We start from the raw sequence: 72,089 nt of genomic DNA, 5'->3' as shown, positions 1-72,089 counted from the left end.
ATAATCACTTATTAAAGTAGAAATGTTTTTAAAATACCCTTGTCAGAATGCAAGAGATATAATTGGAGTGGATTGGCAAAGAAGTATAATATTCTGCATGCTTACTTGAAAAGCACTATTAAAATTATTGAGTGTTTTATTATCATCTTTGCTTTCAGTATTTGGAACAGTTATTGCTTTTCAGTCAATAAAAATGATTCTATCCTCTGTCACATTTGTCTTTTTAATTTTTCAATAACTATTGCAACAACTGTTGTCATGTTTTTTTCTCTGATGTGCGTGCAAGGAACTGAATTTGTTGAAATATTTCAACACCATCCACTCTCCTTCCATCCACCCCAGAGGCCCACGAACCCTTCTTCATCTCTTGTACTCACCTTAACAGCTGCAATTTAGTTTGAACCAGTTGTCCAAGCATGTTTTTTCCCTGAGTTACTATTAGACCCAATCACAGGTTCATGATTATGCTTAGAATTTGGTGAAACATCATTAGGTATGAGTAGAAATTGGATGAACTTTTGGTTGGGGTCAGCTCACATTAATTCTGTTTGTGCAGATAAAAATCTTAGTCATAATGTTTTGATGATCACATCTGTTGGTGGGCCATTAGTAATCTGGGTAGTCCTTGGTATCCAGGTAACTGAAGGCCAGATGACTAATGTGCCCTGACTCCAATTGGATTAGACAGAATCCTGTCTGAACTGGAAACCAATCCCTTTTTAAAATTTGCAGTTTTCTAGTTCAGGGGGAAATTAACCCTACTTTAGTGAGGTCTACTTAAATACAAGTTATGAGTATTCAGTCAAGTTTAGGTTCTACAGGACCGTTTGGATGGATTTAAAAACCTGAAAAGTTTAAAACACATCCAAGTTATGCTTTGCAAGAGCTGATATGTGATTACCTTTAAGGTCAGAGGCGTGATCTTCTCTTTATTTACCCCTTCAGGCAGGAAGTCTAGAAGAGAGTCCAACACCAACTCTTTTACTAACTGAAACTCGAACTCTCCCTTTAGGTCCGCGCAGAATATTAAGTCCAGATCTTTCCATCCCAGACCGCTATCCTCATGCAAGACGTAGCTGGCCGCGGATCCGTTCAGGCGCACCTCCCGGACGTGTATCCGCTTGTCCTCCATACGGCTGCGGACCACATTGACGATGTCACGGGGCTTCACCTCTAGCGTGGGGAAGCTCCACCGGCCGTGGATGGGTATGGAGCCCGTTAGGATAGTGTCCAGTCGCTGCACTTGCTCCCAGTTGAGCACACTGAGGCTGACGCTCTCCGAGTCCGGACAGCTGTTGCCAGCCGCGCACTCAACACTTTCGTCCATGCCGACGATGATAATAATGATGAGAGGTAGACTGTAGGATGTGAGCGGTAAAAGGTACCTCTAGTCTCCGCTGGAGCTGTGACATCAGTGAGCTTAGGTGCTGAGGTCGATCATAATAGACACATGGCAGAAAGTTGCAGGGTGGCGATGTCCTACTTTTCACGTTAAGTCTATACACCAGACATATTCAAGGAGAGAGTTCCCTTTAGCAGCCTTAACGCTCCGCACTAGAGTAAATAATAATTTTAGTTATTTCTTCTTTCCTTGTCAGCCTTTCGCATCCATCATACCGAAAAAATCCCCTTCCGAACTTTTACTTCTGTCCTCAGCTTCTCACTTTTACGCACAGATTAACGTCAGTGCTGCGCAGCTACAACTTTACGGTCAGTTTTTAAGGCTTCCAAAGCACACCTACTTTTAGTAAGTGGTGCAAGGCTATCCTTTACATTTTGGCATTTTTTGTCGTTTGGTGGTCATGCGTGATGCCACAGAGGTCCCGATGCATATGGCTGCAATACACCGAGAGCTTCCCGTCTGCGTATCACTGGGGCGGGCCGCACTGATTGGCAGCTCACACCTACTAATGTCTTTCCACAGCTTCGCTGTGAGTTCTAAGACCGAGGCGTGTCTAAAGACAGAGGACCAAGATGTAAGGGTGTAGGTCTGCCGGCAACAGCAAAAAACGTTTCTAACTTAAAAAAAATAAAAATGAGCCACTTCCGATGCATCTCTTCACTTATAAAAAGCGGTTCACACAGTTGTTGTTCTACATTGTGCGTCATAAAAAGTGAAACATTTTCACTGATAGTTTCAGTTTTCACTTGATACATTTAATAATGTGTGAGGAAGAAAATAACATGTTTTAGGCGTCTAATTATAGTTTAAGCAGTTTTGATCGTATTTGAGGCGGGTAACTAGTACCAATAAGAGCATTTTTCCATTTACACATTTAGTTAAGTTAATCCTGAAGGGGTTGAGTCAGCTCATATACGCACTCTGGCGGTCATTAAAGCAGGGCTTCTCCAAAAGTAGGGGTTCTCAAAACCCCGCTAGTGACCATCATGCTGATTTTAAAACAGAAGTACAAGACTTGGACGTTGTATTTTTTTAAGTTATGGCATAAAATCAAACAAAAGAGAAACAAATGTGTCCCATATTTATTGGTACTGCATACTTGGTTAAGGAAAAAAATGTAAATACATGTTCCATTTTTACTTAGAGGCTGACACTTCTAACGTTTAAGTTGAAAAATGTTCTTGTAAAATGTTGAGAGATTTCCTTTAAGTCTCGATCTCAAAATCTAAAATTGCCAACTTGCATCTAATTTTCAGCAACAGTAAGAAAAAAAAAAAAAACCCAAACAAACTAAAAATCTGTTTAATTGTAAATCTGCTCTGAGGTGGTTGCTGGTCCAAAGGCATCCTAGGTTATTTTTTCTTTTGGCACCACCTCCAATATGCCTTCACTCTTTGTGCTTTCACAGAATAAACATTTCATTAATCTTAAACACTTTTATGAACAATCTCTGTGCATTGTAAAACAATGCAGTGTATGTTTGATCAATCCAAGTATTTTATATATTGAACTGTTAGAAAATGATCTTTAGTCTTAATGCTCACAGTACTACTATATGACTATGTTTTGCTAAAGTTAACAAACAAGGAGCAAAGAAACACATTGTTATTGCCCTACATTACTAAGTTTGGTTTGATATTTATCCCTAATTTAAAGTTTGACTTTATTGTTGACGAGAGAAATGAAACACTAGGCAGCAGTGCTTGTTCCAGGTTCACAGTTGCCTGCTTCATTTGTACTAGGAATTCTAAGTTTTCTTCACTTTGCTTCCTTTTGAGAAGTTTTTGAAGACAGACCAAATTTGCTGGGTTTGCTAAATAGTTCTGCACCACAGTTGATTCGTTTGCAATTACATTGCAAATTACTTTGCCAAATGTTTTCCCAGTACCACTAAAATCTGCAACTACCATCGGTGTACTTGTACTATAGATAAATCATGGATTTAGAGTAATGTCTGTGCAGCTCAACAGTAATCTTTACTTGAAAAACTTACAGCAAAACTGCTGTGTGTACACACATTTTTCTGATCTAACAATTGAATTTAAATACCACATAAAATATATGTTTGTAATGAACCTCTCTGACAGTGCAGGTCCAAGCAGCTAATTGATATGGAGGCGTAAGGGCCAAAGTCTATGCAGGTTAGTTGTCATGCAGAATCCATCAGTGCAGAGCTTGGTGAGTATATTTGCGTCACTGCAGAAGAGCCCATTAACCAGCTTATAGCAGATTACCCTCTATGTGAAGTGACACAAAGTTCATGCAGAAACAGATATGCACACAGATGCATGCACGCTCATGTAAAATTTAAAGTTTTGTTGTTTGAACTCGTTGCATGCACAAATCATAATTGAAAAGCGTTATTTTTAATACATGTGTTTTCTGAATATCTGACTGAATGCCAGGTCTGATAAAAGTTCATCCACTTAGCATATGAGCCATAATGCCATGACTCAGATGTATAATCCACAAGTCTTGAGATATGTAGGTCAGGTTTATTGTAGCTAATTTTTGTTTCAATTGTATTTGTTTCTTCAGTGAAGTGAATGGCAGCTGTTTTCACTTCTTTGTTGTACCTGTCACTCTGGTAAGAGAGTCCCAATAAGCAGAAGCAAAATCAAAATGATGCACTTCTGCATTATGCAAACTCTAAACATTAATTTATGTGCTGTTTTGAGTCATTCTTTCTAGAATGCACACAGTGCATCTCTTTTGGTCAGCAAAGAACAGCAGGCCAGTCACAAGTAACACTCTCCCCATTCACCTACTGGCTCAGTGTCAGGCTTAGTGGCTGGGTACTTACCATGAAGCAGATTTTTCCTGACCTCTGACTCTCCAAGTGGATGACACCAGCTTGGTCCTTGATGTCTGACGACATCAGAGGATTGATGGGGGATTTTCGGGTAGACCCCTTGTCAGGCTGCCAAAAGAAGTACGGAGATTCAATGTAAAGATGTATATTTGTCTTTCAGTATGCAGAAAGGCTGACTAGGACTTGGTTAGTTATTGTGTCAGCCTTTTGCTCTTACCTTTGAAAATCTTAATTTAATACTTGTTTCGCCAAAAAACCCAGTTTTCTTCCAACATCTTTTTCAAGTAGGATGCTTTTTTCATTCTTTCCATTCCCGTTTTCACAATTACTACACGTGGAAGTTCATTAAAAGATTATAGTGAACTCTTTAAGCAGACGTGCTTCAACCATCTTTCCTCCCGCCCTTACTCATTTCACTTCCTTAACACCTTCTACTTTTGTCTGGAATTCCATTAGTGTGCTGTGCATACGTGCCAACATGGATTCATGGTCTCCTTAGGTAATGAAGTAATCTTAATCTACAGCTGAACAAAGTTGCAAACTTCTGACATTAAGAGTTTTTTCTTCACTTCCTCTCTGCTGATGCTACATGCATGCAAAAAATCTAAAGATTAATGTTGTGAAATGTTGCCAAATAAAAATGCTGGTACAGGTTCTGCTAACTTTGAACATCTAGGTGTAACAAGATGATGTGCAGAGCTGCTGTATCTGATGAACCTCCAAGAAGCCAAATACCTTTTCAAATAAAAATTATTTTTCACAGCTCTGTGTATCAAGCCTAATAGAGTTTACACACTGGTTTCTTTAGCCAGTAGCTTAGAACAAATTTGTACAACTGTCAGCTCCACACTGATCAAAGTTTATCATCCATGAGCTTGTTCATAGTCTTTTTACAAAACCCTCCAAGTAAGGATTTAGATACCTTCTGACCATCTCTGCATGTTTTCTGAAAGGACAGAGGTGGCAAAAGGAGTGGTGAAGTCGACCTGCCACTGTTATAACTGAGGTAATCATCCCCCTATAATAGTTGACTTATAAAAAGCTATATTTTTGTGGTGTGTGATGTGACTGTGCCCAGTTGGCCAGGGGATCTAAGATGAAAAAAACCCAAAACATTTATTTCCAGTTACAAACATTAGACAGGTTGCAGTGAAATGCTCAGAGACAAGACAGATCAGATCTTTATGGGTAGTTTATTGAGCAGCAGTGATGTTTGAAATAGAACAAAACAAGGAAGCATACACTAATGACATATTTTATTTAACCTTTAAAATTTGAGTTTTTGGGTCACAGGTTTTCTACATAGTGCTTTAAATCCACCCAACTGAATTAAAATCCATGCGTCCCAAGTCAACTAATGATTGTTGACTTTGGACTTCTAAACAGTCATAGGCATCTCAGTGACTGAACTGTTTTGTGACAGATATAGCATCTTCTTCACATTAAGACTAAAAAATGAAAGTACACCACGTTTGATTTTTACTCTCTTAAGACAAAGTAGCTACCACATCAGATTGGGAAACACCATGTGTCACATGTATGACATTGCAATCATACAAGATCTGCACAGTTTATTGGAGAACATATACAGAAAAGATAAAATATGGATTTTTCTAGTTTAATGTAAAAATTTCATAAAATGTACTCATTAAGGACAGTGGATATTATCACACATACCAAACCGCCCATCAGTTTGGCATAAGTTAGATCTCATAAGCAGGACTGACAAAGAGAAATAGAGGCACTTATATTTGAATTGAGATAAGTTCAAGATATTTCCTGCTGGTTGATAATTTCCTGTTGCTACCCAACCCCATGACGTAGTCTGTTTGGTTAGCTAGATTATTGAATTTGTTTGCCTTGGTTCAGCGATGGGACAGATGGTTTTCAGTCTGACTGGAGGCCTGTTTTCTAGCAGCTGTTGGCAGGCAGCTAGATTCATGCTATGGTTCAAAAGACAACTACAACCAAGATTTACCTCTTGTCATTCATCCCAAAAATACAATGCCATACATATTTTTTCAACTTGTTCTATTATTACCCACAACCTAATTAGCAAAATAGCTAATTGTTTCCTGTCTATATTTACAGGTTAGCAATTTTTGTCAAATTCTGATAAGCCATAGAAAGCCTGCAAAGAGGCATTATAAAACTTGGACTTCAGTTGGTTTGTGTTAATTTATGCACAAAACCAGAAGAAAACCTTGTGAGGTAGCTGTTAGAAAGGACATTGTCCTAATACCTTTTTAAGACAGTCCTGAACATTTATTACATTTCATCAGTGTTAGCTTATTTCTCTTTGACACACTTGGAACAAAAAACAGCTTGGAGAGTAAGGGCTTGTAGAATGTAATGTTATTGGGATTTTATGTTATAGACCAACACAAATTATTGAATGATTGTCAAAGGAAAAGATACAGGGTTTTAGAAAAAGAGCATGACATGCATCTAAATTAAGTCTTCCTGAGTCAATTTGTTGAACAACATTTTATTCCAATTAGAGTTAAGAGTCTTTTAAGTATGTCTTTACAAGCTTAGAGAAAAGAGGCTAAAATCGTGCCAGTTCTGTGTAAAATTACTTTGATGGAGAATGTCTGTGAATACTTCAACGTTTGCAGTAATCTGCTAATGAATTTGGTCTGGGCCATTCTAACTCATGAATATGCTTTGATCTAAGCCACTCCATTACAGCTTGACCTGTATGTTTAGGGTCACTGTCCTGCTAAATGTTGAATTTCTTCTGCAATCTCAAATAATCTCTAACAGGTTTTCTTTCAGGATGACACCGTACTTAACTTTATACATCTTCCCTTCCACTTATACCAGTCTCCCTATCCCAGCTGAAGATCAGCATTCGCACAGTATGATGCTGCCACCACCATGCTTCATGATGGAGATGGTGTGTTCCGGCTGATGTTTGGTATTAGTTTTCATACACAAAAAGCATTTTGCATGTAAGACCAACATGTAACTTTGGTCCCGTTGACCAGAGCACCTGCTCATTACTTTCTTCCTCTCATAACTTTCTTCAACAATGGCTTTCTTCTCACCACTCTTCCACTAAGGCCAAATTTTTGGGCATTTATGAATACTTGTCCTGTTCTTCCACCTGAGCTCTCGATCTATGTAGCTTCTCAAGAGCTACCACTGGCCTTTTGGCTGCTTCACTGATTAATGTTCTCCTTGCCCAAGCTGTCTGGTTTTCAGATCTTCATTTGTAAATAAACCATCTACCATTCAAACCTTTTGGTATAACTACACATTTATTCACAATTTTGAAGTTTTTGATTGCATTGTGTTAAAAGGCAAAAAAAAAGTTCAAGGGTAGTGCATATTTCCACAAGGAATGGTATACCAGCTTCACAATTGTAATCTACAGGTCTGGTGACTTGATGGAGTTCAACGAAACAGCACTTGGTTAGTTAATCATATTGGCCTATGTAGCAAGTGCAGACACTGTCTTCAGACAAATATCCAGGTAGAGACAGACATCAGCAGTATTTCCAATCAGTTTTAACCCCGGTCTCAGTAAGTAACCTTTTTTGACCTTGGTCAACCTTGAGAAGGTAAGCCCCCAACTACACTTCCACAGCCGCTAATGAGATTCACTGAGATGCACAGACACCACTGTAAGCCTTGCTTTAGGGCTCCTAGAAAGTGTTCCATACATTAAAGTTGCTATACTGTTACTAAGTTTTAGATGTAAAGATTATTTTCTGAAAATAAGCATATACCATGGAAATCAGCAGTTTTATATGAAGCTTTGAGAATGAGAAAGCTGAACATCTGCAGGATGTTGTCTCTAATTTGATCATTATTCAACTAAAGATAAATGCCTGAGCACATATCAAAGAAAAAGTATTAACTATTTAAAATGCACAAAAAACTTGCATACATAACCCTTCCTTCATCGATCCGAGGTTCACTGAGCTCCTGGCAAGCGGAGCTGCGGCTCTATATGGGATTCTGCGCCGAAAACGGCGGAGGGGAAAGCGTGCTGGCGCGCTGGTAAAGCTCCGCAAAAGAGGACTTCGCACACCACTGCCTTCAATCCACCTGGCAAATGTCCGCTCTCTCAACAACAAGATGGACGAGCTGCTTCTTCTCACCGGTAAAAACACGGACCTCCGCGGATCAGCGGTTCTCTGCTTTACCGAGACATTGCTGAGTGAAAACATCCCGGACCGAGAACTGCTGATGCCGGACTTCCAGCTGCTCAGAGCGGATCGCAGCGTGGAGCTATCGGGGAAGAGGCGAGGTGGCGGAATCTGCTTTTATATAAATGAAAGTTGGTGCAGAGATGTAAAAGTGCTGGGGAAAACATGTAGCCCGGATCTGGAGTCATTTTCCATAATCTGTAAACCGTTTTATTCACCGAGAGTTTTCCTCGTTTATAATAATCGGCTCATATTTTCCACCGCATGGCTGCACTTCTGCCCCGGAAAAACATCTTGCTGAGCTGATTACAGACGTGGAGAAAAAATACACGGACTCTTTCATCATAATACTGGGAGATTTTAACAGAGCAAACCTCTCAAATGAACTCCCCAAATACAGACAGCATATGAAGTGTCCCACCAGAGACAAAAACACACTGGACCATTGTTACACAGCTTTAAAGGACTCATATCATGCTGTTACCAGGGCTGCTCTGGGTTTTTCGGATCATTATCTAATCCACCTCATCTCAACCTACAGACAGAGACTAAGAGCTTCCAAACCCAAGGTTCACACTGTTAAGAAGTGGACTGAGGAATCAAAGCAGATGCTACAGGCCTGCTTTGAATGCACAGACTGGACTGTTTTTGAAACCTCAGCCACTGACTTAAACCAACTAACTGATGTGGTGACATCATACATCAGTTTCTGTGAGGACATGTGTGTGCAGACCAAGACCTTCTGCACCTTTGGGAATAACAAGCCATGGTTTACTCCACACCTCAGGAATCTGCGCAGGGAAAAGGAAGAAGCTCACAGCAGGGGAGATTGGGCGCGGTACAGGCAGGCCAGGAACAAACTAATGAAAGAGATCAAAGCAGCCAAGAGAAGCTACAGTGAGAAGCTTAAGAACAGCCTTTCTACTGGTGACACTTCAGCTGTATGGACTGGTCTGAGAAACCTGACTGCCTACAAGAGCCCCTCCACCCATCCTGAACAGAGTCGTCTCCTGGCCAACCGTCTGAATGGCTTCTACTGCAGACATGACAAGAAGCCATTCACACCTCAAACCATCCCCTCCACATCCCATTCAGGAACAAATTCCTCCCATAAAGCAACCAATCCCCCACCATCAGATCCTCTGCCTGCACTAAAGATCTCCGAGGAAGAGGTAAACAGGCTCTTTCAGCGCACGAAAACAAAGAAAGCTGGAGGATCTGATAACGTCTCCCCATCATGTCTGAAAGCCTGCACACATCAACTTGCTCCGATCTTCACAAGGATCTTCAATAAGTCACTGGAGAAATGTGAGGTTCCCTCCTGCCTCAAACGATCCACCATCATCCTGGTTCCCAAGAAACCCACCATCGTAGGATTAAATGACCACAGGCCTGTAGCCCTGACGTCTGTGGTCATGAAATCCTTTGAGCGGCTGGTGTTGAAGCACCTGAAAGACATCACAGGCCCCCTGCTGGACCCCCTGCAGTTTGCTTACCGAGCAAACAGGTCGGCAGATGATGCTGTTAACGTAGGTCTACACTTCATCCTGCAACACCTCGACCGTCCAGGGACGTACGCCAGGATCCTGTTTGTAGACTTCAGCTCGGCCTTCAACACCATCATACCAGACATCCTCTACCAGAAGCTCACCCAGCTCAACGTCCCAGCCTCCACCTGTCAGTGGATCAACAGCTTCCTGACAGACCGACAGCAGCAGGTGAGACTGGGGAGCATCTTCTCCCGATCCAGATCAATAAGTACTGGTGCCCCCCAGGGGTGTGTTCTATCCCCACTCCTCTTCTCTCTGTACACAAATGACTGCACCTGAGCGGACTCGTCTGTGAAACTCCTTAAGTTTGCAGACGACACCACTGTCATTGGACTGATCCAGGATGGTGATGAGTCTGCATACAGACAGCAGGTGGATCGGCTGGTACACTGGTGTAGTCAGAACTACCTTGAACTGAACCCACTCAAGACTGTGGAAATGGTGGTGGACCTTCGGAGAACACCACCCCCATACACCACCCTCACCATCCTCAACAACGCTGTATCGGCCGTGGACCACTTCATGTTCTTAGGAACCACCATCTCTGAGGACCTGAGATGGTCTTCACACATAGACACTGTTCGAAAGAAGACCCAGCAGAGACTGTACTTCCTGAGGCAATTTAAGAAGTTCAACCTTCCACAGGAGCTGCTGGTCATCTTCTACACTGCCATCATTCAGTCTGTCCTGTCTTCATCCATCTCAGTGTGGTTTGGCTCATCCACAAAACAGGACAGGTCCAGACTGCAACGAATAATCAGGACTGCAGAGAGAATAATCAAAGTTGACCTTCCCTCCATCCAGGACTTATACAGGTCTAGGGTCAAGAAAAGAGCTGCTAAAATCTCTGCCGACCCCACACACCCTGCACATAAACTGTTTAGAGTTTTACCTTCAGGCCGCCGCTACAGAGCACTGTTTACTAAAACCAGCCGCCACAGACACAGTTTCTTCCCCCAGGCTGTTTCTCTGTTGAACATTCAATAGAGTACAGAACAACAGCATTCAGATGTTGCAAATGCACCTTTTTATTATATATGAGTATATTGTACATTGCATTACAGAATTTGTATATTCTGTAATGCAAAAACAGAACAAAAGAGCAAAGGGTACCGGAGTCAAATTCCTTGTTTGTATGTACGAACTTGGCAATAAAGCCGATTCTGATTCTGATTCTGATTCTGTCACAGACCATCTGGAGACAGTGTCTGTGAATGCAATGGTCGGTTAATGAATCTCCTTCAACCTTCCAACTCAGTATTTTTCCCTATTGTTTATACACTCTGCTGCTTCCTTGTCTTATCATGACTAAGGGGAGTTCACTAAAGTGACAAAATAAACGAGAAGTTCTTCTATCTATCAGTAGCTCAGCTTCCTGTTTGATACTGTGGTTGGCTAATGTTAATATCACACTAATGACTGTCTTTTCCTTATGTAAACATACACATAATCGCAAGTGTGTGCATGCACTTATGTATGTGAACATAAACCTGCACTGACAATACAATGTACTGTTGACCCTAAGGGGTGTAAGCGACTAAAATAGATTTAATAGCTTTGATATCTGGATATCTGAGAGTCCCAGGTAATGATCATGAGCCAAAACCATAAAACCGGTTAAGGTAATATTGCATTGCTTGAGGCAGTGTTTGAGGCACTGTGTGCCTCAAACAAAATTAGGCTATGAAGAGGTTGTTCCAGCATTTCTGTAGAAGTAATAGATGTCATATAGAAATATACTATTTGTATCCATTGTAGTTTCCAAGCTGAATACGGGAAGTTTTTAAAGCCAATACAGAACTGCGCAGTTATTTGTGGACAAGGATTATCAGGTGACTATGGTGATTAAAGAGAATGAAACAGCTTTTGAAATGGAAACTAAACAGGGAGTGAGCACAGACATTGTTTGATCTTAAACAGAATATTTTAAATATTAGATTAGATAGGAGATAAAGCAAATATGGTAACCTGTACAATTGAGCCCACAGTGCCATCCCCACCAAATGTACTTCCATCTCTACCAGTTTGTTTTACATTTTTTAGTTGTACTAAAACAAATTTCACTGTGTTTTATTTGGATTTGGATTTATTGACAGACCAATACAAACTAACTGTGCATATTCATAGGTTTGAATAGTGTTTTCAAAGTCCATATCTAAAGCCAAAATGTTAGGAAAATGTTAGGAAATGTTAGGAAACCATGTAAGATCTCCCCTTCCCATCACAGTAATGGACTATTTTGTGTTGGTCTCATAAAATCCCAATACAATATGTTAATGTTTACAGTTATAATCAGAAAAAACATGTAAAAGTTCAAACGGTAGAAAGGATTTTACAAGGTGCTGTATATGGACACCAAATATGGGCAATTTCATGTAAATGCACTCCTTACGAGAGACTTAGACAAAAAACCATCAGAGTGTGCAATGAGAGCTGGGTATTTCAATTATATAAATGTAATTGTTGACAGAAAGCAATACATTATCAGAGATAAAAGGGGCACGTCTTTTTCTTTTCTTTTTAAAATGGTCTACCCAGAATTCTTTGCTAATTTATGTGGTCTTTGTTTTCGACACAGACTTACCATGCCACAAACATTTTGCCATTGCCTGGTCATAGTACAGTGTTCCTCTTTTGTTGTGTAACTGGAACTACCAAAAAATGTGGTGCAGTGTGTCAGGATGTGGGGTTTTGTTTGTTCTGTTCCTGTCTGTTTTGTTTTGCAGCCATCCACCAGAGGGCCTCCTGCTGCTGCTGGGCACTCCTCCTCTGTTGCACCTCTGCACAGTTGCAGCACACCAGACTCAATCAGCCGGGCAGAATAAAGAGGCTGGAAGCCAGTCACTCTTCGCCTGAGTGTTAACTGTCACTGGTAACAACAAGCAACCTCTTGTGTTTCTAAGAATTCAGTCTAGAATCTTAGCTACCTCTGAGCCAAACCTGAGCTTTCCCCTGAGCTTCTTGTGTTGTTCCTCTGCTAATCCTCGTTCCTGTGTCTCTCCTCTTCAAGAGTTTCCCTCACACCAGCCTGGACTCTGATGACCATTTGTGGACTCACCTTCTCGTTCCAAGCTTCCTGTGGACTCTGGATCATTACTTCCACTACTGGCTTCCTCCTTTCTGCACTACCTGTCCGCCCGGCATTGCAGCCATCGAGCTCTCTGGATTGCACCTCCGCTGCTGGCAAACAAACGATAATTCATTCTCCGGACATCTCTCACTGCCTTCATTCCCCATGGACCTCTCATTCACACTTCTCCAACTTACCTTTATTTCTGTTACAGAGCTCCCAGTCTCCCTGCATTGCTGTTTCCCTCCGGACCTGAGTACTTGCTCATCACAATAACTGATCTTTCTTCTCCTGAGAGTCTTTTCTGCATGTGGGTCAGAAATATCCCTAGCATGATGACACAGTGACGTGTTAGCACCACTTGCTGGCAGAAAAAAATTAAAATAAAAACCAGATCAAAGGACCAAAATCCCTCTCATTAAGTCTTTTATAAGGACACGTTTGGTCTATATCAGTTAAATAGATTAAGGTTTCAGTCTATCTAAGGTTTCCAGACCAGAACTAATCCAATAGTGTTTAGTATGCATGCCTGTTTTTGTCTAAAACATGTAAGCACTTAGAAGAAATGGCCCAAACTGGACATAATCTGCAGACTACTGATTGGTATGTAAATGACTTTATTTGCAAGGAGCTGGTACAATTAGAGAGGGCATAAGTGGTGACATCACAAGTGGAGCAATAATGTTACAGGCAGGTGATCAGAGGTCATATTTTATTTAAGAGTCAAGTGGTCCAAGCAGCAATCACAACCAAATACAATGGGAAGAGAGTGTGATTTTTTCTGAACATAATATACAGTATAGTTATATTATACTTAAAATTTGACCATTTTTGTGACCTCTTACCTTGATAATTCATAAAAAAGGTTACCTACAATGAAAAATAAACTCATATGCCAACAGAACAGATGGAATGATAATGTGCTCTAAAATATAGGTAAAAACTGGCAAAGGGGTAAATTTCCCAGGAGTTACATGACAGGGAATTGGCAGAGTTTTTAAGCTTTAACCTTGAGTTAAATCAGTCATTGAAGCTCACCTTACAAAAAGGATATCTGAGAAACTCATTGGACATCATTAACACTTTATATAGTTTGGGAGGAGTAGCATTGTGGGTCTGCATCAGGTCTTCAGATGTTACAGTGCTGTGCTGGCCCCGGCTGGTACATGAGACCACCCGTCTTATCTTAGCATCCTACACTCTTTCGTTAAGGGTATGCTCAACATGAAGTGTCAAACAATTTCATGACATAACTGACCCATGTACACTCACAGTCCGACTTCATCTTAACTGCATCAAGTGATGCTTCCTACTGAAATCTATGAAGCATTCTCTTTATTTGGTAACCATTACTCTATGTTTTGCTGAGTGTTGGATGCTCATGCAACTGCTTTTAGTTCTTTCCAGCAGTGCCCTCTCCAAGTAGGCCAAATCTCCTCCATTTCTGGTCTGCATGTGGACTAAATTAGATCTAAATCTAATTCTTCTGTTTTGTTGCTTGATATGCCTGTTTTTGTCAGTATGTTTTAAAAAGAGCAGATCAGGCATTGTCTTCATTGACATGCTATACAACTGAACTTCATGCCTTACAAAAGCATTAATGTCTGTTGAACTTTTTCATATTTTGCTATGAATGTACATTATATTTGGACTACATGCGATAAAGCAACACAAAGTGGTGAACCTACAAACCAGCATTGAGTGTTTTGTAGTCTTTTAAAAGGTTATCTTCAAAGACTTCCATTTGTTTACCTCTATGTCTTCCCATCAACTTTAACAAGATTTCCTGTCCATGTTGAAGAAAATCATTTGCATATCATGATGTTGCCACCATCATGTTTCATGGTGGGCATGGTGTCTGGGGTGATGTGCAGTGTTAGTTTTCCACCAAGCAAAGTCTTTTGCATGAAGGCCAAAAATTTATTTTTGGTCTTATCTAAACCAAAGCGCCTTTTATCACATGTTTGAGCCAAACTGCAGATGGGACTTCTAATGGCTTTACTTCAACAATTCTGTGACCTCACCACCTTTGTATTTAGAAAATGAATGCCGTTTTGTTCACTGATTCTCGCCAACAAACCGCAGAGGCCTGTACAGAATTTTCCACATTGGTGGACTTTGTGCAATAATTAGGTGCCTTTTGAAAGCAGTTGGTTCTCCTAGATGTTATTTATGGTGTCAGTAATGAGAGAAACGAGGGCCTGAATACAAATGCACACAAAACATTTCAAATTTTTATTAGTAAAAACTTTTTTAAACAAAGCATAATTTTCCATCTACTTCCCAACTATGCACTACTTTGGGTTGGTTTATGGCAAAATAAAAGGTTGCGGTCGTAATGTGGCAAAATGTGTGTGTTCTGCAAGCCCCGTATCTGATGTTAGTTTCTTACTTTCAATAAAGGCTTTGGGAATAAAATAGCAACTATAATGAATTCAAGATAAATTAAATGTTGTAAACAACAAAGATAGGTTACTTTTACCCCTAAATTAACTTGCAACCTCATCTCAGTGTTCTTCCCAGGGAAGCCCCTCTGACGTTTCATCATACCATCTCACTATAAAGGTACTACAGTGCCACCTGCTGGATCAGTGAAACCAGAACCTAATCAGACACTGAAAAACTACAGGCGGCACTCTTGTCCCATTGATCTAATTTCATGGAACTCCAGCTCTCTTTCTTTTCAGTTTCTCACACTTTAGTATGCACAGTAATGTTGAGATGTATATTCATAAAGCTGTGTTGGGTAAATAATGTTTTTCAGGGGCCAAGTTAGGTCATTTCATCTCCTGATGCAGTTTATCATGATTCTGTAAGAAGCTGAGTAAAGAAAAGGCAATAATTAGATGCACATAACTATGATGTTATGTTCATCACTTATGAGTCATGCAACTGCATCTCTCTTTGTCCTTTAATGTCGAGTGATTTAATGTGAGACACTTGTACTGTTTATAGTTATGCTGATGTTAGGTGAAATCAGCTATGGGGAAGTTTCATGTGTTTGTGAGAAATGGCTTTTTTCTGCAGCCTGTTTACTCTTGAGACCTGTGCCAGCAATATTATGTTGAAAGAGCTTAAACCTTTTTTATAAGCGTGGCAGATGACTCACAAGATTAGTTGCAATGAGCACAAAAGTGGTTGCTTAATCTCCCCATTAATCTGACTCTTCAAAACTAGAAGCAAAGGCCTTATAGTAATCTATCACAGCTCCAAACTTGAAAATTTCTGCATTTTTGTGAATATTTATTTATCTCTCTAGTCCAAATGTACTTCCATCTCTTCTATAAACAGTGTGAAAGAATCCATTTCCTTTTGTGCGCTCTTTGACACATCTGGTGCCTGTTATCTACAATGGTGAAAACATTTATCTCGGACTTCAACCACCTTGAGCTTGCAGAAACCAACAAACATGCAGTCGGATCACATTAAATCAGCTTTGAACTATTCATAGGGACAATGTGCTGCTTATAGGAGCTTTAGTCTGCATCTACAGGAACAAAGAGGAGTTTAGGGGTGAGATCTTGATGGGAATCCACCCACCTCGGTTTAGTCGATCCCAGCGTAAGCTGTAGCTGCAGGTGATGTGGCAGTAATTTTGGGGGCTGTGGTCAGTCATTTGGCCCTTTGCTCTATTATGAAAGGTTCAGGGTGGAGCTGAACTCCTCTGCTTTTCTGTCTCAGCCTTAAATGAATGGTTAATTCGGGTGAAGAGCAGTTCCTTTCTTTTCCAGACAGACAGCGGTGGGCATGGAGAAGGACTATACTTGAAAGTTGAAAAGAAAAAAATACTTCTTGTGGATCCTTGAGGTTTTAATGATTGGTAAGCTAAATAAATGTAAATAAGCTTTGCACATCAAGAGACAAAGAAAACCGTTCAATATTCATGGTAAATAACCTCCACCTCAGACAAACTGGATGCTGGGTGTCTGTGAACCTCAAATCTTAACTCCTGAAACTATTTATCAATTTAATTTTTGTCTGGACTTTGATTAGGCCATTATAACACATGAATATGCTTTGATGTAAGTCAGGAGTGGCTAACTCCAGTCCTCAAGAGCCAGTATGCTGGATGTTTATGATATTCCCCTGGTTCTCTCAAATCAAATGAAAGGTTTTTGGAGCTCTGCTGCTCCTCCAGAGCTACCCTGGGCTGTTTCTCAGATTGATTGCTCTCCTTTCTTAGTTTGTCAATTTATTTGGACAGCTATGTCTTGGGGAGTTTTATAGTATCACCATATTCTTTCCATTTTGGATTTAATTAGGGCTATCAGAGTAAAGTGGTGGAATACAAACATGTCACACTTTTTTGTTTGTAAACAAAAAACGTAAAACCTTGTATCATTCTCTTTCCACTTTCCAGTTATGCACTAAATGTGTTGCTCTATCACATAAAATCTCAATACAATGAAGTTTATAATTGTAACTTGACAAGAAGTCAAGAGATACAAATAGTTTTGCAAGACACTGTGAGAGAAGGAAAACACCTGATAGTGATAATAAGGAAGGGTGGGGAAAAAGGAGGAGGGGAAAGGGCTAGGAAAAGCATAAACAAAACATCTGGAACTGAGGTGGATAGATCATTATGAGCTTGATATAAAATTGCTAACGTAGGCCAACATGGTTCAGATGCAGGATTTAGTTAGTTTGCCTCTTCCAAGACTTATCTCACAAACCAGAGCTCTCTTTATACCTTATGTGGAATTACTTTTGTACCTTCTGTTCACAATCTTCTTTGCATTTCTTTTCTTGACTTTGTCAGAGATTTCTCTTCCCACTTTCTTGCCTTGCAGCCAACTTTCAGCTCATGTGTGCTTAATAAGGCGGAAAAGTTTTTATTGGATAAATAAAAATTGTCATGAAATGAACAGCCAAAAACACCTGAAGGATTGGATTTAGGTTTGATGAAGTACATAATGTACAAAGCCTCAGTGTATTCCATGCAGATGTGTTACCAATAGAGTTTTTCAAAAAAATTTATGTTTGTGTCATAGTTTTATGGATTGTTTTGACCCACATGCAGAAAGCAATCAGGAGACCGATTAAGTTTTACAAGAGGTTTTATTTTACAGTGAGCAGGTAAAGGGAAGTGGAGCTGGAACTGGAAGACAACTGCAAGGTAAGTAGACATGGTAAGAATATATAAAGTCCAAGATTGTGAATGTTACAAAATAACAAAATCTGTCTTACTAGGGAGTGGAGTTTGATCCGCCAGGAGGGTTGAGACAACAATGGAACTGCACACTGCTTCCAGGAAGCACTGGAAAAGACAGGTTTAACCTGGGAGACATGAAAAACGGGGTGCACACGCAGGCTAGGAGGTAGACGAAGGCAAAGGGCAGAAGGACTGATGATGGACTCAATGGTATAAGGACCAATAAAGCGGGGAGACAGTTTTTTAGAAACCGCTTTTAAAGGTATGTCTTTAGAAGACAACCAGAACTTTTGGCCAGGCTGATACGCTGGGGCCGGCCTCCGTTTACGGTCGGCATACTTCTTGTTCTGATCCACTGTACGGAGGAGAGCCTGGGAAGCCGTGGACCAGAATCTTTTGCAACGACGGACATGGAGGCGAACAGAGGCAACTGCAATGTCCTTTTCATCTACCTGAAACAAAGGTGGCCGATACCCAACAGATGCCTCGAAAGGTGACAGTCCAGTAGCTGAAGAAACATGAGAGTTAATGGCGTTCTCGGCCCAAGGCAGGTAAGTGCTCCAGTCTAAGGGATCTGAAGCAGATAAACACCTGAGAACAGATTCCGTCTGTTGGTTCATGCGCTCAGTTTGTCCGTTGCATTGTGGATGATAACCAGAGGTTAAAGTAGGCTTGCCCCCCAGAGCTGAACAGGACTGTTTCCACACTCGGGAGGTGAACTGAGGCCCTCTATCAGATAAGATCTCCTGTGGTATGCCATGAAGGCGAAAAATATACAGCACTAAAAGTTGAGCTGTGTGGAAAGCTGACGGAAGTTTCTTTAAAGGGATAAGATGACAAGCCTTAGAAAAATGATCTACAATAGTGAGAATGGTTGACATACCTCTGGAGATGGGCAAACCGGTAACAAAGTCCAAGGCAATGTGAGACCAGGGACGTTTAGAGACACTGAGTGGTTGAAGTAAACCAGAAGGTGGTTGATTTCCAGTCTTTTGTCTAGCACAGATGGAACAAGCTTGAACATACTCTTTAATGTCACTATGTAGAGACGGCCACCAAAATCTTCAGGAAATGAGGGAAACGGTCCTGACCCCAGGGTGTGCTGAGAATCTGGCAGTGTGAAACCAACAGATCAGCCGGAACCGTACAGAAGACGGAACATAAACCCTATTAGGAGGACCAGTGCCAGGATCAGGTTCATGATGCTTGCCCTTGTTTTACGAGGTTCTCTATCTCCCAAGACGAGGCTCCAACAGTCCAGTGGGAAGCCATAATTGGCTCAGCCTCCTTAACTAAGCTATCCGGGGAAAACTGACGGGACAAGGCGTCTGGCTTCAGGTTCTTAGAACAAGGTCTATAGGAGATAGAAAGGTCGAACCGAGAAAAGAAAAGAGACCAACGTGACTGGCGTGGATTCATTATTTTGCCGACTGTAAATAAGCCAAGTTTTTATGATCTGTCCAAATTAGTACAGGTTGTTTAGCACCCTCAAGCCAATGCCGCCATTCCTCCAAGGCCAATTTCATGGCTAGAAGCTCCCTGTCCCCCACATCATAATTTCTCTCTGTGTCGCTGAGTCGTTTGGAAAAGAAAGCGCAGGGATGGAGCTTACCATCTATGGTGGACTGTTGTGAGAGCACGGCTCCTACACCCGTCTCAGAGGCGTCCACCTCCAGGATAAATTGTCGAGAGGGATCAAGGTGAATCTAAATGGGAGTCTGTGAGAATCTCTCTTTAAATGCCGCAAAGGCTCTATCTGCCTCCTGAGACCAGGAGAACACAGTCTTAGTAGAGGTGAGAGCAGTGAGCAGGGCAGCCAACAAGCTAAAGTTCTTAATAAATCTGCAATAGAAGTTCGCAAACCCTAGGAAGCGCTGGAGCTGTTTGCGGGAGTCCGGGACAGGCCACTCACGGACTGCCTTAATCTTCTCTGGGTCCGAACGAACCTGTCCACCCTCCAAAATAAACCCCAAAAAGGTTACAGAGTCTTTATGAAAGTCACACTTTTCACTCTTTACAAATAAACGATTCTCCAGCAGTCTCTGATCTGAAGAACTAAACGTACATGTTGACGGCGTTCCTCAATGTCCTTCGAATAAATCAAAATGTCGTCAAGATAGACAAAACAAAAACATTCCAAAAATCTCTGAGCACATCCTTGATGAGTGACTGGAAAACAGCAGGTGCATTGCAAAGTCCGAATGGGATCACCAAGTACTCAAAGTGTCCCAGGGGTGTTTTAAATGCAGTTTTCCATTTGTCCCCCAGGCGGATCCTAACTAAATGGTAAGCATTTCATAGGTCAAGTTTAGTAAAAACTCTGGCACCATGAACTGGCTCAAAAGCCGAAGAAAGGAATGGAAGTGGGTATTTATTCTTTACAGTTATCTGATTTAATCCCCTATAATCCATACATGGGAGAAGGGTACCATCTAACTTACCCACAAAGAAAAACCCGGCGCCTAGGGGAGAAGAAGATGGACGAATGATTCCAGCCATAAGGGACTCGTTAATATAGTTTTCCATAGTCTTACGTTCTGGTTCAGAGATGTTGTAGTCTAGTAGTCAGTAAGGGGGCTCCGGGAAGTAACTCAATGGTACAGTCATATGGTCTGTGTGGAGGCAAAGTTAATGCTTTAACTTTACTAAATACCTGTTTTAAGTCATGGTATTCAGTGGGGACAAGAGAAAGATCAGTAATCTTACTCTCATCAAAAATGACGTCGGTAGGTTGAGGAGGTACGGCTGACTGAAGGCACGAAGAAAGACCAGGACTCTACTTGGCACTCAGACCAATTTATATGAGGGTTATGTTTCTGTAGCCATGGAAAACCTAAGACCACAGAGTTCAGAGCGATAGGGAAAACGAAGAAGGATATTTCTTCTTTATGGTTTCCTGATAACAACAGGGTTAATGGCTTGGTACAATGGGTGACCTGTTGTAATCTGTGCCCATCCAAAGCTGATACTAACTGAGGTGAAGGGAGTAGTTCTGTCTCAATCTGAGCTTCTGAAACCAAACTCTGATCAATAAGATTCTGCTCACTCCCGGAATCAATTAAAGCCGAGAGATTCTGAATATGACGTTCAAGAATTAAGGACGCAGGCAAACTAAGTCTGGGGGCAGCAGGATTGTTTAAACGGTCCGCCAGTTTCCCCTCGTTTACTGGCGGACCCATCCTTTTGGTCCAGTAGGACAGACAGGGCAGCTGGCAAGAAAATGCTCAGAAGAACCGCAGTAAAAACAAAGATTAGACTGGCGGCGTCACTGTTTCTCCTCAGCCGAGAGGGGAGTTCGCCCAATCTGCATAGGCTCTGACTCTATGTTTTGGGTTGGAACAGGTGAGTGGACAGCTAAGCGAACCTAGTTGGGGGTTTGTGTTTTGCTGGAACAAAACTCCTGTTGGGACTTCTTTCTTTCTCTCATGCAGTTATCAAGTCTGGTGACTAAATTTATTAACCCGTTAAGAGTCTTAGTTTCATTCATTACAGCTAACTCATCCTTAAGAGGTTCGTTTAGAGCCTGAAAAAACGCTGTCTTGAGAGCACAGTCATCCCACCCAGAAGCTGCGGCTAAAGTTCTAAAGTCAATAGAGAACTCAGAAACAGATTGGCCTCTCTGTTTTAAAGACCAAAGTCTTCGGGCTGTTGCAGTCTGATCTACTTCATTTGAAAAAACCTCTCTAAATTCATTCTCAAAATCTGAGAAAGTACAGCCAAAATCACAGCAATTGTTAAAGCGGGCCTCCACCCATTTTAACGCCTTTCCCGATAACAATCCCAAAATAAAAGAAATCTTAGCAAGATCATGAGGGAAGGATTGTGGAGATCGGTTGAATGCAAGTGTACATTGTAACAAAAAACCTCTGCAATCTCCTTACTCACTGGAATATTTTTCGGGGTCACGAGAGTATGGGAGCTGCTGTGTGACCGGTGGGGCTGCAGCGCCCTCTGCGGCTGGGTTGGGTAAACTGTTCAGGGTGTGTTGTAGCATGGACGCTAGTTGTTCAATTTGAAAGTTTGTTTGTCTCTGCTGTTCAGCTAAGGATCGGAGAGTGGAGTCATGAGCCTGGATTTGGTGGGAATGTTCTGAAATAGATCTCCTGAAAGCCTCTGCTGGCTGTTCAGGGTGTGTTGTAGCATGGACGCTAGCTGTTCAATCTGAAAGTTTGTTTGTCTCTGTTGTTCAGCTAAGGATCGGAGAGTGGAGTCATGAGCCTGGATTTGGTGGGACAAACAGCTTCTCCAACGCTATACTGCCATTTGTGCATGTTCTTATCATGCTGCTTCTTTGCTCGCTCAGAAGACCAACCCAGCCACTCCCTGGCCAGTTGATGATGAGTTGTAACCTCTCTTTCTGTGCATGACACACTGTGGAATGTTGGAACAGCCATTGTCAGGGAGGGGAACAGCAACAAGATCGATAGGCTTGGTTATCTCTCGACCAAATGTTAGGCGTGAATCCCGTAGAGCTGTGCTTGGTGGCCCGGTAAGCCATAAGTGCATACGGAAGCATTAGATCCCACTCCCAGTGGCATCGCTCTGCAGTGGTGGCCAGAATTTTCTGCAAGGTGGCATTAAACCGTTCCACTTGGCCGTCGGATTGGGGGCGAAATGGGGTAGTTCATGTTTTTTCGATGCCCAGCAGCTCACACATGCTCTGGAAAACAGCACATTCAAAATTGGTGCCCTGGTCACTATGGAGCGAGTGTGGGGCTCCATATCTGCACACCCATTCAGACACAATCTTCTCCGCCACAGTGGGAGCTTGCATCTCAGATAGAGGATAAGCTTCCACCCACTTACTGAAATAGTCCTGCACCACCAATATATAGCGGTTATGTCTCTCAGTTTCATTTAAGGGTCCCATCAGGTCAACTGCTACCCTTTCCATGGAGGCACCAACCCACACAGTTCCCATAGCTGCTTGGGGCGTTTTCCTTGGGTGAACAGCTGATGCAGGTACGGCACCACAGAGTAACATCATCTCTCATATTATACCAGTAATATCTGCTTTTCAGGCGTGACAGAGTCCTCTCTGCCCCAAAATGGCCACCTACAGGCCCATCGTGCAGTTGTTCCAATACAGAGCTGTGGTAAGAGTGTGGTAATACTATCTGCGGTTGGAAAACTTTGCCCTCGCTGCAATAAAACTTTCTCAACATAATTCCATCTTTCCTGTAAAGTCTCTTCCACTGTGACCATAGACCTTTGGTGACCGGGCTACATGCTGCTATGCTGGCCCAGGCAGGACGACCTTCCCCTTTATCCATCCATTCCCAAACTGGTCCTATGTCGGGGTCGTTCTTTTGGGCAGCAGCAAGCTGCTCGTTAGTCCAACCACGGAACAGGTTAGGCTGAGGTGCTTCGCTCACTAGGTGGATATTGGGATGAGTAGAGTCCTGCCTGTCACCATTTATGTAGTTGCCCACTACCCCCACTAGAGGTCGCCCTGGGGAAGTCGAAGAGTCGGTTTGGACTGATGAGCTATCTGTTAGTTCACACTGCACAGCCCTGTGTTGAAGCTGTTTCCCGCTCAGCTCTGGATCTGGTATGTTACATGCACAGTTCTCACGGCAGGGCTTCCTGGAAAGAGCATCCGCATTTATGTGTTTAATTCCTGGGCGGTGAAGCACTTGGAAATCATACTCTGCCAGTTTCTCTAACCATCGAGCGAGTTGACCCTCAGGTTCCCTCAGTCTGGTGAGCCATCGTAGGCTGCTGTGATCAGTTCGAATGGTAAAGTATCGGCCCAGCAGGTACTGTCAGAAGTGTGAGGTGAACTCCACCACAGAGTTCCCGTCTGGTGGTGCAGTAGTTCCTCTCGGTAGCCGACAGACATCTGCTGCCATATGCCAGGACTCTCTCCTTCCCCTCCTGTATCTGAGAGAGAACGGCACCAATACCACAGTCACTAGCATCAGTATCAAGGAGCAACTCACCACTATCCAGAGGGTAGCCGAGGACAGGCGCTGATGTCAGGCGTCGTTTTAGTTCTTCAAAAGCCTCCTGGCATTGAGTTGTCCAGTAAAAACGTGCATGCTTTTTGGTGAGCTCGTGGAGTGGTTTGGCAATGGTGGCAAAATTTCCCACATAACGGCGGTAATATGAAGCCAGACCCACAAACTGTCGCACCTCCCCCACGTTTTGAGGTTTGGGCCACTCCTGTACCCGCTGAATCTTCTGGGGGTCTGTGGCAACACCTTCAGCTGAAACTTTGTGGCCTAGGAACATTACTTGCTCCCGAAACAGGCAGCATTTGGACGGTTTGAGCTTGAGGTTAGCTGCACGCAGCCTGGCGAACACATGCTCCAGTCGCTCCAACATTTGACCAGTATCTCATCCTAGAACTATAATGTCATCGAGATAAACCAAACAGGTCTCCCATTGCAGCCTGGCCAGGACTCGGTCCATGAGCCTTTGGAAAGTGGCTGGAGCATTACACAGTCCAAAGGGCATCACGTTCCATTCGAAAAGCCCTTTACGTGTGCAGAATGCAGCAGTTCTTCTCGCCCGAGGTGTCATCTCCACTTGCCAGTATCCAGATATTAGGTCGAGTGTGCTGAAGAGCTTCGCAGCGGAGGGGGTGTCCAGGGTGTCTTGAATCCGAGGCAGTGGCTACGCATCCTTAATTGTTTGTTCATTCAGGGCCCTATAATCTACACAGAGCCTAGAGCTCTGATCCTTCTTTCTCACCATCACAATTGATGCTGCCCAGCTGCTATTACTGGGTCGGGCAAGACCAGCCTCCAAGCTCTGAAGCACCTGCTGATCAGCTGCTTCTTGTTTCTGCCGAGCCATTTTCCGGGGGGGCTGTTTCACCGGAGGTCCTACAGTTGTCAGGATGTCACGTTTCACGATGCTGGTGCGACCCAAATGATTTGGACCAGTGGAGAACACATCGCCATATCGTTGCAATAATTGGCCCAGTTGACGACGGTCCTCCTCCAACAATCCATCAGAGCTGTCAGCATACAATTCCTGGAGATGGTTCGGTATAGAAAAAGAGACAGAGTTAACAGGTTCATGCACAGTATTGGCCCTATCAACTCCAGCTGCCTGAAGCTCCTTTCCTGCAACAACCTGTACTGGCTGAAGCACTCCAGCCACCGCTCCCCTCTTTACCTTAACAAGGATGGTGCCGGGGTTGAAGTAGGCTGGCTGACTGTTGCTGCTGGACAACAACATGGGCCACAAGGACATTGTGCTTTTCAATGATGGCTTTAGTGGGGCTTAACATGAGAACCTCACTGGCTGTATGGCAGGGTCGGGAGAGGCCAGGCACCACATACTCACGCCCAGGCTCCAGGATTGTGGTACGGGCCACCCTCACAACATGTACTCCATCCTGGAGGTCAAAACCCAACTGGGGAACCTTCTCACCAAACAGAGTTATTTCCTTACGCCCATAGTCCAAGTAGGCACTTGACTGCTGCAGGAAGGGTTGACCCAGAATTACCTCTGTGCTCTCGGCTGTGTCAGCAATGATCAGAATCAGAATCAGAATCAGAATCAGAAAAGCTTTATTGCCAAGTACGTTTTTGGACATACAAGGAATTTGTTTTGGCGTAGTCGGTGCAATCACCTTCTCAGCAGACCGAATGACACGCTGCAGCCTGCCCTTATCCTTGGCTGTAGCAGTGGTGTACCAGATGGTGATGGAGGAGGTGAGGATGGACTCAATGATGGCTGTGTAGAAGTGCACCATCATAGTCTTTGGCAGGTTGAATTTCTTCAGCTGCCGCAGGAAGAACATCCTCTGCTGGGCTTTCTTGATGAGGGAGCTGATGTTTGGCTCCCACTTGAGATCCTGGGAGATGATGGTTTCCAGGAAGCGGAAAGATTCCACAGTGTCAATTGTGGAGTCACAGAGGGTGATGGGGGCAGGTGGGGCTGGGTTCTGCCTGAAGTCCACAACCATCTCTACTGTCTTTAGAGCGTTGAGCTCAAGGTTGTTCTGGCTGCACCAGTCCAACAGATGGTCCACCTCCCATCTGTACGCAGACTCGACACCATCAGAGATGAGTCCGATCAGGGTGGTGTCGTCCGCAAACTTCAGAAGCTTGACAGACTGGTGACTGGAGGTGCAGCTGTTGGTGTACAGGGAGAAGAGCAGAGGAGAGAGAACACAGCCTTGGGGGGAACCGGTGCTGATGGTCAGGGAGTCAGAGACGTGCTTCCCCAGCCTCACGCGCTGCTTCCTGTCAGACAGGAAGTCAGTGATCCACCTGCAGGTGGAGTTGGGCACACTCAGCTGGGAGAGCTTCTCCTGTAGCAGAACTGGGACGATGGTGTTGAAGGCAGAGCTGAAATCCACAAACAGGATCCTGGCGTAGGTTCCTGTGGAGTCCAGGTGCCGGAGGATGAAGTGAAGGGCTAGGTTGACTGCATCATCTACAGACCTGTTGGCTCTGTAGGCAAACTGCAGGGGGTCCAGGAGGGGGTCGGTGCTGTCTTTTAGGTGTGAAAGCACAAGGCGCTCAAAGGACTTCATCACCACAGAGGTCAGGGCGACGGGTCTGAAGTCATTAAGCCCTGTGGTCCTTGGCTTCTTGGGAACAGGGACGATGGTGGAGGACTTGAAGCAGGCTGGCACATGACATGTCTCCAGTGAGGTGTTAAAAATGTCTGTGAAGACTGGAGACAGCTGATCAACGCAGTGCTTCAGGCTGGCTGGTGAGACAGAATCCGGACCAGCAGCTTTCCGGGGGTTCTGTCTCCTGAAGAATTTGTTGACGTCCCTCTCCTGGATGGAAAGAGCCGTCCTCGGCGTGGGTAGGGGGCTGTTGGGGGGGAACTTCAGGGTGGGAGTTGGAGGAGCCAAGGCCCCTCTTTAGGTTGGGGAGGTGGGGGTGGTGGATTGTGGCTGCAGCTGTTGGGGGGCGTCGTGGGGGATGGTTGCAGGACTGTCCCTTTGTCTTTCAAAGCGGCAGTAGAACACGTTCAGGTCATTGGCAAGGCGTCGGTCGTTGATGGAGTGGGGGGCTTTCGGCTTGTAGTTGGTGATTTGCTTGAGCCCTTTCCAGACAGACGCAGAGTCGTTGGCTGAGAACTGGTTTTGGAGCTTCTCAGAGTACAGTCGTTTGGCCTCTTTCACTGCCTTGCCAAACTTGTACTTTGCCTCTCTGTATATGTCTTTGTCCCCACTCCTGAAGGCCTTTTCCTTATCCAGTCTTAACCTTCTGAGTTTAGCTGTGAACCAGGGTTTGTCGTTGTTGTAACTCACCCTGGTGCATGATGGTACTCAGCTGTCCTCACAGAAGCTGATGTAGGAAGTCACAGCCTCTGTGTACTCGTCCAGACTGTTGGTAGTAGTCCTGAACACATCCCAGTCTGTACAGCCTAAACACGCCTGGAGATTCTCCACAGCCTCACTGCTCCACTTCCTTGTCGTCCTCACAACAGGTTTGCAGAGCTTTAGTTTCTGCCTGTATGCAGGAATCAGGTGGACCATAATGTGGTCGGATTGGCCCAGTACAGCACGTGGGACGGCGTGATAAGTGTCTCTGATGGTGGTGTAACAGTGATCCAGAATGTTGTCCTCTCTGGTCGGACATTTTATAAACTGTCTATATTTGGGGAGTTTGTGGGTCAGATTACCTTTGTTAAAGTCGCCAACGACGATTACTAAGGAGTCCGGATTGGTCCGCTCCACACTCAGTATCTGGTCGGCGAGCATGCGCTGTGCGACCTGCACGTCAGCTTGCGGCGGGATGTAAACACCGGCCAGGATGAACGAAGCGAACTCACGGGGGGAATAGAAAGGCTTACAGTTTATGACGAAGGCTTCCAGGTCTGGAGAACAGTGCTGCTGAATCACTGTCACGTTGTTGCACCAACCACTGTTGAGGTAAAAACAGATTCCTCCACCTTTCGCTTTGCCGGAGAGTTCCGTGTCTCTGTCCGCTCTGTAGAGCTGGAATCCTGCCAGCTGCAGCGCAGAGTCCGGTATTAATCCACACAGCCACGTCTCCGTGAAGCACAAAACTGCAGATGAATAAAAGTCCCTGTTTTTCCCCAACAGCAGTTGTAGTTCCTCAATTTTGTTGGAAAGTGAGCGCACGTTAGAGAGAAATATTCCAGGTAACGGTGTTCGTAGTCCACGCTGGCGAAGACGTACCAGCACCCCAGCCCGTTTCCCTCTCTTCCGGCGTTTCACCACGTGAACAAAGGTGAGCGCACCTTTGACCAGAATGTCCAAAAATTCCAGAGCAGTAGGCAGAAAAGTTGGAAATAACTCCTCTGGTGTAGTAGCCCTGATGTTCATGAGTTCTTCTCTGGTGAGAGAGCTCCGGGTACCATCACAGAAGACCGTTTTAAAGCAAAAAACAAAACAAAACAATGCGCACCAACACGCCGAGGCGACCATCTGCGGCGCCATCTTGGATCACATCCACCATCTTGCTTCCAACATGGACTGGGAGGATGACCTCCCCCAGCACTGGCAGCCCCTCTGGCCCGATTCCCTGCAATGTTTGTGCAGCTGATGGCTGGATGGCTGGATGGTGGATCTACACTCTAAAACAAACGAGTTAAAGTCATGCAGGGACACCACATTTCTCCGCGCACCAGAGTCTAAGAGGGCACATGTTGTTATTTCATGGATCAGAATTCGAATGCACATTTCCTCCTTCCCATTTTTAGTGCAGATAATCACAGTGTCTGGTGCAGATGGCTTTTTGGGATGAGTGTGCTTGACTTTTGGTTGGTGTGGTGAAGGGCAGCTTCTCCGTATACCCACACCAGACCACGTATGACCCACACCAGAGCAGTTATGACATATAATATTGCTTAAATGTTTGTTCTTACTTGAGATGAATTGCTGTCGATGTTTCTCGGGTGGCTCCCACTGGGACAGGTTGCGGTCCTCATGTACTATTGCTAGCCTGGCCCCCTGAGATGTTAAATTTCGCGTGGTGGGCCGCATCAATTGTGTGACTGCACGGGCAGCCTTCCTTGTAGCTTCATATCTTTGGGCGATTCCATAAGCCAATGCAAGGGTGCGCGGTCGCTCCTCTAACAGTTTCTGCATCAGATCAGGGTCTGCTAGAGCATTAGTGAAAATCTCCTCACTAATGCGATCTTGCTCCTTCTCTGTATAGTTGGCATAAACAACAGTGACCTTCTCATAGATGTCATCTCTTAGTACATGTAGAGCTTCTCCAGTTTTCCTGACTCTTTGCCTCAGTTCGATGCCAATAGCTGTAGCATGTTCCGAACAAGGCCTGTAGGCATCTTCGACCTCCTCAACAATCCGCTGATAGCTCCAATAAGCTGATCTGGGATTCTTATCGACAATGACTCCAGCCGGACCAGTGAGGCAGAACTTTAACTGGACAGCTTTAGTCTTTTCAGTCCAGTGATTAGCCTTAGCACAGCATTCAAACTGGTAAAGGAAGGCTTTCCATGAACCTGCTCCATCAAAATGGCCTGGCTGCAGTATTGGGATCTTCTCATTACCTGTTTGAAACTCACTGCTGCCTATATCATTCAATCCATGCACCAGATTACAGGAACCGTAATGCTGATTGCAGACTGTATTTTGCGGCTGGGGTGAAAATACAAAATCTGTGGTTGTTCTCTACTCTGCCCAATGGTGCTACAACATGATGTACGGAGCCTCCGCGCATGTGAGGGAAATCCAGTCGTGCAGGTGGACAAATATGTAGTGTGTGGCCCAACCCCTCCGATTGATGAACAGGCGGTACCGTGTGGGTCAGCGATGAAACTATACAGCGTTGCCAGTTCGGTGCAGTTAGCGGGGAAAAAGGAAATCTGTCGACAGCAGCTACACCCCGGCCATCAGTCTTTTTATCCATATAACATGTTGTCACACGCGGCGTGGATGCTACGTTTCTAGTACCACCATGACTTGGATGGAAATAGGTTACAGTCTCACCGCAGTTTGTTGGTTGCTGGTCCGGCGCTGTAAAGGGGTTGTAGTGTTCTGATGGCGGTGGAGTAAGCGGCCATGGTGGAGCGTATTCAGCAGCTTTGCTCGCAGCAGGAGTTAATTCCATACTCGTCGCCCATCGGTCATCACCCCGCCACTCCATTTCATCACACAAACCCGCATTGTCCTGTCGGATCTCTTCTACACCCATCAGGAAGGGGTTTAAGCTTACTCTTTGGCTCCTTCCCTCCAAGTGCGTTGATACTCCGGCAGCAACATTGGCGCTAGTCACAGCCATCTTGGGAATTCCCACAAAGTTCTTTCTTCCTTCATCCATTCTTTCCGTTCCCCACCTTTTTTTTTTTTGCCAGAGCGATCCCGGACCGAGCCCCCAGTGTTACCTTTTGTAAGTCCAGAACCGGCTGGTGTCTATTTCGGCTCGTTTGCTGGTAAGTATGGAATCAAACCATCAGTTATGGCAAAAATGATAATATGAAAAAAAAAGGGTGTGGTTTTGAGTGGAGGTGGGGGCGCAGCTCCACTGTAACTCAGTTATACTCAGTCACAAAACCTCCCCCAACTCTTGAGCAGAGTTATAAAACTTTTGGCGGCAAGCTAGCAAGCAGTAAGGTTGAAGACAAAGAAAATGGGGAATTTCACCATGAGGTTATTTTAACAGTCCAGTCTCACAGTGCACCTGCACTTGCTCTCAGGTGTTCAATAACCCCGCAAAACACACACAAAGATGGGTAGCGCAGCGGCTTCCAGGCATCAAACACGGCACATCAAAGTTTCAATAACAAGGTTACATGCACATATCATTCAGGACACATTAGATTAAATAGCGAATCTCATTGCACTAAAACCTCCTCTACCCTGCCCTGGCTTTCTAAGAAAGAAATAAAAATAAAAGATGGGTTTTACTTGTCGATGTCTTCCTTCTGAGCAGGGTTGAGAGAGAATGGGGGGGAGTTGGAAGTTACTGTGCGTCCACAGTTAACTTCAGGAAAAGCGGTCAATCTTCGTCCTTTGGCCTCCTTGGCAAAAGGGAAAATATGATCTGACCATCACAGTCCTAGACTAGGACAAAACACGGTGGCAATTCGTCTCCTCGAAACTCCGTGTTTTTTAGTTACGTGTTAAACTCACATCTTCGATCGGCAAAGTGAAATATCTGGCCTTCTTATTCCAGAAACCTCAGTTATGAATTCTTCGTTGGCCAACGAGAGAGAATAAATGAAATCCACTCGGGACTCTTCTCCAGGTGATGCTTCAAATGTTGGTGACCATGTCACAATCTCCAGCTGAAGGCATATGTTCAAAATGGGTGCCTTCATATATTGCGTCCTGTGACATCAGACTTGGGGCGCCCCGTCTTATCAGTCGCAATGTAGGACAGGATATGTAGGAACGGACTGTCCTGGATACAAAATGCCCGATGCCGTTGGAAGGGAATAGTGACGTCCAACAACGTGCAAATGGTCCAACACTCAGCAAACAAGTGGTCCAACAGTTTTATGGATTGTTTTAACCCATATGATGAAAGCAATCAGGAGACCGATTAAGTTTTACAAGAGGTTTTATTTTACAGTGAGCAGGTAAAGGGAAATGGAGCTGGAACCGGAAGACAACTGCAAGGTAAGTAGATACGGTAAGAATATATAAAGTCCAAGATGGTGAATGTAACAAAATAACAAAATCTGTCTTACTAGGAAGTGGAGTTTGATCAGCCAGGAGGGGGTGAGACAACATTGGAACTGCACACTGAGATGAACGAAGCTGGTAGGTACTTGGACTCACTTTGAGGTACTCTGAGGTTCGGCTGATGATGTTATTGTGTGGGAGGGTGGACAGGGTTCGCTTGTGGTTGTCCGTAGTTGTTCCAGGAAAGGCACCGTCGGAATAGTCGCCAGCCGGTAACTTAGTAAGAAAAGTGTTGGCAATCCAGGTATAATCCAAGTGGCTAGGAAATCCAGTGACTCCAGTGACAAAAACATCCAAGTTGATGAGGATTCTTCAAAGACAAGGTCAGGCATAGGAATCCAGTCTGCAAAGAGCAAATACAAAATTACCCAAAAGTATAAAGACAAGCTTAGGCAAACTGTGGCTTGAGTCAATACCACTGAGGGCAACACTCTGGCGCTGAACTGCTGGCAGCCTCCATCTTAAGTACCCTCCAGGGATGATTAGGGATTAACGGAAAACAACCCAATCAAAACATCCTGGTTATATGTGAAAAGAGTAAACCCAAACCTCACAACTGGTTATGACATATCCTCGCAACAACAGCCACCACCACTTTTGCCTCTTTTCCACACGGCTCGCTTTGCGAGCATTTCCATTACTGTTTTTTCTGTACCAGTACCTAGTTTTTTGGTCCCTGCTCCTGAGCAGGTCCAACCGGGACTGAGTCAGGACTACAATGTGACGTGAACAGACTGCTGTTCACTGATTGGAGAAATGAGAAGGTTTTTGCTGAGAGAGTGCAGAGAAAAGGTAATTAAACACAAGAGCGAATACAATAATATTAAGGACCACAATCAAAATATAATTTTACTATTTACAAATCATAAACCATGCCTGTAAAGGCTAAAAGAAAATGATACATCAGCTTTCCGAATTACACGCAACCAGATCGCTGTATTTAATAGCATCCCAAATCAGCTGATCACACATAAAATCAGCTGTTCAGACGCAGAAAGATTTCCCCAAAAACACATAAAACAAAACAACCACCAGGAAACAGCGCGTTTGGTTCAGAAATGTATTGACGGTCCTTAAGCGAACCACTGTCTGCAGGAGGAGGGAACAGGCAGAGAGCAGCTGCCCATCATCAGACTGCCTGCCTCGGATCAAATGGATGGGAGGAAGACGCCGGTGAATCCGCAAAGCAGGAATATCCAACCCGACACTAATTCCACAGCGGTCAGAAGTCTGCAGTTTTGCTCTTTAAAGACCTTGTCTTTGTTATCACCATGGCTGAGACAAAAACCTCTTCATAAGCCCAAAATTGTAACTTCTTTAAACAAACCTTGGAGCTTCAAAGAGTATTTAATGTCAGTATAACCAGGGGTGAAAGTAGTTTTAAATTCTTGCAGGTACTTAGGGGCGGAGCTAAAGGTTGGGGGAGCTAGAGGCTGGGGAGGCACTGGGGGCATATATATATATACACACAATGTGTGTGGGTGTGTGTGTGTGTTACTCTCATCTGTGGCCCCCCTCAAGACCTCTCTCTCTCAGCAAAGTCCAAACTCAAAATAATTAAAATGTAAATAGGATGTCTGTATAAGGCAGAAATTAGAATCACTTGACAATGTAGAATATGCATATATATATATTTCAATTGTTAAAGAACTGCCATGTATAAAACAATGATAAACCATTTTCTGATGCATAACTTCATCTTCAGTTTCCGTCTTTTCGAATTCACTAATCTCCTTGGCAACCATTCTGTTTTGGAAGTAAGCGCGCAAGCGCTCTCATGTAGTGTATGTGAAATCTCTGGTCATAAGCGGTGTTTTCGAGCTGTACTGTGTTGCTGTAATTCAGCAAAATAACATGAACCACAACTAGCTACTCTCTCTTTGCTTTTAACTGGGGTATTTAGCAGCGAGCAGACAGACATTAAACGTAGCGGTGCTCGTTTTAAAGGCTGGCCGTTCGCAACAGCCACGAGCAGAGAAGCAAAGCAAGACCATTGAGGCTCCAGCACAGCAGAACAGTTCAGTAACTATTTGGAATGAGGAGAAAATAACTATATTTATAAGCATATTAAGTCGTGTTTTAGACTGCCTATTGGTAGCGGATCTGATGTTCTTTGTGTGCTCGTGAATTTTTGCAGCCATAACTGGTTCTGGATGACAGCTTCATAGCAGACAGCTGTTCTTCCCTCTTCCCGGTACTGCGTACTGGCACAGAATCTTTTAGTGGTACGCAGTACCGGACCGTACCGGCTCACTTTCACCCCTGAGTATAACTACAGCTGTTTGTTGAAGGCCTCAGAGGTTTGCTAGATGACATATGTGAACAAACAGCATCATCAAGACCCAGGAACACAGCAGACAGATCAGGAGTACATATGTGGACATGTTTAAAGCAGATTTAGATTACTAAATGATATTCAAATTTCTTACAAAGCACTGTTAAATCTTGTTAAATCTTGTTCAAACTTTGAGAACCTGTGAGATTGGTTGGTTTATGGACATTAAGATTGTGCAATGAGTCTGATATTTGCTACAAGATTATTGTTTTTGGAGAATGGGTTTGTTTAGGGTTGATGTTTCTCCCAGATGGATTAAAGAATGTGGAGACATGTCTGAATTATAAACGTTTTTAGTTTTTTTTTCTGATCACGAATGACCCTATTACTTGCACATGCTTGTGTGTGTTTTTGTATGTGTATGTGTGTGTGTGTGTAATTGCATGCAAAACAATCAGAAATACAATATTGCCAAGGAGTCATCAGCAACTACCTGTAATACACACTTGGCTCCTCCACTTCCGCTCGAAGCATGTTTGGAATTATTCCTTCTTGGACTCAATGAAAACTATTTATTAGTCCGCATTCTTTACTGTTGCCTCATAAATATTTCTTGTGTGTGTCTAATGAGAGCTTTTCCTGTTTGCAGCAATAACAAGAGACACTTAGCATGAGTAAAGCATGTGTCTGTGTTTGTCTGAGAATATACAATTGTAGTCATTTGAAAATTAATAAACTAATTTATCAAATAGCTTAGGTATTCAAAATAGTCATCTATAAAATCATGAAAACATTGCGAGAAACTGCCAACAGCACAGTCCATTCGATGCATTATAAAGCTGATTTTTAATAACTATTGTGAGAATGTGTATGGGAGTGTTTATGGAAAATTAGATTAAGATCAACAGCTGCATCATATTTCATCTCATTGTTATTCATATGAATTGATTAGCCTTGTTTTTTACGTAAGTCACTAGGCCTGATCTAAGAGAAATGGAGAAAATAATTATGACTTAACCGTATGACAGAAATACTAAATAGAGAGGTTGGGAGCTAATTAATAAGGGAGAGAGTGACATTTTATGCAGAATGTTTTACAAAAAGTTTCATAATTTGTTTCCTCTGGCCTGTATGATTGAAAGTGGAAGTAAATAGCCAAATCTTTTACTAGAATACTTGTGTAAAGACATAGGAGACACATAAGTTTGGCAGTGGTGGTTTGAATATTGACCATGCACATCCAAACCCTTTTAGTTTGTTCCACAAGTGAATGGATGAATGCATTAATTAATTAATACACTTACAGCTAAAATTAGACCACAGGCAACAGTAGAAGAGACTTAAACAAAGCCAGTTAAGCTTTAAAATCTATGATGATTTCATGATAGAACTGACGTAAAGGCAGCACATGAGGAAGAGAAACTGCAAACAAAACCAAATAATAACTGACATTATCTTTTCTAAACATCCATCCAGCTGTTTTTCATTCAGAAGGAGACCGATGGTGAGAACGATGAGTAGAGTAGATAATCATACAGTTAAGAGGTGGATGATTTATTTATGTGTGATTATGGATTCCACAACAAAGTCTTTGAATCTCAAGACTGCCTGCCAAAGTCTCTTGTTGAATATTTTTTCAACATAATTCAACAATGCATTCGATATGTAAGACTTAGGTAAATGTTACAGGAAAAACATCGATAAAACATGAATGAGAAACCTCAGTTGCATACAGATGTTGTTTCAGGTAGCCAACAGTCAGAATACCATACTATAGTGTTGTGCTGTTGTTCTGTTGCAATATTTCCTTTAGGATGGTAAAATCAAACCAAACAAACCAAAAACATCAAGCAGTAGCACCAGCAGATAGAAGGGAATAGTTCAAACTCTTAATTAGGTTAAATCTGGACTCCAAGATCCAACAGAAAATGAAAATATTTATTATACTAACAGTATGTATGCTCTTTGAAAGCAATCCTTAATCTAACTACATACATTTGATAAGGTTAAATTTACTAATGTGTTTTGTTTGTGATCAGAGGTTTTCTGAGTTCCTTGTTGGAAATACAACAAGAACATTCTGACTTGGAAAGTACAAAGGTTTAGAAAACATCCAACAGCCAATATGGCTGCCGCATATATAAAACACAATGAGAGTAGCATGTATGAACTGGTTTTAGACACTTCTCAATCAATCAGTCAGTCAATGAATGAATGAATAAATGAATGAATGAATGAATGAATCAATCAATGAATCAATGAATCAATGAATGAATGAATCAATGCATCAATCAATCAATGAATCAATGAATCAATGAATGAATGAATCAATGCATCAATCAATCAATGAATCAATGAATGAATGAATGAATCAATCAATCAATCAGATGTTATTTATAGAGCGCTTTACACACAAAAAGTGCAGATCCATCAAAAAACATTATAAAAAAGACAAACATGAAAGAAGCTATAAAATACAACATCTAAAGTAAAACTAGTAGAATAAGAGCAGGTAAAACAATAAAACATACAAAAATAAAAACTCTTAATCAAACCAGCCTGATACATCTGCTCAAATGGAATTAAAAGCCAAAGATTTATTTAAGATTTAAAATCATCCAAGGAATTTGCCATCGTTATAGTGAGTGCCACAAGAAAGAAAGTTTTGTCTCCTTGGCTCACAAGACGAGTCCCAGAAACATCCAAAATCATCCTGGGGGGACATGCCTGTGTAAAAGCTCTGACAAGTAAGGAGGTGCCTAAATTGTGCTAAATTGTAATTGGGTCCTAAGTGTTTATGCCCAAAGTGGTCTTGAGAAAAAAATAAAAATACTCTTAATTAAACACTTTAAAAATTAAGAGCATTTTTGTTTAATGGCTCACACCCTATAAGCAATATTGAATATAAGTTATGAGTATATTAAGACTCAAGATCCTTTATAATATATTTTACATGGCAAAGTTTACAAGCAAAACATGGGCCATCTTTTGATGGACAGATGTGAAAATTGAAAGCAGACAAACCTTTTCACTCTGGAAAAATACCAGCTTTCATCCTTCACCTCACTGAAAGTTCATCAGAGGATCGCAGGCCCTTAGATCTGTCCAACAGATAAACATATGGTTTTCACATTTCAGGCACACAAAGCCAAGTGATAGAGAGGAATAAACATAACAGCAGCACAAACAAATGTCCCTTACCATCACAGAGAATCTGCAAACACTCATACAAGGACCACAGTTGTACTGGGCCATGATTTAACATAAAAAGCCCCGTAAGCCTCTGAAGGCCTTTTGTAAAACTTAAGTGAACAATTCTCCTAATCCTCCTCTTTTAACATTGTACCTTCATGTCATCCACTTATACTCAACACCCTTTATTCTTAGCCTTTAGAAATCATGTTGTAGTGTACAAACATGTGCCCTCTCAGGTTGCAAACCACAGCAAGAAAGGAAAACAAGAAAAAACACTGTCACACAGTTAAAAAAAACAACACCAAAAACATGCATGGCTGTTGAAGTCACACAAACATCCGACTCCACCTACAGACACATCTGTTTTAATCTGGAATAAGAGAACAACAAAAAGATCCTCGTCCTTCCATTAGAGTTACAACATGAGGCAGTAAACAGACACGTCAGCTTGTTTCTAACAATTCTGCTTCACTGATGTTCTCTGGGCTAAATGCAGCCTCATTGTCACAGTTATTTGTGAGTTTTTAGCAGTTTCTTCTTTCTCACTAATGTGTGGGCACAAATGTGGGACAAATTGTCCACTACTTTGGATCTATATTTGATTTGTTTGGGAAAAAAAGTCCTTGATAAATTAAAGTTTGTACAACTGCCGAAAGGTTATTATTTGTTATTCAGCTTCAAAGGTGAAAAGAACTACATGAAAGACAAGTGAGCGCAATCAACAGACACACAAACAGGTGCATATGACTATATGAGGTGTACAGATTGTGCACACATTTGCACTCGTAACACAAGAGACACATTTTTGCTTTGTGCCTGTAATTGAGTGTTTACAAATGTCACAAAACTGATTGAAAATGCAAGGCTTTTCTGAAGGAAACACCTTCTTTTCAACTGAAACAAACCCGAGTTACTAATGCAAATGTTTTCTACAGTTACACAAATCCTTATTTTAAAGGCATTTTGTACAAGGTATTTAAGCTTGGGTTGCAAGATATAAATATATTTGGCCCTGATTTTTGCCTATTTAGTTTCTCTTTACAAGACAGTCTTTTTAAGAATTTTTGTTTGGGATTAAACAGTTCCTCCTTTAATACTGAAACTGGCTAAAAATATTGAGGTAATGAAAAAGATTTTACAACACCAATGATTATATCATAATATTCCTATGATTCCGCACAATATGTCATCAGTACAAGATGTTACTAGTGATCTTCAATTAGCCACGAATTAGGTGCAGATTGAGTGTCTGGTTTAGTCAAACTAAAAGTATAGACTTAAGTGTAAACCCAACCTGATCTCTGAAACCTAAATACAGAAAAAAATCAAACAATGGCAATACAATTCTCCTAAAGTTGTCTCAAACTCTTACTTCTCCAACCTTACAACATGAACTTTCTAGGTCTTCTTAGCAGTTAAACGATTATAAATGCCACATCTGGCAGTGGAGAAAAATTAAGGTTTGTTTATATAAAAATCTCAATTTAGTATAACTCCAAAAAAACTATAAAGAACTTATGTATAACGACATAAAAATCAGAAATTACAGCGTTAGAAATTACAGACCTATTATTGGCAGGATATACAATGGGACTTGTGGGAACACTGTTGGGATTGCCAGCAATCAATCCCATCTAAAATGGTCACAGTGCTGCAGTGTCAGTGCCTGATTATTACATCCTGAAGAAAAAAAAGACCCCACGAATTTTCCAGAATCAGAATCAGAATCAGAAAAGCTTTATTGCCAAGTACGTTTTTGGACATACAAGGAATTTGTTTTGGCGTAGTCAGTGCAATACAATACAAATTAAACAGTATCTACAATATAATATAAATATATGTGCACAGTTTTAAGTGAGTGAGAGTAAGTATAGAGCAGTATAAGATGCAAGAGCAATACAACAGTGCAGATGATCAGTGTGCAAGTATGGCAGTGCAAGTAAAGCAGGAGTCCAAGCTGAGCGTTAATGTAACGCATAGAGTTACAATTTACAAGTGTCCTGTCAGCAAAAAAAAAGGGGGGAAAGGGGGAGTGTCAGGGTGGTTTCCGAGCTTTGTTAACAAGGCTGGTGGCAGATGGGAAAAAACTGTTCTTGTGGCGTGAGGTTTTGGTCCGGATGGACTGCAGCCTCCTGCCAGAGGGGAGAGTTTCAAAGAGTCTGTGACCGGGGTGGGAGGGATCAGTCAGAATCTTCCCTGCCCGCTTCAGGGTCCTGGAGGTGAACAGTTCCTGGAGCGACAGTAGACTGCAGCCAATCACCTTCTCAGCAGACCGAATGACACGCTGCAGCCTGCCCTTATCCTTGGCTGTAGCAGCGGCATACCAGATGGTGATGGAGGAGGTGAGGATGGACTCAATGATGGCTGTGTAGAAGTGCACCATCATAGTCTTCGGCAGGTTGAATTTCTTCAGCTGCCGCAGGAAGAACATCCTCTGCTGGGCTTTCTTGATGAGGGAGCTGATGTTTGGCTCCCACTTGAGATCCTGGGAGATGATGGTTCCCAGGAAGCGGAAAGATTCCACAGTGTCAATTGTGGAGTCACAGAGGGTGATGGGGGCAGGTGGGGCTGGGTTCTGCCTGACGTCCACAACCATCTCCACTGTCTTTAGAGCGTTGAGCTCAAGGTTGTTCTGGCTTCACCAGTCCAACAGATGGTCCACCTCCCATCTGTACGCGGACTCGTCACCATCAGAGATGAGTCCGATCAGGGTGGTGTCGTCCGCAAACTTCAGAAGCTTGACAGACTGGTGAATGGAGGTGCAGCTGTTGGTGTACAGGAAGAAGAGCAGAGGAGAGAGAACACAGCCTTGGGGGGAACCGGTGCTGATGGTCAGGGAGTCAGAGACGTGCTTCCCCAGCCTCACGCGCTGCTTCCTGTCAGACAGGAAGTCAGTGATCCACCTGCAGGTGGAGTCGGGCACACTCAGCTGGGAGAGCTTCTCCTGTAGCGGAACTGGGACGATGGTGTTGAAGGCAGAGCTGAAATCCACAAACAGGATCCTGGCATAGGTTCCTGTGGAGTCCAGGTGCTGGAGGATGAAGTGAAGGGCTAGGTTGACTGCATCGTCTACAGACCTGTTGGCTCTGTAGGCAAACTGTAGGGGGTCCAGGAGGGGGTCGGTGATGTCTTTTAGGTGTGAGAGCACAAGGCGCTCAAAGGACTTCATCACCACAGAGGTCAGGGCGACGGGTCTGAAGTCATTAAGCCCTGTGGTCCTTGGCTTCTTGGGAACAGGGACGATGGTGGAGGACTTGAAGCAGGCTGGCACATGACATGTCTCCAGTGAGGTGTTAAAAATGTCTGTGAAGACTGGAGACAGCTGATCAGCGCAGTGCTTCAGGCTGGCTGGTGAGACAGAATCCGGACCAGCAGCTTTCCGGGGGTTCTGTCTCCTGAAGAGATTGTTGACGTCCCTCTCCTGGATGGAAAGAGCCGTCCTCGGCGTGGGTAGGGGGCTGGTGGGGGGGAACTTCAGGGTGGGGGTTCGAGGTGCCAAGGCCCCTCTTGAGGTTGGAGAGATGGGGGTGGTGGATTGTGGCTGCAGCTGTTGGGGGCGTCGTGGGGGATGGTTGCAGGACTGTCCCTTTGTCTTTCAAAGCGGCAGTAGAACTCGTTCAGGTTGTTGGCGAGGCGTCGGTCGTTGATGGAGTGGGGGGCTTTCGGCTTGTAGTTGGTGATTTGCTTGAGCCCTTTCCAGACAGACGCAGAGTCGTTGGCTGAGAACTGGTTTTGGAGCTTCTCAGAGTACAGTCGTTTGGCCTCTTTCACTGCCTTGCCAAACTTGTACTTTGCCTCTCTGTATATGTCTTTGTCCCCACTCCTGAAGGCCTTTTCCTTATCCAGTCTTAACCTTCTGAGTTTAGCTGTGAACCAGGGTTTGTCGTTGTTGTAACTCACCCTGGTGCATGATGGTCCACAGCTGTCCTCACAGAAGCTGATGTAGGAAGTCACAGCCTCTGTGTACTCGTCCAGACTGTTGGTAGTAGTCCTGAACACATCCCAGTCTGTACAGCCTAAACACGCCTGGAGATTCTCCACAGCCTCACTGCTCCACTTCCTTGTCGTCCTCACAACAGGTTTGCAGAGCTTTAGTTTCTGCCTGTATGCAGGAATCAGGTGGACCATGATGTGGTCGGGACGGCGTGATAAGCGTCTCTGATGGTGGTGTAACAGTGATCCAGAATGTTGTCCTCTCTGGTCGGACATTTAATAAACTGTCTATATTTGGGGAGTTCTTGGGTCAGATTACCTTTGTTAAAGTCACCAGCGACGATTACTAAGGAGTCCGGGTTGGTCCGCTCCACACTCAGTATCTGGTCGGCGAGCATGCGCTGTGCGACCTGCACGTTAGCTTGCGGCGGGATGTAAACACCGACCAGGATGAACGAAGCGAACTCACGGGGGATGATGTGGTCGGCTTGGTCCAGTGCAGCATGTGGGACGGCGTGATAAGCGTCTCTGATGGTGGTGTAACAGTGATCCAGAATGTTGTCCTCTCTGGTCGGACATTTTATAAACTGTCTATATTTGGGGAGTTCGTGGGTCAGATTACCTTTGTTAAAGTCACCAGCGACGATTACTAAGGAGTCCGGGTTGGTCCGCTCCACACTCAGTATCTGGTCGGCGAGCATGCGCTGTGCGACCTGCACGTTAGCTTGCGGCGGGATGTAACACCGACCAGGATGAACGAAGCGAACTCACGGGGGGAATAGAAAGGCTTACAGTTTATGATGAAGGCTTCCAGATCTGGAGAACAGTGCTGCTGAATCACTGTCACGTTGTTGCACCAACCACTGTTGAGGTAAAAACAGATTCCTCCACCTTTCGCTTTGCCGGAGAGTTCCGTGTCTCTGTCCGCTCTGTAGAGCTGGAATCCTGCCAGCTGCAGCGCAGAGTCCGGTATTAATCCACACAGCCACGTCTCCGTGAAGCACAAAACTGCCGATGAATAAAAGTCCCTGTTTTTCCCCAACAGCAGTTGGTGTTCCTCAATTTTGTTGGGAAGTGAGCGCACGTTAGAGAGAAATATTCCAGGTAACGGTGTTCGTAGTCAACGCTGGCGAAGCCGTACCAGCATCCCAGCCCGTTTCCCTCTCTTCCGGCGTTTCACCGCGTGAACAAAGGTGAGCGCACCTTTGACCAGAATGTCCAAAAATTCCAGAGCAGTAGGCAGAAAAGTTGGAAATAACTCCTCTGGTGTAGTAGCCCTGATGTTCATGAGTTCTTCTCTGGTGAGAGAGCACCGGGTACCATCACAGAAGACCGTTTTAAAGCAAAAAACAAAACAAAACAATGCGCACCAACACGCCGAGGCGACCATCTGCGGCGCCATCTTGGAAGGGTGAACGCCTCTTGGATTATTTACAAGCCATGACAACACTCTGTTTTCGAGTTAACAAAAGTCAAGCAGGCAAGCATTTTGGGTTTGGATTGTTCTGTCAAGCTAAAGCTACCCAGCAACATGATATCACATGCAGAGCACACTCTGCTCAGCAATTTATGGTTTCAAGCCAGTTTTTCATCAAACAAGCTTTTAGCACATATTAACATCATTATGTTTACATTACTTTTAGTTACTGCTGGAGAGCTCAGATCCAAACCAAAAATATCGCGATGATTGGTAAAGAGCCATTTTTACGTGACGTTATCCGTTTTATCTGTGTTTTCCCTTCATTACCTCTCACTTACCTGCATAAAGTATGTCCACATAGTTCTTCTAAATGTTCTTCTAAACATGTCTCCATTAACTCAGCTGCTGTTGCTAAAGTTAAAGCTAATGCTAAGACAGTAGACAGTAATTCAGCTGTTTACTACACAGCCTGCTCTATTCACATTCTGATCGGATGTAGCACACTGCAAACAATCATACACACATAGATATTTATATTAATGGTACTTAAAGGTACAATGCCTTGCGAAAGTACTCGGCCCCCTTGAACTGGTCAACCTCTTGCCTTGTACAGTGTACAGTGCCTTTTGCAAGGCACTGTACATGTGAAACTTAAAGAGGTTGCTCAATAGAGCTCCAGCTGCTATTTTCTTTGTTGTTAAACTGAGGTGCTAATTCAGGAGGTGACATACTCACATCTGCTGTCAAGATGGACAAATTGTGAGTCTATATCCATTTTAAGATGCTACTTTGATGTGATGTCTAGTTAACACAACATTAACAACAATTGTCAAAAATGATATTTATTTCTGATTAATCAAATGATTTTTGAAACATTATTCTACTGAAATATAATTTTATTTTCCCTTCTGCTTTGCATTGTGAACTGGTTGTTTGAACACATACCAACAATTCTTTGTTACCTTTCACAGCTAATTTGGCCTCATTCCAAATTCCTCATAACAAACCCTGGTTCTTAAACATGCATATTCACACTGAACTGTGGCATAACTGCATCTTGCAGTTCGAGAACACCAATGCACAAATTCACTCATATATCGATTGTTCTTGAATACCGCACCACATTTCATTGATCCCATCCATTCTCGTCATTTCTAAAGAGAAGCTCTACATCTTCATCTCTGCCTCCTGTCTCTACCTCATGGCCACTGTCTATAAATCATACAACATTGCTGGTCACATCACCATCTTGTACACCTTCCTTTCATTCTTGCTGATACTCTTTTATCACAACACACCTGACACTTTTCTCCACCCATTCCAACCTGCTTGGAGATTGTTTCTTCACCTCATTCCACATTTACTGGTGCTCTGGACAGTTGACCATCAGTACTTGAAATCCTCCACCTTCTTTATCTCTGTTTACTGTAACCTCAGGGCTCCACCTGGGTCACTCTCATTTACTCACATGTATTCTCTCTTGTTCCGGATAACCTTCATTCATCTTCTTTCTAGAGCAAACCTCCTTCTCCCTCAATTTTCTTCCTCCTGTTCCCTGCTCATATTACAGATCACAGTGTCAACTGCAAACATCATAGTCCATGGAGATTCCTGTCTAACCTCATCTGTCAGCCTGTCCATCACCACAGCAAAGCTGATCCTTGATGGCGTCCCGCTTCCACTTCGAACTCCTCTGTCACACTTACAGCACACCTCACCACAGCTCTCATACATGTCCTGCACCACTCTAACAGTCTTTTTTACTACTCCAGACTTCCTCAAAAAAACTTTTACATTTATTCACTCACTGACAGAAATCCTGACACTTTGGATAGACTTGTTTTATTAACAGAGTTGTCCAGAGTGTATTACATAAAAATTCAATTTTTACACAGCTGTTCACAGAGCTTGAGGAATAAAAACAAACCATTGCATTTATTTTGCATTTGTGAATCAAACTTGTTGATTACTAAATAACTAAGCGTACATTTTTAAAAGTCACATGGGTTAAATACACATCTTCAATTCAAGTTCTATTTAAGAAAAGACAAATCCCAAAAAATACAATGTTTTAAAAAAAAAACATTTAACAGCTAAAAAGCATAAAATTATGTTGGAATTACAAACAATACAGAATGGACAGACACATATATGGCTCAGAAACCTGGTGATAATGCAGCACACTCTGTCACTAAATCTGGTGCTTAACAGTAGAGACAGATTGATGGAGTCCAGCTCAACTGTATTTCTCATGAACTGTCCTTTTGCCTAAATTGATAGAAAATAAATGTATTGCAACCAAGAAAAACACATTAGCATATATAACATATAAGGGACTATGTATTCTTACATCCTAATTGTTCTTTTTCACTCCCTTTATTTTTGTCAAAAATAGTCAAACGTTTATACTGCAGATATTCAGTTGTAATTCTTATACAGCTGTCTCTCCGTCTCACATTTCAGTTTTAAACCAACAGAGAAACAAAAAAAGTCTTTTTAATTCAAGGCTCAGAGATTGTAAGTATATCTGGTGTTTGGTGATTTCTGGAATCCAGCTGCAGTGGCTCCTTTTTAAAGCAAACAATGAAATGTTTTTTAGAGGTAAAGGTATAAAGGAATGGATTGATGCAACTATTTACAAATGATAGAGCTCCAGTAATGTTCCATGTGATTTCACAAAATTTTAACAGGAAGTCATTCTTGAGACAAACAGCAGCTACACCCAGCACATTTGTGATATGATATGGAACCCACAGGGCACAAAAACAGACGGTGATACTGGTAATCAGTCGGGTTGTTTGTCGATTGTTAAAAAAGGCTCCGTGACTAACCTTCCTGTGAACATTTATATATGAAAATGCCACTAGAGATATGCAAGCAAGCCCCACTGTGGCCTCTGTCAGCAGCACTGCTACTTTTTGGGCATCAGAAGAATATTTTAGTTGGCAATGTGTCCATTCCTGTTCTTTTTTCAGCTGTCGAAGCACCAAAGTAGGGATGGACAGGATGACAGCAACCAGCCAGATTAGACCCAGCAGCACACCTTTCCGTACCTGTTTGCAGCTCTTACAGTGGACCACAACAACATAGCGCTGGATGCTCATTGCAAACACTGTCATCTGGCTGCCTTGAACACTGCAATACACAATGCCTGATAGAAGCTTACAGGTCCCCATGCCGAATGTCCAACTGTGGAGTAAAGTGTAAATCCAAAGTGGAAGGGTCAGCAGGCAGAGAAGGTCAGAAATGGCCAGGTTCAGCATCAAACTCTGGCTCAAGCTTGACATATTCTTCCAGTTAGGCTTGAGAAGAATTACAGCGATGTTTCCAGGTACTCCCAAAAAGAAGCAGAGGGACAGCACCACTGCAGGTATGATGCCATTGGAGTTCCATGGTGGAGAAGGAAGATGTGAAGAAGAAAAGTTAGAAGGAACCACCGTGAAATGAAGTTCAATCATCCTGCGCCTGGCTGAGAAAGTCGTGCTCTGAGCAACTGGAGCTCGTAAAAGGGGTAAACAGCAAGGAAGGAAGTGATCTGTCAAAGATAAACTGACAAAAAAAGATGTCTATGCTTGCATCACTGTGCTTGCTATGGCTATAAGTTTGTATCAATTGATCTAAATTCATATCTCACTTTAATTTCTCTAATACATAAAAAAATTACTGTATTTTGCACTGAAACCAAATAATATAAAGTTAAAACTAATATACTAATGAAATTGTCTGAATGTATCTGCAAGTGTAACAAACAAAAATATGAAACAAAAAGATTTTGCTTAATCACTTTTTATAACTATTGTGAAAAAAACAAAAATATACATTAAACACAGGCTCTGATGTGGACATATTTTTTGGTCAAACCCATCGATGACTAAAGGTTTTGCCACCTATGCAATTTCCAAGAACACACATCTGCTTTTACAGAAAACCAGCTGCCCTCCCACCTCTTGTTACTTGTCATATCACGAGAAACTTGCATTGTGCTGCATGTGTGAAAAGCAAACTGCCATTCTGACAGCCAATAAAGACACCTCAAAAAGGCACGGGTTCTCACATTTTTCAAAACAGCCTCTCAGAATGGTAAATGGACTGAATTTAGAAAACGCCTTTCCATTCATACTTACCACTCAAATCACTTTACATTACAGCCACATTCACTCCATAGCCCTCACAATCGTCCACACATTTTCATACCATACACTGCTCAGTAGACAACTTGAGGTTAAGTGCCTTGCCCAGGGGCACATTGACATGTGACAGAAGGAAGCTGGAATCAAACCCACAAGACGCTTACTCTTCCCATGGAGCCACAGTCACCTCCAGATCTAGAAGCTCCGAAGAGATCTTAGATAAAAGACCAGTAATAAATGTGTCTGCATTCTCAGCACAAACTCGAATTTGTTACCAGTATGGATTTGACTCTGCAGGGGCACAATCACTGGATTAATGATGTTACTCAGGTATATGGGCTTGTCACTGTACAATTCAGAAAGTGTGGGGCCATTCTGTGTTGACTGGACACACCTGGTAACACTGTGACACCACCACAAACAAAGGCTCATCTGGTGACAACAGTGGCTAAAGCATAGCACTCTCCTTGACATCTCCAACAGCACTGGTGGCCATCAATGTGAATCGACTTTCATCAGAAAGCTGCATTGAGGCCCATTGATCCTTCATCCATCATAATGCTCCCTTGCCAAAGCAGGACGATGAAGGCAGGTACCCTTGCAGGTCATCTAGCCCTCAGACACGCTGATGTAAACAGATTTGAATGGTCCGATGTGACACTTTCATGTCTCTCACATCCCTTGTACCTGGAGTTGAGTGGCATTTATTTATTTTATTTGGTTCTGCAGAACACTGTTCACAATGAAGTGGTCATCAGTGTGGGATGTGGCCAAAGGTCGTCCACTTCTATGCCTTTCTGTGACTCTTCCAGTCTCTCTGTATCTCTGTTGCAACCTGCTGATAACACTGTGACCTTCAAACGTCAGTGGCCGCTTCTTTCTAAGAATATCTTGTTTGTTGCCTCACAATGATAAGGTATTGTTGAGCAATTGTTAAAGTCATCTCATGATGTCAAAATGTGAGCAACATGATGAGGAGGACTGTTTAAATACAAACTCTAATTGAACCAGAAAATTGGGTATTAGTCTTTTCATGGATCGATCACCTGTTGTGGTTTTGCCTTGCTAGAGAACAGCAAGTCATGCAAAAACTACTGAAATATTGAACAGCTGGACATGTGCATTCAAAGTACTAGAGAAGGTCACATTAAGTTTACCTGTAAAGGTTACAGTGCATTTTAGGTTCATCTTGAAATTTCACCCAAAATCCTAACTGTGTACAGTGTAGACACGTACACAGTACATATACACATGCATACAGTACTTACAGTATATACAGTAGGGAGAACAAGTATTTGATACACTGCAGATTTAGCATTTTATTAAATGACATAAGTATTTGGTCACCTAACAACCAGTAAGAATTAACAGGCTCTCACAGGCCTGTTAGTTCTTCTTTAAGAAGCCCCCCACTCATTACCTGTATTAACTAAATTTGTTTGAAAAGACACCTGTCCACACACTCAATCAAACAAACAAACTCCAACCTCTCCACCATAGCCAAGACCAGAGAGCTGTGTAAGGACATCAGGGATAAAATAGCAGATCTGCACAAGGCTGGGATGGGCTATAAGAAAGTAGCCAAGCAGTTTGGTGAGAAGGCAACAATTGTTGGTGCAATTATAAGAAAATGGAAGAAGTTTGAGATGACGGTCAATATCCCTCAGTCTGGGGCCCCATGCAAGATCTCACTACATAACTCCATGTGTGTTCATTCATAGCTTTGTTGCCTTTGGTGATAAACTGTAATTTAGACAGTCAGGAAAATAAAGAGACCCATTAAGTGAGAAAGTGTATATAAAATTTTTGATCAGTAGTGTATATATACATATAAAGCTGCAATAAATTGCACATCCACATCCATTTGGTTTAGATAGATAGATAGATAGATAGATAGATAGATAGATAGATAGATAGATAGATAGATAGATAGATAGATAGATAGATAGATAGATAGATAGATAGATAGATAGATAGATAGATAGATAGATAGATAGATAGATAGATAGATAGATAGATAGATAGATAGATAGATAGATAGATAGATAGATAGATAGATAGACCCCACTCTCTTCTGAACTCTGAGAAAGTCATTACGTAACATGATCTTATTCATCCTACTAGGCTGACACTCCCTCAGAGTAACACACTTTCCCATACCGAGTATGGGATGCAGATTCCCATGAGAATCCTTGCTACATACCTATTTATTCATGTTGCTGTTTTTGTTGTTGTTGTCAGCTAAGGAACTGACGGCACTAGTCAGCTGGAAGTCGCCTAAATACAAATATTTTGATTAAATATTGCGAACCAGGGTACTTGCTGGATGGGATTTTCGGCGGTTTGCAGGTAGGAACACTGAGCTTTTTATTTCTTGCAGCTCGTCACTATAGCGACGCTTTATTAAAGCTTTGAGAGCAAAACAACTAAGCCTCATAATATTATTTCTAGTAAAAATAAAACTCATGTAGTTTCCCCTTTTTTTGTCTGTTTATGTTTTTCTGCATTTGACAACGCTTGAGTTTTAGAAAGGTATCTCGTTTCTTTAAAATGGTGTAAATCTAACTGTAATCCCCCGCCACCACCAACCCACAAGAACCGATTTTTGTCAAACAAAATGAAATATACCTTTTGTGCATTAAATTTGACATGGACAATTTTGATCGTAACCTCGATCAGTCGCCACTCTCAAGGTACATTACTGATTGTTAACTTCGATTTGGCGCCATCTGCTGGTCAAAGACGTTATTGTAATTTTGAAACATTCTGCCCATCCCAAAGTGTTTGGATTTTCAAGAGTTGCGTCAGATTTAGATGATAAATTAGTAAATATTAAAACAAATACACCAATAAAATAATATATATATTTTTGCAGTATGAAACAGTGTTAAAATAGTTTTTTAATAAATGTGTACAATTTTAGCTCATTCTTGAAATAAAAAAATGGAAATTGAGTCAAGACAAGGCTTATAAACAGTATGTGACTATTGGTTTGTTTATTATTAATATTATTACAACTTTTGAAGTATATTGTTTTGTCAAAGCACAAACCACCATATAGTTGTGAAATTAAATTAAAGGATAAATGGTTTTCCAGTTGTTTGGCAAACAAATCAGAGACGTGTGGCATGCATTTGTGTTCACCCCCAGAGTAAATACTTTGTACAAGTCTCTTTAGCTGCAATTACAGCTGCAAGCTCGTTGCAGTATGTCTTTACCACATTTGCACATTCATAGACAATGAATGTGCATTAAGTAAGTTCAGCTATTGTCGATCCTTCTTTCCATAATAGCTGAGCCTCAATCTGATTGCATGGAGAGCATCTGTCATCAGCAAGTCTTGCAACAGCAGATTCTCAGTTGGATTAAAGTCTGATCTTAAACTGGGCTATTCTAACACATGACCATGCATTAACTCAGCAGCAACATCCCTGTCTATACTTAAGAAAAGCATGCCCACACCATGATGCTGCCACCACCATGCACACCACTCAGGCTGGTTAGTTCAGAATGACATGCAGTCTTCTGAAAGCAATCGGTCGTAATGCACTTTGTTTAGGGCTATCAGAGTAAAAGTGTCAGGTTAAAAAAAAAAAATAATAATAATATGTGACTATTGTTAAAATGTCAGCAGTCCAGATCCATTCTGAAAGGTGTTTGTAAGGAAGACCCAAATAGTCAGACAGGAGTCAGACTTTATTTGAAAGTAAAGAGAGCTAATAACAAATTTACTGAAGAAGAAAAAAAAAAGCACAGATACAATCCATGCAAATGTAAAAATTCAGCAAAATAAATTTCACTGTCACATTTCTGTTATTTAGCACACTTTCTTCACATTTAGTGCATTTTTCTATATTTATATATAAATGTTATATTTATGTCTAAATCTTGATTCTATATCTAAATCTTAAATCTATATCAGAATATATATTTTATATATTCTGGGTTCGACTCCCGGTCTTTCTGCATGGAGTTTGCATGTTCTCCCTGTGCATGTGTGGGTTCTCACCGGGTACTGCGGCTTCCTCCCACAGTCCAAAAACATGACTGTTAGGTGAATTGGTCTCTCTAAATTGCCCTTAGGTGTGTGAATGGGTGTGTGCATGGTTCTTTGTCCTGTATGTCCATGTGTTGCCCTCCAATGGATTGGCGACCTGTCCAGGGACCCTGCCTCTTGCCCGTAGACTGGAGTAGATAGGCACCAGCTCCTCCTGTGACCCACTATGGAATAGGCGGTATAGAAAATACGTTTTTAATATATAGATATAATCTTTAGTTATGGATTTAACATTTAAATTTGCAATTCCCAATAAATGTGAGAGAAATGCACTAAATGTGAAGAAAGTGCTCTAAATAACAGTAATGTGACAGTAATTTTACTTTTCACTGAATTTTGAAATTCGGCACCCCATAACAAACCACTGTCCCGAAATCCAAGAAAATACAGAAACAAGAATGTGGAAGAAAACAACAAAAGGAAATAGCAAATAAAGACTGAACTAGAAGTGAATTCGCCGAGGAGAGTACATTCTGGAATGAGAAGCTGATGAGAGTACAAATACCAGGCTCAAAGCAGTTAAGTGAGAGACATGAGGAATAGACTTAGAAGGAACCCAAATAAATAGCGGAACATAAATACACAGGCATGAATGACAGAAAACAAGCGGTAAGAGGAACAGAAACTGACCAAAATAAAACAGGAACTACAATGAAAAACTGAGAAAAGGCTAAAACTAGAAACCTCAATGCATCAGCAGCGTAAAGTACAATAAATCACAAATTTATTATTTTGTAAAATATGAAAACCATGCATTAGTTTCCTTCACTGTACAGTTATATTACAGTTGTATTGGTTTGACACATGAAAACTTCATAAAATACATTAAGTTTGTTGTTGTAATGTAACCGAATGTGGAAAAGTAAAAAAAAAAAAAGGTTTCTCAGTTTTTTTTCCAGGAACCCTAATGCTAATTAAGGACATAAAACGTTATTCTTAAATTCTTCTTAGGAAATAGGTCATGATGAACTGAAGAGATTTATGCTGTTGATCATTAACATTTCTTCAAACCTGATATTGCACTTTTAAGAGAATAATGTTGTACTTCAGATCAGTGGTATTAATGGTCTTAATGTCTTTTTGTTTTCAGTGTGATGGGCCTTAAACCCGTCATGTGTGTGCTGCTCTGTGTAGCTGCCCTCACAGTTTCTGGAGTTTTTTGCAACAATGAAGAAAACAGTTCACACACCTGGCAGAGCCTGCCAAGACTGCAGGTTACACACAAAGCCTTTTTAAATCCCAGTTTGTTTAGTGGATGGGCAGGGGACAAAGTGGAAGCAAGAACCAACACACTTTGTGGAATAGAGTGCCAGAGCATTCTGCCATCAGTCAAGCAGACTGAGCAAGAGAGGATTCTGGGATACGAGACGCTGTATGAAAATGGCACAAGAAAACATACAGATGTCAGCTTGCAGTGGATAAACAAGACCTCTGGGGAAGCTACTGCAAGAACGCCGGTTCATATCCGCAGGAAACGGCAAGTTTATGGAGTGGATGGACGCTTTGTGATATCAGATTCAAACTTTATCACTAAGTACCCATTCTCCACTGCAGTCCGTCTTTCCACTGGTTGCTCTGGAGTTCTAGTGTCGCCAAAACATGTGTTAACTGCAGCACATTGTATTCACGATGGTAGAGACTACCTGGAAAGTGCCAGGAGCCTTAAAGTGGGGTTGTTACAGCTCAAACCTGAACGAAGAGGACTAAGAAGAAAGAGGGGAAGGAGACGAAGAGGGAATAGGAAACAAATTAAGATAGATTTGAGTAGAGCAGAGGAGGAAGGTGAGGAGAGGAATAGCGTTGGAGGATTGAAAAAGAGAAGGGGAGGTGAAAGGAGAAGGCACAGATTAAGAAAAAGGAGTGATGAGGGAGAAGCTATTGCTGGAAAAAAGGAGTCTGACAGGAAAAGTATAAAAGAACAGAATTTTAGTCATATCCGACGTCATGTAGGACCAGGAAAGCAGACTATCTTTCGTTGGTCCCAAGTTAAACAAACCCAAATCCCTCAAGGATGGATCCATACCAATACCTCCACTGACTCTTTGTCTCTTGATTATGATTATGCCCTTCTGGAGCTTAAACGCCCAGTCAAACAAAAGCACATGGAGCTTGGAGTGGCGCCACCTTTACTACCTCTGGCACGCATTCACTTCTCAGGGTACGACACAGACAAAAGCCTGTCGAATGGGCGTGGAGAGGAGAAGGTGGTTTACCGTTTCTGCTCAGTGACGAAGGAATCCAACGATTTGATGTATCAACACTGTGACGCTCAGCGTGGTGCAATGGGCGCGGGCATTTATATCCGTCTAAGGAATAAACCCAGAGACAAGGGTGGGAAAAGGACCTGGCAGAGGAGGGTGATCGGGGTGTTTTCGGGCCATCAATGGGTTGAGGTTGGTCAGGGTGAGCAGATGGACTTCAATGTTGCAGTGAGGATCACACCTCACAAATATGCCCAGATTTGTCACTGGATTCATGGAGATTCAGGTTTCTGTAATGAGGTTTGAGCTCACTGGGCGATGGATTAACATCAGCCAAATATGTTTTCACCATCTCAGAAACGTGCAGATCAGGGATGAGGTAGAGTATCAAGTATTATCTATGCTCCAAATATGGAGTGCTTGGAAGATTTGTGCAGTGTTAAACTGAGAATAACAGTGATCTTGTACATAAAAGAAAGACAATGAGGATCATCCTCAATCTCTCCTTAACACAGTATTTCACTAAAGTGCAATTTGTTCTGACAGCATGTTTTTACTCATTACATTATTAAGCTTTTTTCTACAGTTATTGTTATAGTATTCCTGTTATAGAGCTCCTATTATCAACAATCAAAGTGCCAGAAAGAACCAATATCATTTTTTATATTTTAAGTCTTACAAAGCCCATCTATTTTTTTTTTCAAATTCCTGTATTTTCTAAACATAGCTTGCAATAAAATTAGGGTCTCTAAAAAACTTGTCAGGAGTTTATAATGTTTTTAATAGTTTATAGTTCTGGAATACCTGCAGGTAGATCGTAATGCCTTTGTTTATGTGCAGAACATCTGACAAGGACCTAACATTTTGCATCCATTCATGCTCAGTAAATCTGTTTTCTTTTTATTTTTGCAGCATTTTAACCTTTATTCTTTAGTTCAACAAAAGGTTCTTTAGTCTTCTATTATTTCCATAATAGTATCTCATTTTTCTCTTTGGAAAAGTAAACACCCCTTTTTCGATATCTGTTACCTAACTAATGTAATTGATGTATGTGTCTTATTGCCCTTTGAATTAAAGCAATTATTGGCATACCTCAAACACATGTATGTTGTTTGTTTGTTGTGAAAGGACAATTTGCTATATTTTCATTTGAGACCTTTTACATTTTTCATTCCTTTTCCTGCTTAAGAAAACTACTTCCTGCCTTAAACAAATGCAGACCTGACATGTTACTAATGACCCAAATAGAAACACTAGAGTATGGGGAAGTGACAGAACACAGATCAGCCTTTTTTGTCCCTTAAATGTACTAAAGTACAGAAAAGAAGAGTGAATCAGGCAATTTACTAAAAAACTAACAAGTCAAATAACAAAGTCCAACAGTCTGAATAAAAATAAAATGTCTCATACTAATTTTTTATTTTTTTCTATCTTTATCAGTTCCATAAATCTATCAGATTTCTGAGAAAACGCATGAGCAAATGCACTGCATCAGTACTGCATCCAAAATTACCTCTGAAGTGATAAACACATGTGATTATTTTTACACAGGATATACGCAATCAATTTTATTTAACCTATGAGGACAAAACCAGTAGGGCTATGAGAAAAAGGCTGTACTTCTCAATTCACTAAGTAAAACATAAAAACGATTATTTACACACAGACTGATGTTTTCAAGTCTTTATTTCTGTTAATTATAATTATTTGTCACCTGCATCTAATAAAAACACATTTAAGACCCAAACTTAAGACCAAAAAGCATTTTTAATACAGAAATGTGGGCTTAAAAAAAGGACGTTAAATACCTGCTTAAAGGTTGTTATTTTCAAAAGGTACTTTAATCTGATGTTGTGAAAAAAAAAGGAAATTATCCAAGCACTGTTTTGCAATCAGTCAAGTTTGATATATCTTGCAAGATGAGAATAAAAACATTCCAACCAGAATGGCAGAGGGTTTGTTCTGACTGGCACAGTCAGTAAGAAGCTTTAATACCAAGGAAAGGAAACCAAAATATTTCCAAATAATTACAAAGCCCTTCTGGTAAGTCAGGTTGTTTTGAGAACAGACGTCTTGTTATTCTGTTACAGTTGCAGCCCAGCAGACAACCGTAACAGACATCTACCCTACACAAAGTTCATGAGCATAACATGACCAGTAAACTCCACATAGTCCTAACACTTTATAAAGCAAAGTTCATAACAATCATGAGACATTAGCTAGACAGGCAATCTCATTGTAATGCATATTCTAATTTATAGTCTATGACTGCATATTCAAAACATGTACATTCGGGACCTGTTCTTGGAAGATTCTAAATAAGGAGCACATGGAAAGTACCAGAGAGCAGAGTGGCCATAAAGGAAAGATGAAGTTTGAAACCATGGATTTGGAGGTAATAATAATAAAAATCTAATAATAATAAAAATAATACACTAGATTTATATAAGTAGCTCAAAGTTCTACAAAACAACAGTAAAAACATTTAAAAACGTGAAAATACTAAAAGCTACAGTTAAACCATGAAATATCAGTTATTAAACCTAGAAAAGCTGACAGCCACTGTCAGATTTACATCTTTTTGTTTGGTGCTTAAGAGATAGAAACTAGTTCTGATCACTGGATGACATTCAAAAAAGATACAGCAACTTTATTACCTTGAACCAAAAATTATGTTTCAAAGGCCATGTTTACACAAAGAAGATATTGTATAAACATAGTTAGATGTTTGACATTGATATCTTGTTCTTCTGTGGGTTTTCACCTGGGCGTCAGGAAAAACATGCTGTTGTCATGTAAATGAATAGTAGACATGCAACAAAACTGTTCAGTTTTCAGCAGAAAATGTCCTTTAAACAAGGCCGAAATGTCATGATGTTTAAAAGCTGTACTTAAGCCTTTCTTTTTTTTATCTGTATTTATGTCTGGTGTTTGGGTGTTCTGAAGCTCCAGCATTTGTAGCTGCTTCTTTTGTTGGCAAACTGTAAACATATTTTTGGAAGTAAAGGCATACAGAAAAGGATTCAGGCAGCTGCTTACAAATGTAAGAGCCTTGACAATGACCCATGTGTCTATGCAAAATGTAAAAAGACTCTTATTTTTCAAACACGTAGCAGCCACACCCAGGACATTTATAATATGAAATGGAGTCCAGAGGACAAGAAAACTTATGATGATACTGGTTACCAGTCGAGTTGTCTGTGGATTTTTGAAAAAGGCTGCGTGGTTTACCTTTCTGAGGAGGCGAATGTATAACAATGCTATGAGACAAAAAGAAAAAAAATCAAACAAAGTCTCAGCCAATAACACAATCACACGCTGGGCCTCTGAAAAATATTGAGATCCACAAACTATCCAGTGCTGATCTGTTGACAGATGTCGAACCACCAGAACAGGGGTGGACAGGATGGCAGCAGCCATCCAGAGCAGAACTAGCGGCACTCTCTTTTGCATCTGAGAGAATCTTCTTTGTCGGACCACTGTTAGGTAGCGTTGGATGCTTAATGCAGTCATAGTTAGCTGGCTGCCCCAAATGCCACAGTACACAAGGTAGGCTAGAAGCTTACAGGCCACCAGGCCGAAGATCCAGCCATAAAGTAGACTGTAAATCCATAGTGGAAGGGTCAGCAGGCAGAGCATATCAGAGATGGCTAGATTCAGCATTAAAATCTGGCTCAGGCTGGAAAGATGATGCCAGTTAGGCTTGAGAAGAATCACACCAATGTTTCCGGGAACTCCCAAAATACAGCACAAGGACAGCACCACCACAGGGATGACAGTTTTATAGTTCCAGTGGGGATAAGGAAGAAGTCCCGAAGAAGACAAGTTAAAAGTGATCACAGTGGTATTAGGCTGCTCCATGCTGAGTCTTGCTGGTAAGGTTGTGTCCTAACCAACTGATGCTAGCGAATGTAAATGCTTGATAAAAAAAAAGATCAACCAAAAAAGAAATAGAAACAAACGACACTGACGGAAATGATGTAGATCAATGATGTAGATCAATGTGCTATTATTGTCTACATCACTTAGCATGCTGTGAGTGTTTTCTATGAACTAAGCACGCACAAGTTTCATGCAACAGTTATTTATTTCAGATTCATTTATACTGCTCTTTTGTGAACTACTCAAGCTGTGAATTCCTGGGGAAATGGGGGTTTTGACCCCCTAATGAAGACCAGGGCTCCCCTAAACAGGTAAAAATAACAGTTTAATTGTTGAAGAAAAAATGTATTTTCTAAAGACAGAGAACGTTGAAAACCATTCAATCAGCTTTATTAGTTTACCCTTACAAGGGAGACAGTTTTTTCCACATCAGACTTATTACTGAGCAGAGCTGAGACCAATCTGATGAGACAAAGGTCGACACTTCCTTATATCAGCTTAGCAAAGACCCCATGTGGCCCGGCACCCCCTCTAGGAAGAGCTATTTACTGCAGATCAGCCCAACTATTATTTGCATTTTGTGTTCTCTTGTTGTCATAACAACCACAAGATATGGTTCATAACAATTTTTTATGCAAGCTTGTTAAATGTAAGTCTTTGTTTTTTGTTAGTTGTTAGTGTTAATTTCCTTTATCTTCTCAATTTATTTAATTGTAGAATTAATAAATTTTTATATATATTAGAATTTTATTTTATCATCTGCTGTTTAAACTAGAATCAAATACTGTATCATGTCGTGTCTTTGATTTTTTATTTTTAATAGTAGTAATTAAATAAATGCAAAAAAGCTTTTTTATTTTATTTTACAGTTTATCACACATTACTAGAAGCTTCTGTGGTATCTGGTCCTCTGCTAACACATTGCAGTGTCAGAGGAGATGCTGGAATGTTGTGAGAGCAGTGTGTGGGCGGAGCTATGCTTAGAGTATGATGTCGATGATGATGTCACAGTTTCCTTTGATCTCACAGGCAGAATTCTTTTGAGACTCTTGTAAGATTTGCCTTTGCCTACTTTGTGACAGAGATCACATCTTTGCGACATTTCTGACAGAACTTGCTACGAACGTTTTAATCTACAGTGTTTGCTAATCGAAAGCTGAAACAATCACAAAATGTTTTGGCTTGAAAAGACTCCAAGATCTGCCTCCCAGCAGGGAAATGGTAAGAGCAAGCTTATTAACAGAGTCTGCAATCTTCTTAAAAAAACCAGCAACATACGGGAAGAGAACGAATATTTCACTAAACAAGCAAGTAAAATGACAATGAGGGCGGAAGACAAAAAAGCCCTTGTAGAAGATTATAAGTACCTCAAAAGACAGATTGAAGCTGATCGTAAATTAAACCAAGAATTAAAACAGCAAGTTCATGACCTAAAACTTAAACTGGAGGCTCAAAAGGTTTTGGAGGAAAAATATGAGACAAAACAGAAAGAACTTCAGAATCTAGTGCAAAGCAACAATGCTCTTCACAATGAGGTTGTAACCTTAAATTTGAAACTAAATGATCCCCTTGTATTGCAAGAAAACTACCGGAGAGCAACAGATAAGACAGAAACTATGATGCAACAAAACAGCTGCCTGGTAAAGCAGGTTAAGAGAGTCCAACAAAAAATTTCACAACAAAACAAACCAGAAAGCTTACAAACAAAAAAGACAGTTTTTCAGAAGTTAGTGGACCAAGTTTGGAAATATAAAAAGCATCACAAGGCTACAAAATACAGGACTGAAATTTAAATTCTGAAAACTCTTAATCCCAAAAATGCTAAACGTCAGGCAGAATATGAACAGGTCAAACTTGAACTTAGAGAAACTGAAATCCAGAAGAAAAAGCACAGTAAAATCCGTTCTGCTACGCTGGCTAATAAGGTTGAAAGTTTCTCTCTATATCACAAAACTCATACAGTTTACAAGAAACTAGAGAATTTGACAAGTATGGCAGGACAACCTCAGAACAACCAGTGATACACTGTAGGAAGCGTCTGTCCAAAATAGTTTAAAGCAGTAGAATATCAAGACGGAACAAACATTGGTCCTTAGTTTCCCTGCTCTTTCCTCTGTTGATAAGATATGGTGGCACCATAATCCGCGCAGGGCCCGTATTCACATAAAATCCTAGGACTAAAATTGGCTTCTAGTGACGTCATTTTAAGAAAAAATATGATGCTGTCTTAGAAGACAGCATCACACGTAGCAATGGGGTCAACCACATCAGTTTCTGGCAAGACTGCTTGCCCCAAAAATTTGTAGGCTAAAATAGGAGCTCTCTGAGAGGACTCTGAGAATCTTTGAAAATACAGACCCTGGTGCTTTGCTCCATGGGTTTACATTCAGGCAAAAGATGTTTTTTGCATCGAGTTATTCCTGTGATTGTGTGGGTTCTCTCCAGGTGCTCTGGCTTCTCCCACTGTCCAAAAAGCCGCAAGAAATTGATGGGTGGCTAAACAAATTTTATTGTAGCCAGAAGCTCTTAAGGAGAAATTGTGATTTCATAATTATTCAGCGGTGTAGGAGTTTTTATTAAATTCTGAAACCCGGCCCAAACACTGATCTGTTGAATGATGAGATCATGTCAAAATGATCATAATATCTCATTTTCAGTGAACTGCACTGCAATCCCCATGCAAACTTGTAGTATAACCACATGCAGGGACGTGCACAGATAGACGCTAGGTGGTGCTAGAGCACCTGCCCTATTATCCTTTGGAGAAAAAAGAGCCCTCCTGAAATCTTTTTTTTGTTTACAGTGTATAGTGTGGGGCTCAAGGTAAAATTTCTGCATTTAAAGGCCTATAATACCAGTGCCCCCCCTTCACCAAAACACACACGTGTCCCGCCTCGTGTCTCTCAACGGAGACGGGCTGCGTGCAGAGTGGAGAGTTGGACCTGCGCTGGTCCAGCTTACCTCTTCTCTCCTCCCCTCTAAGTTGTATTTTCTACTTCTCTGTGTGTAAAAATGTTGATGTGATCAGAATATCTTATTTTCTAAATAGCAGACATCTTATCAGTTCTCAGGACTTGTAATTTCATTAATTCTTATTCTCTAAGGATAATTTTTGTCATATCACACTGGCTACATGCAGAAGTATAGATGATCTTCTTATGATTATATTCTCTGATGTTGGTTTCATTTTGACTATAAAGATTTTATAACTCATTTTCTGGGTATAGTTGATTTACGTTGTAGAATGGTCACTGGTTACTGAAGATAACTCATTTAGTGTGACCTACCTGGTAAATTTGGCAGTGTAACCTGCTTTGCTACAACATAAGGTTATTTGGTGCAGGAGACATTTTGTGATAAAAGTACAGAATGATATAGTCAAGACAAACACGTTGTGCTCAGTGTGTAAAAAGAAAAAAATTAAGGATAACGTAAGTTTCAAATTTGACTCAGGAAGTTCAGGTTGTGAATCAGTAATCTAACTTTAAATCAGTCTATGATAATTTTGTTGCCTTATTAATCTTAAGAATTTTGTCAAATGCATTCTCGTTTTGAGTTTTTTTTTTTCCTGGGTGGTCATTTCCCTTCAACCCACAGGACAGTTTGTTTTGGTGCTACTTAGTAATACATATAAATTATGTTCATGTTGTGTCTGTAATAAATCTCACACTACAAAGGGAACCGACAGCTCCATGTGCCGCACAAGATGCCCTTTTTATCCACTTGAGCACCTGCCCCCCAATATGTCTGTGCACGCCACTGACCACATGAAAAGGTTTATGGCAGGGATGGGAAGAACAATTAATTAATTAATATAAATTAATTTATAATAAATAAATAAACACATTTTGACCAAGGCGTTTGTTAAAATTTACATTTTGTGATTAACTGTGTTTAACCACGTATTAGGAATTTACTGGTTAATAACAATGTTTAAATTTATATTAGTCATTTAATAAATATTAACTGTATTTGAAGTGATATTGAACTGATTAGTTTGTGTGTCAGTAATTGTAAGTTTTATGGTTTTTCATTTTTATATTATACAATCTTCTTAGAGCCAAGAAACAGAGCACTAATGAATTTTTCTCTGTTATCAATAGATCTTTTGCAATTAGATACACACCTGGAAACAAACTTCACAGACACCTTTGTTATACATTCCAGTGAGCTCATGTGTACAGAAGCAACCCTGCCCACAGTGTTAGCATATCACCAATTAGATTTGTGGTGCATGTCTAAGTCCAGCATATTGATAAATGTGTGCCCAAGAAGATAAATATGTATTGTACTCTAATTAGGGGACCCTGTCTGGGGATAGAGTCCAATGTTGTACAACTTTATACAGGTCCTTCTCAAAATATTAGCATATTGTGATAAAGTTAATTATTTTCTATAATGTAATGATGAAAATTTAACATTCATATATTTTAGATTCATTGCACACTAACTGAAATATTTCAGGTCTTTATTGTCTTAATACGGATGATTTTGGCATACAGCTCATGAAAACCCAAACTTCCTATCTCACAAAATTAGCATATATCATCCGACCAATAAAAGAAAAGTGTTTTTAATACAAAAAACATCAACCTTCAAATAATCATGTACAGTTATGCACTCAATACTTGGTTGGGAATCCTTTGGCAGAAATGACTGCTTCAATGCGGCGTGGCATGGAGGCAATCAGCCTGTGGCACTGCTGAGGTCTTATGGAGGCCCAGGATGCTTCGATAGCGGCCTTTAGCTCATCCAGAGTGATGGGTCTTGAGTCTCTTAACGTTCTCTTCACAATATCCCACAGATTCTCTATGGGGTTCAGGTCAGGAGAGTTAGCAGGCCAATTGAGCACAGTGATACCATGGTCAGTAAACCATTTACCAGTGGTTTTGGCACTGTGAGCAGGTGCCAGGTCGTGATGAAAAATGAAATCTTCATCTCCATAAAGCTTTTCAGCAGATGGAAGCATGAAGTGCTCCAAAATCTCCTGATAGCTAGCTGCATTGACCCTGCCCTTGATAAAACACAGTGGACCAACACCAGCAGCTGACACGGCACCCCAGACCATCACTGACTGTGGGTACTTGACACTGGACTTCTGGCATTTTGGCATTTCCTTCTCCCCAGTCTTCCTCCAGACTCTGGCACCTTGATTTCTGAATGACATGCAGAATTTGCTTTCATCCGAAAAAAGTACTTTGGACCACTGAGCAACAGTCCAGTGCTGCTTCTCTGTAGCCCAGGTCAGGCGCTTCTGCCGCTGTTTCTGGTTCAAAAGTGGCTTGACCTGGGGAATGCCGCACCTATAGCCCATTTCCTGCACACGCCTGTGCACGGTGGCTCTGGATGTTTCTACTCCAGACTCAGTCCACTGCTTCCGCAGGTCCCCCAAGGTCTGGAATCGGCCCTTCTCCACAATCTTCCTCAGGGTCCGGTCACCTCTTCTCGTTGTGCAGCGTTTTCTGCCACACTTTTTCCTTCCCACAGACTTCCCACTGAGGTGCCTTGATACAGCACTCTGGGAACAGCCTATTCGTTCAGAAATTTCTTTCTGTGTCTTACCCTCTTGCTTGAGGGTGTCAATAGTGGCCTTCTGGACAGCAGTCAGGTCGGCAGTCTTACCCATGATTGGGGTTTTGAGTGATGAACCAGGCTGGGAGTTTTAAAGGCCTCAGGAATCTTTTGCAGGTGTTTAGAGTTAACTCGTTGATTCAGATGATTAGGTTCATAGCTCGTTTAGAGACCCTTTTAATGATATGCTAATTTTGTGAGATAGGAATTTTGGGTTTTCATGAGCTGTATGCCAAAATCATCCGTATTAAGACAATAAAAGACCTGAAATATTTCAGTTAGTGTGCAATGAATCTAAAATATATGAATGTTAAATTTTCATCATGACATTATGGAAAATAATGAACTTTATCACAATATGCTAATATTTTGAGAAGGACCTGTATGTGGTTAAAATAAGTTAGGCTTGGGTTCCGAGAACTTAAGACTGACCCTATCCCTAGCCATCACATGGAGTGATGGATTACTAAAATGGTGAGGAGGAATGTCTATGGGCTCTCGCAAGATGACGACGAATTGGATATAAATAATTGACCTTGATTGCGTTAGCATTAGCAGTTGCAGTTAATAGTTTTAGCCAACAAAGGAAAACAGCTTATTTAGCAACCCTTTTGGTTTCACATGTGCTTGAAATATGAGCACTGGTGGCACGTTATGGCCGTTCTGTGTTTAAATCACTCATTAAAAAAAAGTTTGTTGTAATTTTTAAACACAACTAAAGGCTCAATAGATGTTCATATTTGCTGTTAGGTAGCGTTGGATGCTTAATGCAGTCATAGTTACCTGGCTGCCCCAAATGCCACAGTACACAAGGTAGGCTAGAAGCTTACAGGCCACCAGGCCGAAGATCCAGCCATAAAGTAGACTGTAAATCCATAGCGGAAGGGTCAGCAGGCAGAGCATATCAGAGATGGCTAGATTCAGCATTAAAATCTGGCTCAGGCTGGAAAGATGATGCCAGTTAGGCTTGAGAAAAATCACACCAATGTGTCCGGGAACTCCCAAAATACAGCACAAGGACAGCACCACCACAGGGATGACAGTTTTATAGTTCCAGTGGGGATAAGGAAGAAGTCCCGAAGAAGACAAGTTAAAAGTGATCACAGTGGTATTAGGCTGCTCCATGCTGAGTCTTGCTGGTAAGGTTGTGTCCTAACCAACTGATGCTAGCGAATGTAAATGCTTGATAAAAAAAAAGATCAACCAAAAAAGAAATAGAAACAAACGACACTGACGGAAATGATGTAGATCAATGATGTAGATCAATGTGCTATTATTGTCTACATCACTTAGCATGCTGTGAGTGTTTTCTATGAACTAAGCACGCACAAGTTTCATGCAACAGTTATTTATGTCAGATTAATTTATACTGCTCTCTTGTGAACTACTCAAGCTGTGAATTCCTGGGGAAATGGGGGTTTTGACCCCCTAATGAAGACCAGGGCTCCCCAAACAGGTAAAAATAACAGTTTAATTGTTGAAGAAAAAATGTATTTTCTAAAGACAGAGAACGTTGAAAACCATTCAATCAGCTTTATTAGTTTACCCTTACAAGGGAGACAGTTTTTTCCACATCAGACTTATTACTGAGCAGAGCTGAGACCAATCTGATGAGACAAAGGTCGACACTTCCTTATATCAGCTTAGCAAAGACCCCATGTGGCCCGGCACCCCCTCTAGGAAGAGCTATTTACTGCAGATCAGCCCAACTATTATTTGCATTTTGTGTTCTCTTGTTGTCATAACAACCACAAGATATGGTTCATAACAATTGTTTATGCAAGCTTGTTAAATGTAAGTCTTTGTTTTTTGTTAGTTATTAGTGTTAATTTCCCTTATCTTCTCAATTTATTTAATTGTAGAATTAATAAATTTTTATATATATTAGAATTTTATTTTATCCTCTGCTGTTTAAACTAGAATCAAATACTGTATCATGTCGTGTCTTTGATTTTTTATTTTTAATAGTAGTAATTAAATAAATGCGAAAAAGGTTATTTATTTTATTTTACAGTTTATCACACATTACTAGAAGCTTCTGTGGTATCTGGTCCTCTGCTAACACATTGCAGTGTCAGAGGAGATGCTGGAATGTTGTGAGAGCAGTGTGTGGGCGGAGCTATGCTTAGAGTATGATGTCGATGATGATGTCACAGTTTCCTTTGATCTCACAGGCAGAATTCTTTTGAGACTCTTGTAAGATTTGCCTTTGCCTACTTTGTGACAGAGATCACATCTTTGCGACATTTCTGACAGAACTTGCTACGAACGTTTTAATCTACAGTGTTTGCTAATCGAAAGCTGAAACAATTACAAAATGTTTTGGCTTGAAAAGACTCCAAGATCTGCCTCCCAGCAGGGAAATGGTAAGAGCAAGCTTATTAACAGAGTCTGCAATCTTCTTAAAAAAACCAGCAACATACGGGAAGAGAACGAATATTTCACTAAACAAGCAAGTAAAATGACAATGAGGGCGGAAGACAAAAAAGCCCTTGTAGAAGATTATAAGTACCTCAAAAGACAGATTGAAGCTGATCGTAAATTAAACCAAGAATTAAAACAGCAAGTTCATGACCTAAAACTTAAACTGGAGGCTCAAAAGGTTTTGGAGGAAAAATATGAGACAAAACAGAAAGAACTTCAGAATCTAGTGCAAAGCAACAATGCTCTTCACAATGAGGTTGTAACCTTAAATTTGAAACTAAATGATCCCCTTGTATTGCAAGAAAACTACCGGAGAGCAACAGATAAGACAGAAACTATGATGCAACAAAACAGCTGCCTGGTAAAGCAGGTTAAGAGAGTCCAACAAAAAATTTCACAACAAAACAAACCAGAAAGCTTACAAACAAAAAAGACAGTTTTTCAGAAGTTAGTGGACCAAGTTTGGAAATATAAAAAGCATCACAAGGCTACAAAATACAGGACTGAAATTTAAATTCTGAAAACTCTTAATCCCAAAAATGCTAAACGTCAGGCAGAATATGAACAGGTCAAACTTGAACTTAGAGAAACTGAAATCCAGAAGAAAAAGCACAGTAAAATCCGTTCTGCTACGCTGGCTAATAAGGTTGAAAGTTTCTCTCTATATCACAAAACTCATACAGTTTACAAGAAACTAGAGAATTTGACAAGTATGGCAGGACAACCTCAGAACAACCAGTGATACACTGTAGGAAGCGTCTGTCCAAAATAGTTTAAAGCAGTAGAATATCAAGACGGAACAAACATTGGTCCTTAGTTTCCCTGCTCTTTCCTCTGTTGATAAGATATGGTGGCACCATAATCCGCGCAGGGCCCGTATTCACATAAAATCCTAGGACTAAAATTGGCTTCTAGTGACGTCATTTTAAGAAAAAATATGATGCTGTCTTAGAAGACAGCATCACACGTAGCAATGGGGTCAACCACATCAGTTTCTGGCAAGACTGCTTGCCCCAAAAATTTGTAGGCTAAAATAGGAGCTCTCTGAGAGGACTCTGAGAATCTTTGAAAATACAGACCCTGGTGCTTTGCTCCATGGGTTTACATTCAGGCAAAAGATGTTTTTTGCATCGAGTTATTCCTGTGATTGTGTGGGTTCTCTCCAGGTGCTCTGGCTTCTCCCACTGTCCAAAAAGCCGCAAGAAATTGATGGGTGGCTAAACAAATTTTATTGTAGCCAGAAGCTCTTAAGGAGAAATTGTGATTTCATAATTATTCAGCGGTGTAGGAGTTTTTATTAAATTCTGAAACCCGGCCCAAACACTGATCTGTTGAATGATGAGATCATGTCAAAATGATCATAATATCTCATTTTCGGTGAACTGCACTGCAATCCCCATGCAAACTTGTAGTATAACCACATGCAGGGACGTGCACAGATAGACGCTAGGTGGTGCTAGAGCACCTGCCCTATTATCCTTTGGAGAAAAAAGAGCCCTCCTGAAATCTTTTTTTTGTTTACAGTGTATAGTGTGGGGCTCAAGGTAAAATTTCTGCATTTAAAGGCCTATAATACCAGTGCCCCCCCTTCACCAAAACACACACGTGTCCCGCCTCGTGTCTCTCAACGGAGACGGGCTGCGTGCAGAGTGGAGAGTTGGACCTGCGCTGGTCCAGCTTACCTCTTCTCTCCTCCCCTCTAAGTTGTATTTCCTACTTCTCTGTGTGTAAAAATGTTGATGTGATCAGAATATCTTATTTTCTAAATAGCAGACATCTTATCAGTTCTCAGGACTTGTAATTTCATTAATTCTTATTCTCTAAGGATAATTTTTGTCATATCACACTGGCTACATGCAGAAGTATAGATGATCTTCTTATGATTATATTCTCTGATGTTGGTTTCATTTTGACTATAAAGATTTTATAACTCATTTTCTGGGTATAGTTGATTTACGTTGTAGAATGGTCACTGGTTACTGAAGATAACTCATTTAGTGTGACCTACCTGGTAAATTTGGCAGTGTAACCTGCTTTGCTACAACATAAGGTTATTTGGTGCAGGAGACATTTTGTGATAAAAGTACAGAATGATATAGTCAAGACAAACACGTTGTGCTCAGTGTGTAAAAAGAAAAAAATTAAGGATAACGTAAGTTTCAAATTTGACTCAGGAAGTTCAGGTTATGAATCAGTAATCTAACTTTAAATCAGTCTATGATAATTTTGTTGCCTTATTAATCTTAAGAATTTTGTCAAATGCATTCTTGTTTTGAGTTTTTTTTTTTCCTGGGTGGTCATTTCCCTTCAACCCACAGGACAGTTTGTTTTGGTGCTGCTTAGTAATACATATAAATTATGTTCATGTTGTGTCTGTAATAAATCTCACACTACAAAGGGAACCGACAGCTCCATGTGCCGCACAAGGTGCCCTTTTTTTCCACTTGAGCACCTGCCCCACAATATGTCTGTGCACGCCACTGACCACATGAAAAGGATTATGGCAGGGATGGGAAGAACAATTAATTAATTAATATAAATTAATTTATAATAAATAAATAAACACATTTTGACCAAGGTGTTTGTTAAAATTTACATTTTGTGATTAACTGTGTTTAACCACGTATTAGGAATTTACTGGTTAATAACAATGTTTAAATTTATATTAGTCATTTAATAAATATTAACTGTATTTGAAGTGATATTGAACTGATTAGTTTGTGTGTCAGTAATTGTAAGTTTTATGGTTTTTCATTTTTATATTATACAATCTTCTTAGAGCCAAGAAACAGAGCACTAATGAATTTTTCTCTGTTATCAATAGATCTTTTGCAATTAGATACACACCTGGAAACAAACTTCACAGACACCTTTGTTATACATTCCAGTGAGCTCATGTGTACAGAAGCAACCCTGCCCACAGTGTTAGCATATCACCAATTAGATTTGTGGTGCATGTCAAAGTCCAGCATATTGATAAATGTGTACCCAAGAAGATAAATATGTATTGTACTCTAATTAGGGGACCCTGTCTGGGGATAGAGTCCAATGTTGTACAACTTTATACAGGTCCTTCTCAAAATATTAGCATATTGTGATAAAGTTCATTATTTTCTATAATGTAATGATGAAAATTTAACATTCATATATTTTAGATTCATTGCACACTAACTGAAATATTTCAGGTCTTTATTGTCTTAATACGGATGATTTTGGCATACAGCTCATGAAAACCCAAACTTCCTATCTCACAAAATTAGCATATATCATCCGACCAATAAAAGAAAAGTGTTTTTAATACAAAAAACATCAACCTTCAAATAATCATGTACAGTTATGCACTCAATACTTGGTTGGGAATCCTTTGGCAGAAATGACTGCTTCAATGCGGCGTGGCATGGAGGCAATCAGCCTGTGGCACTGCTGAGGTCTTATGGAGGCCCAGGATGCTTCGATAGCGGCCTTTAGCTCATCCAGAGTGATGGGTCTTGAGTCTCTTAACGTTCTCTTCACAATATCCCACAGATTCTCTATGGGGTTCAGGTCAGGAGAGTTAGCAGGCCAATTGAGCACAGTGATACCATGGTCAGTAAACCATTTACCAGTGGTTTTGGCACTGTGAGCAGGTGCCAGGTCGTGATGAAAAATGAAATCTTCATCTCCATAAAGCTTTTCAGCAGATGGAAGCATGAAGTGCTCCAAAATCTCCTGATAGCTAGCTGCATTGACCCTGCCCTTGATAAAACACAGTGGACCAACACCAGCAGCTGACACGGCACCCCAGACCATCACTGACTGTGGGTACTTGACACTGGACTTCTGGCATTTTGGCATTTCCTTCTCCCCAGTCTTCCTCCAGACTCTGGCACCTTGATTTCTGAATGACATGCAGAATTTGCTTTCATCCGAAAAAAGTACTTTGGACCACTGAGCAACAGTCCAGTGCTGCTTCTCTGTAGCCCAGGTCAGGCGCTTCTGCCGCTGTTTCTGGTTCAAAAGTGGCTTGACCTGGGGAATGCCGCACCTATAGCCCATTTCCTGCACACGCCTGTGCACGGTGGCTCTGGATGTTTCTACTCCAGACTCAGTCCACTGCTTCCGCAGGTCCCCCAAGGTCTGGAATCGGCCCTTCTCCACAATCTTCCTCAGGGTCCGGTCACCTCTTCTCGTTGTGCAGCGTTTTCTGCCACACTTTTTCCTTCCCACAGACTTCCCACTGAGGTGCCTTGATACAGCACTCTGGGAACAGCCTATTCGTTCAGAAATTTCTTTCTGTGTCTTACCCTCTTGCTTGAGGGTGTCAATAGTGGCCTTCTGGACAGCAGTCAGGTCGGCAGTCTCACCCATGATTGGGGTTTTGAGTGATGAACCAGGCTGGGAGTTTTAAAGGCCTCAGGAATCTTTTGCAGGTGTTTAGAGTTAACTCGTTGATTCAGATGATTAGGTTCATAGCTCGTTTAGAGACCCTTTTAATGATATGCTAATTTTGTGAGATAGGAATTTTGGGTTTTCATGAGCTGTATGCCAAAATCATCCGTATTAAGACAATAAAAGACCTGAAATATTTCAGTTAGTGTGCAATGAATCTAAAATATATGAATGTTAAATTTTCATCATGACATTATGGAAAATAATGAACTTTATCACAATATGCTAATATTTTGAGAAGGACCTGTATGTGGTTAAAATAAGCTAGGCTTGGGTTCCGAGAACGTAAGACTGACCCTATCCCTAGCCATCACATGGAGTGATGGATTACTAAAATGGTGAGGAGGAATGTCTATGGGCTCTCGCAAGATGACGACGAATTGGATATAAATAATTGACCTTGATTGCGTTAGCATTAGCAGTTGCAGTTAATAGTTTTAGCCAACAAAGGAAAACAGCTTATTTAGCAACCCTTTTGGTTTCACATGTGCTTGAAATATGAGCACTGGTGGCACGTTATGGCCGTTCTGTGTTTAAATCACTCATTAAAAAAAAGTTTGTTGTAATTTTTAAACACAACTAAAGGCTCAATAGATGTTCATATTTGCTGTTAGGTAGCGTTGGATGCTTAATGCAGTCATAGTTACCTGGCTGCCCCAAATGCCACAGTACACAAGGTAGGCTAGAAGCTTACAGGCCACCAGGCCGAAGATCCAGCCATAAAGTAGACTGTAAATCCATAGCGGAAGGGTCAGCAGGCAGAGCATATCAGAGATGGCTAGATTCAGCATTAAAATCTGGCTCAGGCTGGAAAGATGATGCCAGTTAGGCTTGAGAAGAATCACACCAATGTGTCCGGGAACTCCCAAAATACAGCACAAGGACAGCACCACCACAGGGATGACAGTTTTATAGTTCCAGTGGGGATAAGGAAGAAGTCCCGAAGAAGACAAGTTAAAAGTGATCACAGTGGTATTAGGCTGCTCCATGCTGAGTCTTGCTGGTAAGGTTGTGTCCTAACCAACTGATGCTAGCGAATGTAAATGCTTGATAAAAAAAAAGATCAACCAAAAAAGAAATAAAAACAAACGACACTGACGGAAATGATGTAGATCAATGATGTAGATCAATGTGCTATTATTGTCTACATCACTTAGCATGCTGTGAGTGTTTTCTATGAACTAAGCACGCACAAGTTTCATGCAACAGTTATTTATTTCAGATTCATTTATACTGCTCTCTTGTGAACTACTCAAGCTGTGAATTCCTGGGGAAATGGGGGTTTTGACCCCCTAATGAAGACCAGGGCTCCCCTAAACAGGTAAAAATAACAGTTTAATTGTTGAAGAAAAAATGTATTTTCTAAAGACAGAGTACGTTGAAAACCATTCAATCAGCTTTATTAGTTTACCCTTACAAGGGAGACAGTTTTTTCCACATCAGACTTATTACTGAGCAGAGCTGAGACCAATCTGATGAGACAAAGGTCGACACTTCCTTATATCAGCTTAGCAAAGACCCCATGTGGCCCGGCACCCCCTCTAGGAAGAGCTATTTACTTCAGATCAGCCCAACTATTATTTGCATTTTGTGTTCTCTTGTTGTCATAACAACCACAAGATATGGTTCATAACAATTGTTTATGCAAGCTTGTTAAATGTAAGTCTTTGTTTTTTGTTAGTTATTAGTGTTAATTTCCTTTATCTTCTCAATTTATTTAATTGTAGAATTAATAAATTTTTATATATATTAGAATTTTATTTTATCCTCTGCTGTTTAAACTAGAATCAAATACTGTATCATGTCGTGTCTTTGATTTTTTATTTTTAATAGTAGTAATTAAATAAATGCAAAAAAGGTTCTTTATTTTATTTTACAGTTTATCACACATTACTAGAAGCTTCTGTGGTATCTGGTCCTCTGCTAACACATTGCAGTGTCAGAGGAGATGCTGGAATGTTGTGAGAGCAGTGTGTGGGCGGAGCTATGCTTAGAGTATGATGTCGATGATGATGTCACAGTTTCCTTTGATCTCACAGGCAGAATTCTTTTGAGACTCTTGTAAGATTTGCCTTTGCCTACTTTGTGACAGAGATCACATCTTTGCGACATTTCTGACAGAACTTGCTACGAACGTTTTAATCTACAGTGTTTGCTAATCGAAAGCTGAAACAATTACAAAATGTTTTGGCTTGAAAAGACTCCAAGATCTGCCTCCCAGCAGGGAAATGGTAAGAGCAAGCTTATTAACAGAGTCTGCAATCTTCTTAAAAAAACCAGCAACATACGGGAAGAGAACGAATATTTCACTAAACAAGCAAGTAAAATGACAATGAGGTCAGAAGACAAAAAAGCCCTTGTAGAAGATTATAAGTACCTCAAAAGACAGATTGAAGCTGATCGTAAATTAAACCAAGAATTAAAACAGCAAGTTCATGACCTAAAACTTAAACTGGAGGCTCAAAAGGTTTTGGAGGAAAAATATGAGACAAAACAGAAAGAACTTCAGAATCTAGTGCAAAGCAACAATGCTCTTCACAATGAGGTTGTAACCTTAAATTTGAAACTAAATGATCCCCTTGTATTGCAAGAAAACTACCGGAGAGCAACAGATAAGACAGAAACTATGATGCAACAAAACAGCTGCCTGGTAAAGCAGGTTAAGAGAGTCCAACAAAAAATTTCACAACAAAACAAACCAGAAAGCTTACAAACAAAAAAGACAGTTTTTCAGAAGTTAGTGGACCAAGTTTGGAAATATAAAAAGCATCACAAGGCTACAAAATACAGGACTGAAATTTAAATTCTGAAAACTCTTAATCCCAAAAATGCT

General features: G+C 41.4%; 4 protein-coding genes and 2 long non-coding RNA genes across 6 annotated transcripts in view; 2 read left to right on the top strand and 4 right to left on the bottom strand.

Annotated features, from left to right (window-relative positions):
- Positions 1-1,912, bottom strand: part of LOC124881561 (terminal nucleotidyltransferase 5A-like) — a 4,422-nt gene extending 2,510 nt beyond the window's left edge. Inside the window, exon 1 of the mRNA XM_047387171.1 lies at positions 902-1,912. Coding sequence (XP_047243127.1) covers positions 902-1,327 — 426 coding nt within the window. The 5' untranslated portion in view covers positions 1,328-1,912. The remainder of the gene's footprint in view (positions 1-901) is intronic.
- Positions 1,913-31,613: 29,701 nt separating this feature from the next.
- LOC124882217 lies at positions 31,614-49,019 on the bottom strand. The gene is made up of 4 exons (XR_007041838.1): positions 48,897-49,019; positions 37,040-37,116; positions 31,746-32,083; positions 31,614-31,667 (listed from the first exon to the last, which is right to left on the bottom strand). It is a non-coding gene; the product is annotated as an uncharacterized LOC124882217 (long non-coding RNA).
- Positions 44,390-46,051, bottom strand: LOC124882216 (C-C chemokine receptor type 4-like). Its single transcript, XM_047388469.1, has one exon. The coding sequence runs from the start codon at positions 46,019-46,021 to the stop codon at positions 45,065-45,067; it is 957 nt and encodes a 318-aa protein (XP_047244425.1). The 5' UTR covers positions 46,022-46,051; the 3' UTR covers positions 44,390-45,064.
- On the top strand, positions 48,855-54,049 carry LOC124882215 (serine protease 23-like). The gene is made up of 2 exons (XM_047388468.1): positions 48,855-49,042; positions 51,841-54,049. Exons 1-2 carry the CDS (start codon positions 49,020-49,022, stop codon positions 53,255-53,257), a joined length of 1,440 nt encoding a protein of 479 aa, XP_047244424.1. The 5' UTR covers positions 48,855-49,019; the 3' UTR covers positions 53,258-54,049.
- A 707-nt stretch (positions 54,050-54,756) lies between these two features.
- LOC124882367 (leukotriene B4 receptor 1-like) lies at positions 54,757-57,061 on the bottom strand. Its single transcript, XM_047388711.1, has one exon. It carries the CDS (start codon positions 56,810-56,812, stop codon positions 55,712-55,714), a length of 1,101 nt encoding a protein of 366 aa, XP_047244667.1. The 5' UTR covers positions 56,813-57,061; the 3' UTR covers positions 54,757-55,711.
- A 647-nt stretch (positions 57,062-57,708) lies between these two features.
- On the top strand, positions 57,709-66,741 carry LOC124881762. Its single transcript, XR_007041737.1, has 2 exons — positions 57,709-58,054; positions 63,155-66,741. It is a non-coding gene; the product is annotated as an uncharacterized LOC124881762 (long non-coding RNA).
- Positions 66,742-72,089: the final 5,348 nt, after the last annotated feature.

Source organism: Girardinichthys multiradiatus, chromosome 15 (assembly GCF_021462225.1).
Source record: "Girardinichthys multiradiatus isolate DD_20200921_A chromosome 15, DD_fGirMul_XY1, whole genome shotgun sequence".
NCBI lineage: Eukaryota > Metazoa > Chordata > Actinopteri > Cyprinodontiformes > Goodeidae > Girardinichthys > Girardinichthys multiradiatus.
This window is presented reverse-complemented; position numbering and strand designations above follow the sequence as displayed.

What these genes read in the sequence shown, in the direction of transcription:
- LOC124882216 (XM_047388469.1), bottom strand. Translation starts at nt 46,021, where the DNA reads ATGATTGAACTTCATTTCACGGTGGTTCCTTCTAACTTTTCTTCTTCA.
- LOC124882215 (XM_047388468.1), top strand. Translation starts at nt 49,020, where the DNA reads ATGGGATTTTCGGCGGTTTGCAG. An exon ending in GGATTTTCGGCGGTTTGCAG is followed by an intron (nt 49,043 to 51,840) that starts GTAGGAACACTG and finishes TTTTGTTTTCAG; the next exon opens with TGTGATGGGCCTTAAACCCG.
- LOC124882367 (XM_047388711.1), bottom strand. Translation starts at nt 56,812, where the DNA reads ATGGAGCAGCCTAATACCACTGTGATCACTTTTAACTTGTCTTCTTCG.